Genomic DNA, 72,089 nt, shown 5'->3' on the forward strand with positions numbered 1-72,089 from the left:
ATTCACTTTATTAACTTATGTGCCTTAAGTACCTTATTTGCTTAGACTATTAATCCTTATATGCCGATTTGATTATATGCCTTATGTGGTAGGAATTTATTGAATAAATATGTGCCAACTTTATTTCGATAATTATGTGCTTAAGTGGATTAATTATTGATAATTATGTGTTAGATTAAATTATGTGACTTATGTGTATAATTAATATAATTATGTGATTTCATAATTTAATCATAATTACATGCATAATACATGCATATATACGTACATGTATGCATACATATATGCATATGCTATGACCTACTCTAGACTATAGGTATATGTATTTATATATGTGTGTTCGGTTTATGTGAGTAAGAGAGAGAGAGAGATTAGTGATTTTTTTATTAGAAAATAAAATTAGAAAAAAAGATGCACACTTGTACACTTGGCAAAGAGTGAGGATTTACACTAATCCTACACTCAAGCATGCTAAGTCATCTCAAGAGACACTCTCATGTCTTCTTCTCTCTCCACCTATACCCCCACTTGTCTTCTCTTCACCATCACCACCGAAGCACCACCTCCTCCATCGGCCAACACCTCAAAATTCTTCAAGAAAAAAATAGAGAAATCAAAATGCAAATCCCCTATATAAGCTTCACCCTTGAATATGCCAAGAACACCATCAAAAACACTTGCCCTCTTACGGGAGATTTAAACTCCTCCCAACTTGATATCAAAGCTCTTACATTCTCCATTCAACTAGCTTGGTTCAATCTTGGAGCCACTTCTTGAAGGAGGTAACATTGTATCTTTGTGTTCTTCAGGCCTGTTCCTGAGAATTCGGGGGCCCTAGGCGAGGTTTTACAGAACAACTGAAAAAAGGGGCCCCTATTTGATAAATAATATATTTTTTTTATTAATGGGTGTTCGAAATTGAATGTATTAAAAAAATATAAATAATATTTTCTAAAAATGATGAAATAAAAGTTTATGGGGGTTCGGGGGCGGTGCCCCCGAAATATTTTTTGATATGTATGAATATAAAGTAGCTAAAAATGTGGAAAAAAATTCAAAATTAACAATATAATTTGTTGGTTCACTTCCTCCCGTGACGTATAATCTTTATAATCTTTATAGCAAATAGACTTCATAAATATTTATAAACTTGAATACACTAATGAATATTGATTCTTATTTTAAAATAAAAACAAGTAATTAAGACATTATAAATTTAATATTTAGGGGTCCCAAAGTTAAGAAAATTGCAAAAATATCTATTGATCATTTAGCTTAAATTTATTTTAGAACTGATATTCCAAAATATTATATATAATATTTTTTTAAAAATAAGTAATAATATATAAAGTGTAAATAAAATAATTTGGGGGCCCCAAATTTTCGTAAAAAATCGGGGGCCCTAGGCGACCGCCTACTTCGCCTCCCCTCAGAACCGGCCCTGGTGTTCTTCATCATCTTCATCCTCCTTTTCTTTCTTTCTCTAAAAACCCCATTTTCTTTTGAAGGTTTCTCTTTCTTCGGCCAACACTCCTTGATAGGTAAGAAATCTCGAATTTCTTGCTGCAATCGAAGGGTATCATAGTATGGAAAAGGATTTTTGAAACTACCTAAAAGATTTCTTCACTTTTCGAAAAAAAATTAGGGCTTTTTGTGTAAAATCCGAAATTTTGTGCTAATCTTGATATTTGTGTTCTTGCATGTCTAATCCATGTTATAATCTGTGAATCTAAGCATTTTGTGTTTAAAGATTTAATATTTCGAATTTTCGGGAATTTTGGAAAAAGAAAATGAGTTTTCAAGATTTTTGGGGTTGCATGTGTAGATCTATGAATCTTTAGGACTAATCTGCAATTTCTTGAAATTTCAGCATGAAAAATGTTTTCACATTTAAAATCTCAGTAGAAGAAAGTGGAATTTTGTTATTTTCTATTTGGCCATAGTTTGGGATTAATATTTGTTGGAAAAATCATTTTTAGCTTCAACACTACTTGCCGAGTATTTTTATTTTTATAAATCCGATTTATAAGGAACTGCAAAATCCTTTTTGCATCTGTTCATTTAGTCAGTTAGGTAGCCTATAATTAAATTTGAGAATTTTAGACTCCATTTGCTATTATTTCGAAATATTGGTTGTGCATGTGTCATAAATAGAACTTTTGTGGTTTAATCATTATGCCTTGAGTATTAATTGTGAGAATGTGAATTTATGGTTAAAAATCTGCAGCTGATCTATGTTAAGGGGCTGTAAGAATTTTTAATTAATTTAATGAATAAAAGTGGGAGAAATCCCATTAATGAAAAGATAAAAATGTTGGTGCTTTAAGGGCATGTTTTGATAATTTAATGCTAATTAAAATGTGTTTTGGGGCTGCATGTATGTGTATATGTGTGTGCTGTTGTGTGTGTAATTTATGATATATAAATATATAATATGATGCTATAATAATTATGTGCTATGCTTATGTGTTTATATATATATATGTGTGTGTGTATGCTATGGTGTGTGATTGCCGTGTGTATATTATGTGGATAATTGGATTTTGTTGGTGTGCTCGTTGATTGATATTTGTGATGTCGTAAAGTGGTCATTTTTGTATTAGAGTCTCATTCGTCTCATGGTCTTGCATAAAAGAGATTTCATTTTTACGAAAGGAAAGGTTAATGGAATGCTTGGGTTGGATAAGTCGGGATACGTGGGGTCGGTATTCCAACCATAGTTACTATAGATAAAGGGGTGGTTCGATTCCACCAAAAGAACGGGCTCAGAATAATATGCTTATCATCCAAGTAAAGAAGTTAATTTTTCACGGATCCGAACAACAGAAAATGTTTTCATTCATGCATTTGCACGAAAAGGGTAATTTGGTAATTTTCAGCAATTGAGTCGAATTACGTGATTTACGTGCTTAAATGAAATTACGTGGTTGTGTGTGTTCGTTTGCCGACGAATGGTAAGGTGTGATGCTTATGTCTATATACTAATATAAGTACGTAAAACCATATTTTAAAACCTCGTTATCCATTCGGATTTCTTACTGGGCTTAATAGCTCATATAGATACTTCTTTGATTGCAGGTAGTAGTAGGAATCCCTCAACGGAATGGACCGAGTAGTGGATCGGAGTCTTGGCCGGAGGTTTTTTGGAGGGTCGTACGAGGGGTCAATAAACTATGCTTATTTTATTTTGGTGATGTAAACTATAATTCCCGTATTTCCGTTTTCCTTAAACTCTAAAATTTCCTCGTTAAGGAAATTTAACTCTTACCCTAGTACTGGCCTTATTTTGGTATTAATATAGTTGGTCCGCTTATTTTGATAATTGCATTTCTCACCCGGAATTTCTTATTCACCAAATACCTTCAAACTCTGATTTCTTTTTCGAACCAAAAAGAATGACACCTATAGTTAGATAAATGTAGCACTCGAATAATAATCTCCCTTTCCAAAGTTATTTCTAAACGAAAAATTTAAACGACTAAAATCACCCTCAGAAGTTTTCGAAATTCTTAAGGTTCCAAAAAAAAAAGTTTTCATATGCACAAAAAGGAGATTTTCAGAAATTAGATTTTGGTCCTACTCGAAAGTTTTAAAAATTACAAAGAGATCCCTTTTTGCTTCCGCTATCTAAAGTTTTCCGATAAACCGGTTCGATTTATCGCCCGACCCGAGGGGGGTGCTACAGAGAGTGGTATCAGAGCATTGTTTATAGAAAACTCGTACGAACCAAAAGCTGGGCTTGAAGACTAACGAGACACGATGACTCGTCCATTCGGTAACGTTATGTGTATTACATGTTTTATTTATTTATGTGCTTTAATTATAAATTGCATAATAGGTTATAGAAATTATGGCAAGACGACTCACCCGGAATTCTCAAGGCACTCCCACTAATGAACCAACCGACGTTAACCAAACCATCCATAACCTCTCGAACCTTATTCGAGAACAAGCCCAAAACCACCAAAGACAAATTGATCAACTCTTCCGACGAAACCATCCTCCTCCGCCTCCTTCTCAAGCAGCACCTCACGCCATTTACGAACGATTCCTAAAAATGAACCCCTTCGAATTTCATGGTGGAACCGATCCGACAATAGCCGAAGAATGGGTCAAATCCCTAGAAGTGATCTACGACTACATGCAAATGACCGATCGTGATCGTGTGCATTGCGCTCTATTCCTACTCCGAAACGAAGCTCGTCACTGGTGGGAAGGAGTCAAGGAAGGAGTCGACCTCGACACTATACAATGGACCGACTTCAAACTACAATTCTTCGAAAAATATTTCTCCAAAGACGTACGTGCCCACAAACTGAAGGAATTTCTAGAACTTCGTCAAGGTGAATTGCCAATGCTCGAGTACATCCGTCGCTTCGAACGTGGCTGTCTCTACGCCCCATTCATCGCTCGAGACCCCGAAGAGAAAAAGAATCACTTCATCCGTGGCCTACAACCTGAAATCCGACGAGATATCCGTATGTCTGACGCCTCGACTTTCAGACAACTAGTGGACAAAGCCCTGATGGCAGCCCAAGACGAAAAGGAGATCCAACAGAACCGCCGATCCCAAGGCACGAGTCAATGCCCATGGAAGAAGCCTAATGTCGGCAACCACAAATTCAAGGGAAACCGAGGCCAACCATCGAATCAATCTGGACTCCCACAGCCTCCCAAACCAATTTGCTCACAATGCGGGAAAGCACACTTTGGAGCTTGTGTACAAGGGACGAACACGTGCTTCAGATGTAGAAAGAAGGGAAACATAGCAATGGATTGTCCGAACGCTCAGAACCGTGCTCAAGGACGTGTGTTTGCTATGACAAAGGAGTAGATTGAGCAAGATCCCTCAATGATAGCAGGTACTATATACATTTTCGACGAACCTGTCTACGCCTTGATTCCGGTTCTACTCACTCTTTTATATCGGAGAATATGATTAGAAGCCTTAAGATCGAACCTAATCACTTGAATCACGACTATAGTATACTAATTCCCTCTGGCGAAGAAATGATCTCGAATCTAGTAGTGATCAACTGTTCAATCCGAGTTCATTCCCAACCTATGAATTTCGACCTCATCGTCCTACCGATCCGCAATTTTAATATTATTCTAGGAATGGATTGGTTAACCGAATATAAAGCCCAAATTGACTGTGCCCCGAAAACAGTTATTTTTCCTCTTCCAAACGGCCAAACCCTAAAATTCCAAAGCCAAACCAAAACTTCGATTCCCATTATCTCAGCCATAAAAGCCGTCAAACTCATTCATAAAGGACATTTCGGCTATCTAGTAGATGTCGTGAATCCCGAACCCGACGTCAAACCTCAATTGTCCGATGTCCGAACAGTACAAGAATTTCCCGTCGTATTTCCCGACGATATTCCCGGACTTCCACCCGACCGAGAAATTGAATTCGAAATCGATCTAATTCCCGGAGCCGCGCCAATTTCTAAAGCCCCATATCGCATGGCCCCACTTGAATTGAAAGAGTTGAAAGATCAGATCCAAGAGCTGCTCGACAAAGGTTACGTTCGACCTAGTCACTCATCATGGGGAGCCCCAGTGCTGTTTGTCAAGAAGAAAGACAGATCCCTTCGTCTTTGTATTGATTACCGAGAGCTCAACAAAATCACTATCAAGAATAAGTACCCTCTTCCCCGAATTGATGATCTATTCGACCAACTCCAAGGTTCTTCTGTCTTTTCCAAGATTCATCTTCGATCCGGATATCACCAACTCAAGATCAAAGAGTCCGACATTCCGAAGACCGCCTTCCGGACAAGATACGGCCACTACGAATTTATCGTCATGCCTTTTGGTCTAACTAATGCCCCCGCCGCATTCATGGATCTCATGAACCGAGTCTTTCATCCGTATCTAGAACAATTCGTAATCGTCTTCATCGACGATATTCTCATTTACTCCAAGAACGAAGAAGATCATTCCTCTCACCTCCGCACCGTCCTCCAAACTCTTCGATCTCATCAGTTGTACGCCAAATTCAGCAAATGTGAGTTCTGGCTATCAAGTGTCTCTTTTCTTGGCCACATCGTCTCAGCAAGTGGAATCTCCGTCGATCCCAGCAAGATAGAAGCAGTTTTCAACTGGTCAATTCCGAAGAATGCAAAGGAGATAAGGAGTTTCCTCGGTCTAGCCGGTTACTACCGCAAATTCGTACAAGATTTCTCGAAACTCGCCTCGCCACTCACTCGACTCACTCGAAAGGACGTCAAATACCAATGGACCCCGGAATGCGACGCTAGCTTCACCGAACTCAAGAATCGACTCACCTCTGCCCCAATTCTAGCACTACCGGAAAGAACTGGAGAATTCATAGTCTACAGCGACGCCTCGAAGCTAGGGTTAGGAGCCGTACTCATGCAAAATGGAAAAGTTATAGCCTACGCCTCTCCACAACTCAAGGAGTACGAACGGAACTACCCGACCCATGACCTCGAACTAGCCGCCGTCGTCTTCGCACTCAAAATCTGGCGACACTACCTTTACGGCGAAAAGTGCACCATCTACACCGATCACAAGAGCCTTAAGTACTTTTTCACTCAGAAGGAATTAAATATGAGGCAAAGAAGATGGCTCGAACTAGTCAAGGACTACGACTGCAAAATACTCTATCACCCTGGTAAAGCAAATGTCGTGGCAGACGCTCTTAGCCGCAAATCAATCAACGCCCTCGTCGTTCAGCCAAATCTGACAGAAGCAATTAAGACCGCTCAACAAACCGATCCTCAAGTTCTCAAAGTTCGCAACGACCTCGAATCCAATCCCAATTTCCGAATCTCTGATGAAGGAATTGTCCGATTCCAAAGCCGCGTCTATGTACCTAACGACCCCAAGATTCGCCGACTAATCCTAACCGAAGCCCATCAGACCGTGAACACTTGCCATCCCGGAGCAACCAAGATGTACCAAGATCTGAAGAAACTCTACTGGTGGCTCGGAATGAAAAGAGAGACTGCCCAATTCGTCGCCGAATGTCTAGTTTGCCAGCAAGTCAAAGCAGAACACCAAAGACCCGGAGGTCTACTGCAGTCCAATCTGATTTTAGAATGGAAGTGGGAAGCTGTCACAATGGATTTCGTTCAAGGGTTTCCAAAGACCCAAAGAGGATCCGACACCATTTGGGTAATTGTCGACCGATTAACCAAGTCCGCTCATTTTCTTCCCGTCCGAATGACCTTTAGCCTAGAGAAACTAGCAGAGCTATACGTCCGAGAAATTATCCGACTCCACGGTGTTCCAGTCTCTATCATTTCCGACCGAGACCCTCGATTCACGTCTAAATTCTGGAAAAGCTTACACGGAACCCTCCGAACTCGCCTCAACTTTAGTACCGATTTTCACCCGTAAACCGACGGTCAATCCGAACGAACCATCAAAACCCTAGAAGATCTACTCCGCGCTTGTATTCTCGATTTCGGAGGAAATTGGGAATCACGACTTCCACTAATCGAATTCGCCTACAACAATAGCTTCCAATCATCTATCGGAATGGCACCATATGAAGCTCTCTACGGTCGCAAGTGTCGATCTCCACTCCATTGGGATGAAATTGGAGAAAGAAAATTCCTCGGCCCAGAGCTAGTCCAACAAACCGTCGAAATAATTCAGAACATTCGAGAGAGAATGCGTACCGCCCAAAGTCGACAGCAAAGTTACGCCAATTCTCGAAGAAGAGATTTAGAATTCGAAGTTGGAGACTCCGTATTCCTTAAAGTGGCACCGTTCAAAGGAATAATGCGATTTGGAAAAAGGGGAAAGTTAGCACCTCGTTTTATCGGACCATTTGAGATTCTCGAGAAAATCGGCACCTGAGCCTATCGTCTAGCCCTACCGCCTAACCTATCCAATTTCCACAACGTATTCCACGTATCCATGCTCCGTAAATATATCCGTAGCCCAGACCATGTTCTAAAACTCGAACCTATCGAATTAACCCCCAACCTAACCTACGAAGAGAAACCCTCCCAAATCCTCGAATACAAAACCAAAACCCTACGTAACCGAGACATTCGCTTAGTTAAAGTCTTATGGCATAACCATACTTTAGAAGAAGCCACGTGGGAACGCGAAGAGGAAATGCGTAAACACTTTCCGGAATTAGTCGGGTCAGGTAACAATTTTGGGGACAAAATTATTTTAAGGGGGGAAGATTGTAACACCCCACATTTTCGAAACCCTAATCCCTAACCAAAATTCCATAACCCAAAAATTCTCACGTAGGAATTATTAGGAATCTATTCACTTTATTAAATTATGTGCCTTAAGTGCCTTATTTGCTTAGACTATTAATCCTTATATGCCGATTTGATTATATGCCTTATGTGGTAGGAATTTATTGAATAAATATGTGCCAACTTTATTTCGATAATTATGTGCTTAAGTGGATTAATTATTGATAATTATGTGTTAGATTAAATTATGTGACTTATGTGTATAATTAATATAATTATGTGATTTCATGATTTAATCATAATTACATGCATAATACATGCATATATACGTACATGTATGCATACATATATGCATATGCTATGACCTACTCTAGACTATAGGTATATGTATTTATATATGTGTGTTCGGTTTATGTGAGTAAGAGAGAGAGATTAGTGATTTTTTTATTAGAAAATAAAATTAGAAAAAAAGATGCATGCTTGTACACTTGGCAAAGAGTGAGGATTTACACTAATCCTACACTCAAGCATTCTAAGTCATCTCAAGAGACACTCTCATGTCTTCTTGTCTTCTCTTCACCATCACCACCGAAGCACCACCTCCTCCATCGGCCAACACCTCAAAATTCTTCAAGAAAAAAATAGAGAAATCAAAATGCAAATCCCCTATATAAGCTTCACCCTTGAATATGCCAAGAACACCATCAAAAACACTTGCCCTCTTACGGGAGATTTAAACTCCTCCCAACTTGATATCAAAGCTCTTACATTCTCCATTCAACTAGCTTGGTTCAATCTTGGAGCCACTTCTTGAAGGAGGTAACATTGTATCTTTGTGTTCTTCATCATCTTCATCCTCCTTTTCTTTCTTTCTCTAAAAACCCCATTTTTCTTTTGAAGGTTTCTCTTTCTTCGGCCAACACTCCTTGATAGGTAAGAAATCTCGAATTTCTTGCTGCAATCGAAGGGTATCATAGTATGGAAAAGGATTTTTGAAACTACCTAAAAGATTTCTTCACTTTTCGAAAAAAAATTAGGGCTTTTTGTGTAAAATCCGAAATTTTGTGCTAGTCTTGATATTTGTGTTCTTGCATGTCTAATCCATATTATAATCTGTGAATCTAAGCATTTTGTGTTTAAAGATTTAATATTTCGAATTTTCGGGAATTTTGGAAAAAGAAAATGAATTTTCAAGATTTTTGGGGTTGCATGTGTAGATCTATGAATATTTAGGACTAATCTGTAATTTCTTGAAATTTCAGCATGAAAAATGTTTTCACCTTTAAAATCTCAGTAGAAGAAAGTGGAATTTCGTTATTTTCTATTTGGCCATAGTTTGGGATTAATATTTGTTGGAAAAATCATTTTTAGCTTCAACAGTACTTGCCGAGTATTTTAATTTTTATAAATCCGATTTTTAAGGAAACTGCAAAATCCTTTTTGCATCTGTTCAATTAGTCAGTTAGGTAGCCTATAATTAAATTTGAGAATTTTAGACTCCATTTGCTATTATTTCGAAATATTGGTTGTGCATGTGTCATAAATGAAACTTTTGCGGTTTAATCATTATGCCTTGAGTATTAATTGTAAGAATGTGAATTTATGGTTAAAAATCTGCAGCTGATCTATGTTAAGGGGCTGTAAGAATTTCTAATTCATTTAATGAATAAAAGTGGGAGAAATCCCATTAATGAAAAGATAAAAATGTTGGTGCTTTAAGGGCATGTTTTGATAATTTAATGCTAATTAAAATGTGTTTTGGGGCTGCATGTATGTATGTGTATATGTGTCTGCCGTGTATGTGTGTGCTGTTGTGTGTGTAATTTATGATATATAAATATATAATATGATGCTATAATATTTATGTGCTATGCTTATGTGTTTATATATATATATATATATATATATATATATATATATATATATATATATATATATATATATATATATATATATATATATATATATATATATATATATATATATATATGTGTGTGTGTGTGTGTATGCTATGGTGTGTGATTGCCGTGTGTATATTATGTGGATAATTGGATTTTGTTGGTGTGCTCGTTGATTGATATTTGTGATGTCGTAAAGTGGTCATTTTTGTATTAGAGTCTCATTCGTCTCATGGTCTTGCATAAAAGAGATTTCATTTTTACGAAAGGAAAGGTTAATGGAATGCTTGGGTTGGATAAGTCGGGATACGGGGGGCCGGTATTCCAACCATAGTTACTATATATAAAGGGGTGGTTAGATTCCACCAAAAGAACGGGCTCAAAATAATATGCTTATCATCCAAGTAAAGAAGTTAATTTTTCACGGATTCGAACAACAGAAAATGTTTTCATTCATGCATTTGCACGAAAAGGGTAATTTGGTAATTTTCAGCAATTGAGTCGAATTACGTGATTTAGGTGCTTAAATGAAATTATGTGGTTGTATGTGTTCGTTTGCCGACGAATGGTAAGGTGTGATGCTTATGTGTATATACTAATATAAGTACGTAAAACCATATCTTAAAACCTCGTTATCCATTCGGATTTCTCACTGGGCTTAATAGCTCATATATATACTTCTTTGATTGCAGGTAGTAGTAGGAATCCCTCAACGGAATGGACCGAGTAGTGGATCGGAGTCTTGGCCGGAGGTTTTTTGGAGGGTCGTACGAGGGGTCTATAAACTATGCTTATTTTATTTTGGTGATGTAAACTATAATTCCTGCATTTCCGTTTTCCTTAAACTCTAAAATTTCCTCGTTAAGGAAATTAAACTCTTACCCTAGTACGGGCCTTATTTTGGTATTAATATAGTTGGTCCGCTTATTTTGATAATTGCATTTCTCACCCGGAATTTCTTATTCACCAAATACCTTCAAACTCTGATTTCTTTTCGAACCAAAAAGAATGACACCTATAGTTAGATTAATGTAGCACTCGAATAATAATCTCCCTTTCCAAAGTTATTTCTAAACGAAAAATTTAAATGACCAAAATCACCCTCAGAAGTTTTCGAAATTCTTAAGGTTCCCAAAAAAAAAGTTTTCATATGCACCAAAAGGAGATTTTCAGAAATTAGATTTTGGTCCTACTCGAAAGTTTTAAAAATTACAAAGAGATCCCTTTTTGCTTCCGCTATCTAATGTTTTCCGATAAACCGGTTCGATTTATCGCCCGACCCGAGGGGGGTGCTACACAGATCGCGATCTGACATTCTGGATCGCGATCTGGGGGTGTTTATAGTGCTGAAATGTTGAAGATCCAAATCGTGATCCAGCAATCCGTATCACGATCTGGGGGGTCTTACAGTGCTGAAATGTTGAAGACCCAGATTGCGATACACATTTCTGGATCGCGATCTGGCATGGCGGTGGGCAGTTCCCCGAGGCTGCCAGATCGCGCTCCAAACAACCGGGCACACCTTTTGAGAAAGATATTTTGTTTTGCAAAGCTTCTTGAGGAAGCTTTGCATTTCACTATAAATAGAAAGGCCCTTTCATTCTTCATTCCTTCTTCGACTTTTTACGGTTTTCAACAGTTCTTCGCGAGAATCATCAACGGGGGTTTCGACTTGGGTTTTTCTTACGCAATTTCTTTACGTTTTGTTCTTCATTTCCTTTGTACATTCTTTTGCCACTATGTTTGTTATGAACTAAGAACATTTTCTTCTAGGGTAATGAAGCCTTGTATATATTGATTTCGATCGTGATTTTCGTTATCTATTAGTCGTGTTTCGATTTCGTTTATGTTTTCCTGTATTAAATGCTTCTGATTGTATGATCAACTCTCGGATTGATATTCAATAGGAATGAACTCGAGAGAGGATTTCTTGTTTGAAGTTAGGAAAACATAGCTCGGGGTATGGAAACGGAGACGTGTGGGTAGACTCTAACTACACTGGAGACGGGGTTTAGAGTACATTAGCGTCTGGGTTAACGAATAGGAATGTGACATTAGATAACGGATATGTAGATCGTTGTTGATTGTACATAGGTGGATTTGGCCCTAGAAGTCCCCTTTGAATCAAGTCCCCCCCCCCGCGTTGAGTTGTCGTTACTTTATTTATGTACATTCTATATTTGCATGTTTACGATCTTGCATTCTTTTAAATTAGGGTTTTCTCACCATTCCAAATATTTACGATCGGCTAGATAATATAATGATAATATAATTACACTACTCAGCATGTGAATCTACAAGGTCCCTGTGGATCGATATCCGGAACCTCTCTTGTGCAAATTGCAATACTGTATACTTGCGGTAATTTATACGTGAGGAAAACGCGTATCATATATCTCCTTATTTTAATAATAATCTTACAATTTGGGGATTTAGTAGATTTTTGTTTTAAAAAAGATATGAAAAAAAGTTGGTTGTTCAACTGCTCAACCAAAATAATGTGGAGTTTGAATAGAAACATAGTCGAATACATTGATTTTCGTGATCTATAGGTCAAGAAGACTTCTCATTCACATAGTAAGCAAAAAAAAATCTCAAAAGTTTTCAAAAACATGGATTTCATTGATCCATTTCACTGAACCCTTTTTTTTCCTTTTCCATTTTTTTTTCTTGCTAAATTTCGAGTAAGTGAAATAATATTTTTTTTGTGGGTCATCAATATCATTGTTGTAATGCTTTTCACTGGCGTGATTAATCTTTGTACAACTTTCTTCAATTTTTTTTGTAATATAATGTAACACAAAGAAACATCTATTACCACCACATGTGATCATATTCGTAACCTAGAAAGATAAAATTGAAATTGTAACTGAAGAAAATGAGTAAATTAACAATATTGGTGGTGAGGTATATATTAACCCTAAATCCTAAACATGTCAGCCAAAATAATTAAAATTTTGTGAAGATTTTACAACTTCATTTCATTTTTTACTCTTTCCGAAATGACTTAATTATTCCACTTGGCACTCAAAATATAGCATTCGGCACTTTGCACCCACGAAAAAAAAATAATAGCACTTTACACTCTCAAAAGTTAACTAATTACTCACAATCCACCCCAATAATTTTAGTAAAATTCTCTAAGTAAATTATTTGTTTGGTTGATCTATAGTAAAAAAATATGTATATAATTTGCAGAAATTTGTTAAGCAATATAGTGAGAAAATGGTTGAATGCTAGGGAGAACTAAAAAATTTAACTTGACACTTTCCACCACAAAAATATATACTATTGCAAAGATCAAAATACAATCGGTGACTACACCCATACAAAAATATTTATTTATATTTAATATATACTGTTTGAATTTTATTTATTTAAAATTGAAATTTATTAAAAATAATGAAAACGTTTTTAAGCTAAAATTACAAATACGGGAATATCTTTTCAAAATATGTGAAATCACTTTTATTAAACATATAATTATAAAATTATAAACAAAACAAATAAAAACTTATAATATTACAAAATATGTTTAACTCTTTCATATATATTTTTTCTATTTTTAATTATTTTAAAATTAAAAGTAACTACGGTTTTTTTAAATATATTACATTTTGCCCCTTAAGTAATTAATATGCTTACAATTACCAAAAAATGGGCCACAATGACCTTTTCGGATGAATATTCCATGGAATAAAAAATATTTCCGTCAAAAGTAAGACTGTAGGAAGACTGTGTAAGACGACAACATACCTCGAGGGTTTTTATAATCACGCAAATATGAGGGGGGGTTTTGTTATTAGACCTTACCTCAGGGCTTTTTTTCGTAATTTGTCTAGTAATTATTAAATTCATTCCCGTCACCTTTTTAATAATTATAAACTCAAGAAATACATTATATTTTTAAAATTAAAAGTAACTACGGTTTATTTAAATACCTTACATTTTGTCCCCTAAGTAATTAATATGCTTACGATTCCCCAACAAGGGACAAGATGACCTTTTTAGATGAATATTCCATGGAATAAAAAAGATTCCGTTAAAAGTAACACCGTAGGGAGACTGTGTGAGACGACAACATACCTCGGGGGGTTTTGTAATCACGTAAATATGAGGGGGGGTTTTGTTATTAAACCTTACCTCAAGGGCTTTTTCGTAATTTGACTTATAATTATTAAATTCATTCCCGTCACCGTGCATATCGTTATTGCTGGCCATTATTGAAAGCGCAAAATGCGAAGAGCTATCTTTTGAAAAATCGATGTAAGATGTTATGTAGCCACCGGTGATTCTTGTCTGATTCTCCATATTTTTTATGGTTGTAAGTGGTGGTGCCTTGATGGATCATGGTGTAACCTTCTTTTTTGTATGTCTAGAGTAAGAAATAGATTACAAAAACATATGTTATTTTGTCTTTTATGCCGTTTTATTTAAACATAAATTGTTTGGGATATTATGAATGTACGTTAAAGACTTGAGACTATACGAATTCTCAAATCAATAAAGTTGCTATTAATCAAATATTAATAACTACATTAGGAATTAGTTGAACAATCTTTTGGAATCAAATAGTATTTCCTTATCAATAATTGAGTATTCCTGAATTATGGAAAATTTATTCGATGAAAGATTACAATTTATTTTGAGGGGAAATGAGTGATACCTCCTAGTTTTGAAAATATATATGAGGAGACTCAATAAATTTTTCCTTCATAATCAAAAACCAAAATTATGATCTTAATTAGGGAGACCCCCTGAACAACTTGAAGTACATATTTTACCCTTTTAGTTTTAATTCAATACACAAAACCCTAGCCCACCATGTTTTTTTTTCACTCACAGCCGTTCTCCCCCTTTCTCTTCATCTCTCTCTAACTCTCTCTTTCTCTCTATATCACGTTACAACTTTCCCTCTCTCTTCATCTCTCTCTCTCTCTCTCTCTCTCTCTCTCTCTCTCTCTCTCTCTCTCTCTCTCTCTCTCTCTCTCTCTCTCTCTCTCTCTCTCTCTCTCTCTCTCTCTCTCTCTCTCTCTCTCTCTCTCTCTCTCTCTCTCTCTCTCTCTCTCTCTCTCTCTCTCTCTCTCTCTCTCTCTCTCTCGGATCTCTCCAAATCCTCCGCGGCCGGATCTCCTTCCCCACCGCCTTGCGCCGCTTGCCACTGTTCCCCACCGCTGTTCCGACACCGCGTTCCGCTGTTCCGCCACAGCCGCACGCCGGCCGTCGTTGCTCCTCCCACCATTTTGAACTCTATATTAAAACATCTACTTCCGATTGAAATGATTTCTACGTTATTGTTTTAGTTTCGTCTTTTTTTTTTTGTTGGGGGAGGGCTCAAACCAAATCTACTATTTCTTATAAAAAAAACCAGATCTACTATGTTTTTGAAGATCTGTGAACAATTCATATTAAAATATTTTTTTTGGGATTAATTTGATTTTTTTATTTTGTTTGATTCTTATCTTTTTCATTTTTCTTATAAATCATATGTAATTTATTTTTTGTATTTATTTGAAGATAATTCAAAATGTCTCAACTATGAGATATGTGAACAATTAATATTAAAATCTTTGTTTTTTAATTAATTTGATTTTTATTTTGTTTGATTGTTATCTTTTTCATTTTTACTATAAATCATATGTAATTTATTTTTTTGTATTTATTTGAAGATGATTCAAAATGCCTCAAGTGTTAGAGTTCTGTTTGTCTGTAGTAGAAATTTAACCAGTAGTGGTTACTTACATGGGTGATTTGAGTCTGGTGAATATATAGTTATATTTAGTTATATACAGTCATATATAGTCAGTCATATGTAGTAATGTATAGTCATGAATACATATAACTTTACATGACTGTAATACTTGTAGTACACTATAGTCATTTGTAGTCGATTTTAGTACAGTAAATTTATCACACAAAAAAAATCATGTTTATTTTTTTATTTTTCATGTAATCTAACTCACATGTTCCATTTTTTTCTTTAACTCGTATTTTTTTTATCGCAGGTTTTGCTTTTATTATAATTTTATGATACGCAGAGAATAAGATGCGGTGAAGTGCCTTGTGAAGTTGGATTCATGCTAAAGTAGTCTAGACTTTATGTCACTATATATAACTATAGATAATTGTAGATAATTATAGTCATATGTACGCTATAAGTTTTTTAATGTACAGTAATGCTTGTTCCTGTCTGAAGAACAGATGCATGTGATTGTGTTTTGTTTTTTTTTTTTGTTAGTTGATTTATAATATTAAGATCAAATTGTGAATTTTGTTGGTGTAGATGAATTTTGGGGTAAAAAAACAGTACACGATTATATATAACTATACATGACTATTGACAGTGTAGTCATGTGTAGTATGCTTTCAGTACAGTAATTTATCCAAAATTTGAATTAATAAAAAAAATTAAAAAATTAAAAAAATTAATAAATTAAAAAAAAATCGAAATATTAAAAAACAATTTATAAAAAAAATAAAATAATAATAAAAAAATAGTACAATATATATACATAAATAAAAAAATATTAAATTAAAAATCATGATATATGCAATACAAAAATACAAAATGCAGGTCCAAAATGATAAATGCAGTTGGTAAAAATGCTGAATGAAGTTGGGCGAAAATTGCACACAAAGGCACAATAGTACTTTTGTCTCTCCAGGAGTATCTCAAAGGAAGATTTTTAGGGGTGGACCTATTCCTATATATTTTCAATTTGAGGGTGTATATATAATGGACCCTTAATTTTATAAATAAATTAAACTGATTATCTATTTATTTATATTACTCGTACTTCTAATCTTACATATTGTAGTAATTACTGATTGGCATAGATAAAATTATGAATTTCATTTACTATTTTTTATTAGTAAACACAGATACTCAAAATTAAACGAAGAGTAAAAAAATTCTTTAACTGAAGAAATTTGATACTAACTAATTCAATGAAGAGTTTTTTTTAATTATATTTTAGATAACGATTATGTTAAGATAATTAAAACTTATTTTAAAATGTCATGTTGGTATTTTTTTCCTTAATTCTATTGTACATTCATCTAGATTTTTGGTTACATAAATTGACCTTCTTAGTTTAAACTTGTCCATGCTTATATTTAGCAATAGTTAATAATATAATTATTTAATGTCATAAGTTAATATTAATTTGTAATAATTAAAAATCAGTTTATTTACTCAATTGTCCTTTAAAGTTTGAATTTGTCAAAGGGTATTTTTGTCTCTTCAAAAAATGGAACAAACCACCGTAGGATTCGTCCTTTTATAAGTAGTATAGGTATAGATAATTTCTATGTTGTGCAAGTGAGACAAATGTTGTTGCAATCTGAGAAGCCCCAGAATCATTATTTTTTTTTTCATAACAAAATAAAATATATAATATAATAGGTATGAACCTAAAAATGAAAGATGCCATCAGAAAATCTTGTACCCATAGTTGTGTTATATGCAATTTAATTTAGTTATGTTATATGCAGTTGATATACAAAAAAACACATTAACATTAAAAAGAAAAAAATAATGCTAATATAAAAAACAGGAGACTCATGAATCAGAGTCTTGAACATAGCTAATTCTCTACATGAATTCAAGGGCGGAACCAAGATCAAAATGTAGGGGGGGCTAACTAAACTTTTAGGTGCACAAAACATTGCAAAAAATAAGTTTATATAACTTATTTTTAATTACAATATCATATATATATTACATATATCATATTTTAATCATCACAAAAAATTCTGAAGTAATTCAAATTTTTCTAATAATATACTGCCCTTAATATTTCGGAGATTCATGGAACGATCTCATCTTTTTTTTAAGGCGTTAGATAAAAAAAATTCAAAAATAAGTAATATTCATAATTTTTTTTAAAATAATAAAAGTTTTAACCATCTTATTTTATATTAAATATGCTATATTTATCTATAATTTATATAAGATTTTGGAGAAAAAACAAAAAATTTAATAGGTCTTCATAAATATTTAAAAAAAACTTTGAGGGGGCCAAAAGTAATTTTCAAAAAATTTAGTACCAAATATCTAATTTTTTTTTCTTGGGGTGTCAATGGCCCCCCCATGCCCCTATTAAGGTCCGCCACTGCATGAATTCAATTCACTTTGAGTGGTGCAGGTTTTCGATGATTGTTTCAATTGATGGCCGATCATTCACATTTTCCTTAGTGCAATCTATTCCGAGGAAAGTCATGAATATAGTTACTTCTCTACATGTATTCACTTCACTTTGGGTGGTGCATGTTTTCGATGATTCTTTCGATCGATGGCCGAGCATTCAAATTTTTTGGTGCAATGTATTATGATGTTAGTGATTTTATTGTGTTGTTATCGTCACAACTCGATTTCATCAGGGTGTTATGAACCGGATGCCCCTGGCGTTCTTTTTCAACTCTCACTTGAATGGATTTATGAGGATTCAAATTTCCCGAAGAGTAGTGATCTTTCTTATCCTCTCTACCATTAAGAGTATTATTATTTATATTTCCTCATCTGTTTAGAGTTGCACACGTATCCCGTTCTATGAAGTTGTTCTGTTTCATTGTTATTTAAATAAGTATGACTCCATAGTTGTATATATATGTCGGACCTTTTCAAATTACCAATTCATGTCCAAATAAAGTAATATCACCTTTTTCATTATCATAAAGAAAATAACATTCATAAATAAATAAAATTTAACTCTATTGGCGCCAGATATCCGACTATTGAAGATCGAGGAAATCCGCCGAGTTTTGGAATTAAAAGATTGGCAAAAATTTATTTTCCATATTTATTTTGGAATTTATTAGAGTCCTATTCTTATAATACTTCTATTAGGACTTAGATTTACTTCCATGTATTTTAGTCATATCTTTTGTACTTATCTAGAATAGAACAAGAAATCAAGTAGGATTCTATTACCTAGTTAAATACATTTCTTGGGGTTCAAGTTAGGTCTTAGGGCTTATTTTCGTGGCTATATAAGCCTCCAAGACAGACAAAAACCGTGTGCATTTATTGGAAGAAAAACCACTTCATAGCATCGAAGGTTTGCAAAGGCGTTCTGTAGAGCAGGACTGTGCCATCACTGGTTGTGCCAACATATACAGATCTGCTGTATAGATCTGAAGGGAGATCAGCCGCGTTTCTGAAGGGAGTTCAGGCTTGAAGAAAGTTCAAGGCACGCGAAGTGGAGCTGATGTAGAGAAACACGGAGTTCGAGTTGTGTAAAAGAACGGCGTAAAAATTAAAGAGGGAGTCTTTATTATTTTTAATAAGTCCTATTAATGTACACTGTAAATCTTAACTAGTCAAATTGTGTTTGCTGGTCCATACACTGTAAATATGAACTAGTGAAATCGTGTTTGCAGGTCCACGTGGATGTAGGGCACATTACTACACCACAAATTGCCATCCATAGCGTTTGAAAAACGCTATTATAGGCTATCATAGCGTTTTTACAAACGCTATGTCTGCCGGAGCTATAATAGATACATGGTTTTCCATACCGGTTTCGAAACGCTATCTTATCCTCACGTTTTATAACGCTTTATAAATGCTACCTTATATCCACATTTCATAGCGTTTTACATTTGCTAATATTCCGTCTTTTATAGCATTTTACAATTCCTGTCTTATGCTATGTCATAGCATTTGTCTTGCGCTATGTTACCAATAAATATTATTAATGTTTCTTTTCTGCCAATAATTATATATTTATAAATGTCATTTTATGTTCATTTGCAATGATTATCCGTATGTAATAAAATGTTAAATTGGATTCTTCACATAATTAGAATCAATATTGGATGATATTTTTATAAAACTCAAAATATATGTATGACAAGAAGAATGATGCATAAAATTCTATTAAGATAACAAAAAACAGTATAATGTTTACAACATTTAATTTCTCTAGTCGATACAATTGACCAGTTTAAAAAAGTTTTAAACTTGAAGTCAGATATAGCACTAATTCAGTTCATCCAATTGAGGATGCTAAACAACTTCAACTCATCCAATTGAGACTGCCACCTTATTTCCATCCCTCAACTTTTCATTATCTGTTAAGAAAAATAAAGAGTCTTAGTGCAAACAACCTCAACAATTCTTCATAAGTCATCATTTGCTACCTACCTATACAATTAATAATAGTAAAGTATAGCATAAAAATAGTTATACATTATTATAACTCAACAAGAATAAATCTTAGACAAATAATAAAGACATTGTTCAAAATAAAAATGTATTAGTTAGATGCAAAGAAAAATGTATTAGTTTCTACTCAGTCAAATCTGAACCAATTAACATTTTTTGTCATCAAGAGTATTTTTTGTAAAGGGTATCTTTCTAATATAAAAGAGCAAACCGACTATCAATAGAATTGCTCAATGTCTAATGTTTGTCGGAAGGTAATTGAGAATAATATAGCACCAATACGTTACCAACAAAAGAACGTGAGTGGGAAATAGACTCACCTCATTTTTGCAATATGTTATCAAAGTCCACTGAGATCACATACTTTGTGCAACTGATTGATAATTTCACTTTGCAGAAGAAAAACAATTTCACCATTCTCTACATGTAAGACTGCAGCCTGCATTAACATAGCATATAAAAATATTAAACAGTTTGATTCAATAATACTCAAAAGAGGAATAGTATTTAAAAGTAAGATATTCTACTCAAGTTTAATTATTTAGTCACAAGTCTCAAGTAAAATTACATAAAAAAAGTCAGTTACATCGCATAAGAACAATGTACGAGCGACAAGATTATCCATACAAAAAATTCATTCCCAAATGCATCATAATCCAACATAGCATTACCTTCGAAAATTCAGAAGTCGTCTTTCTCTATTACATCTAAATACCACGACAGCAAAAGGGGATCCACTTCTGTAAACGACCAAATCTAAACATCTAAAACACCATCACAACTAAAAAAGATACACTATTGTAAATGAGATTCTCTTAGCATCACACTTAATTGAAGAAATTAAATTCCTTAATTTTAGAGAACTTTTGATGTCAAACCCAGTGAGCCTTTGTATATAACCGTCCATCATGGTCCTTAGATTGTTGATCTCGAAAACAGTTTTTTACCAAAACAATCCCACTTAATTGGTACACATAACATGCAAAGGTTAAAGCATTCTACACTTTTCAGAAAGTAGCCAAACTTGACATGATTCTTGATTTGGCCTTGATTGTATTCGTACAAATTCAAATGTATGAATTATGAATCGTCACACTTCGTGTAGTGCACGTGCCTTAACTCCTTAGAGCAAAAGCGATGTACTCTCTGTATCATGAATGCACTGATATTCTTACGATATGAAATCATTTCTTCAAATATGGTATAATAAATATCCATATAATTCAACAACCAAGAAACAAACAATACTTAGGAGCAAAACAATAGGTATCTCTACATCGATTAAAATTTAGGTTAAATAATGCAATCTCTCATTTGAAACAACACAATTTCAGTTTCAAGAACATAGATATAAATACATGAGATTACTAGGTCAATTTAAACTTTTTATTTGCTCTCAAACTAAAACTAGAAAGAAAAAAAAGAGTAATCGTACAAAATTATTTAGCTACAAGTAAATCCAAAACATTCAAATTAGAGGGATAAAAGATCATATATCAATGTTTTTCTTATATGAACAAATGGTTGTAAATCAATTCTAAAACCATGAATAGACATACAACTATTGTTAAAAGAAAAAAGAAAAAAAAAAGACATAAACCACATATACAGAGCCCATATGCGAAAATTATAGAAACAAAGATGGGTGGAGATAAGATTGGGATTGGAGGATACCTTGCAGTTTGCATCTAATCATGGTTTAATTAAACACATGAATTTGTGTCTTTGTATAATAAACCCTCATCAATTATTCTCTGTCGCATTTTCGGACCAGTGCTCTCCGTCTTCGTTGAATGATGGGTTAGGGTTCTTTTTTTCCCCCAAATTTGTTCTGGCAGAATGTGTTTTTTTTTTTAATTCGTTTTTATACTTTGAAAAAGGCGGAGTGTTTGTCTAAACAAGCGCAACAATAAAAATATCAGCGTGTTGGAATTATAATCTATTATAGCGTTTGTTTATAACACTAATAAATTAATATAGAGAAAAAAAACAGTTATAGCATTAGTAGTAAAAACGCTATGCTTATATGCTATGAGAAACCACTTTTGTTGTATTTGTGTCTGAACCACATTAAATTCTTGTGTTCATTTACTTACTTTCAGTAGTTTATAACTACGTGATCACAAGAATTATAGTTTTAATTGAATATTGTTTCAACACGTAATTGTTACAACTTAGGTTAATAGATTTCTATAGGCATATAAAACCACAATTGGCATCAAGAGTCTCTCACTAGATATACATAGTGTGTGATTCTGGGAATTTGATTTATTTGCCATTTATCTTCCATAGGAACTATGAATGCTCATATGGAAGGCGGTTCCACGACTCGCCCACCACTGCTTACTAGAACCAATTACTCTTATTGGAAGACCAAGATGAAGATGTTCATCAAGTCAATGGATGAAGATGCATGGCGCACAGTTCTGACTGGCTGGAAACGATCTGTTGCCACAGATGAAAAAGAAATTCAAACTGAGAAACATGAAAAAGACTGGAGCAAAACTGAGTAGATTGCTGCAAAATGAATTCCAAAGCATTGAATGCCATATTCAATGGAATTGATATCAATCAATTAAAAATCATCTCAGCATGTGAGTGTGCCAAAGAAGCATGGGAAAAATTACAAACAACTTTTGAGGGGACAACCTCTGTTCGATTATCAAAACTTTAGATGCTCGCTACTCGCTTTGAGGATCTTCGAGTGGAAGAGAATGCAACCGTAAGCGATTTTAATTCGAAACTATGTGATATATCGAATGAAGCTTATGGACTTGGTGAAACCTATCCTGAAGTCAAGCTTGTTTGTAAAGTATTGAGATCAATGCCAGACCAATTCGCATACAAGGTCACAGATATTGAGGAAGCAAGTGATGTGGACTCATTGCGACTTGAAGATCTGATCGGAAATTTGCAGACATTTGAGAACAAGTTGAACATCAGCAAAATGGATAAAGAAAGAAAAATTGCTCTACAAACAGTCGTTGTGACAACTTCATCAGTGCCTCCAGTTCCCATGACAACACTCGAAGTCAAGCTAACAAAATCCATGTCTCTAATAGCTAAAAACTTCGGAAAACTCGTGAATATGAATGGACATCCTACAAGTTTTGAAAGAAAACCCATAAGTCATACAAATAAGCAAGAAGTGAGGAAGGGGATTCGATGTAGAGAATTTCGCGGCTACGGTCATATTCAAGCTGAATGTGCAAACACACTAAAGAAGCTCGCGGCTACGGTCATATATATATAAATGTATAAAATATATAAAAATATAAATTCAAAAACAAAAAAGCTAATTTCATTATAAATGGTACAAAGCTTAGCTCGAAGCTCATGCCAAAACGAAACTAAGAATGCTTAGCACAAGCTTATTCCATTAGGAGAGGAACAACGCTTAGCTCGAAACTGATGCCAAAAGGAAAGGAAGAATGCTTAGCTCGAATCTAATGCCAAAAGAAACGTACAAATGCTTAGCACAAGAAAATTCCATAAGGAGAGGGATAATGCTTAGCTCGAAGCTAATGCCAAATTCAATGTAAGAATACTTAGCTCGAAGCTAATGCCAAAAGGAAAGTAAGAATGTTTAGAACAAGCTAAGTCCATAAGAAGAGGAATAATGCTTAGCCCGAAGCTAATGCCAAAAGGAAAGTAAGAATTCTTAACACAAGCAAATTCCACAAGGAGAGGAATAATGCTTAGCTCGAACCTAATAGCAAAAGGAAAGTAAGAATGCTTATCTAAAAGCTAATGTCAAACGGAAAGTAATAATGCATAGCACAAGCTAACTCCACAAGAAGATGAATAATGTTTGCAGGGGAACAATGGTGAGCTCCAAGCTAATTCTTAGGAAAAGAAAATTCCATAAGGAGAGGAATAATGATAAGCTCGAAGCTAATGCCAAAAGGAAATTGAAAATGCTTAGCACAAGCTAATTTACTAAGGAGAAGAATAATGCTTAGCCCAAAGCTAATGACAAAACGATAGAAATAATGCTTAGCTCGAAGCTAATGCTGAAAGGAAATTAAAAATGCTTAGCTCAATCAAAGCTAATGCCAAAAGGAAATAAGCTAATTTCGTAAGGAGAGGAAGAATGCTTAGCTCGAAGCTAATGCCAAAAGGAAAGTGAGAATGCTTAGCACAAGCTAATGCCAAAAGGAAATTAATTATGTATAGCTCGAAACTTATGCCAAAAGGAAAGTAAGAATGAATGGCAAAATCTAATTCGGCAAAATCTAGTTCCGTAACAAGAGGGAGAATGCTTATCTCGAAGCTAATGCAAAAATGAATGTAAGTATACTTAGCACAAGATAATTCCATAAGGAGAGAAACAATGCTTAGCTCAAAGCTAATGCCAATACGAATGTTATAATGCTTATCTCGAAGCTAATGGCAAAAGGAAAGTAAGAATGCTTAATGCCAAACAGAAAGTAAGAATGCTTAGCACAATATTATACCATAAGAAAATAAAATAAAATCAAAATCAAAATTAAAGACAAAATCAAAATGAAAAAATCAAAAAATCAAAATCAAAATAGAAAAAACGAAAAAAGAAATAAAAAAAAAATAATAAATGCATAAAATAAATAAATATATTAAAAAAAAAAAAGCTAATACCATAAGAAAAGGTATAATGGTTAGCTCGAAGATAATGCCAAAACGAAAGTATGAATACTTAGCACAAGCTAATTCCATTAGAAGAGGAACGATGCTTAGCTCGAAGCTATTACCAAAAGGAATGTAAGAATGCTTAGCTCGAAGCTAAAGCCGAAACGAAAGTACAAATGCTTACCACAAAAAAATTCCATAAGGAGAGGGATAATGCTTAGCCCGAAGCTAATGCTAAAAGGAAAGTAAGAAGTCTTAGCACAAGATAATTCCATAAGGAGAGGAATAATGCTTAGCTCGAAGCTAATGCCAAAAAGGAAAGTAAGAATGTTTTGCAAAAGCTAATTCCATAAGGAGAGGACTAATGCTTAACTCGAAGCTAATGCCAAATGGAGAGTAAGAATACTTTGCATAAGCTAATTCCATGGAAAGTAATAATGCTTAGCTCGAAATTAAAGCCAAAAGAAAAGTAAGAATGCTTGGCATAAGCGAATTCCGTAAGGAGAGGAACAATGCTTAGCTCAAAGCTAATGCCAATAGGAAAGTAGTAATACGTAGCTCGAAACTAATGGCAAAAGGAAAGTTAGAATAGTTAGTTCGAAGCTAATGCCAAACCGAAAGTAAGAATGCTTAGCACAATCTAATTGCATAAGAAAATAAAATAAAAATAATAATAACTATCAAAATCAAAATTAAAATTAAAATTAAAATTAAAAATAAAATTAAAATTAAAAAAAGTTAAAATAAATAAATAAATATATAAATAAATAATAAAAAAAAAGCTAATTCCATTGGAAAAGGTTTAATGCTTAGGTCGAAGCTCATGCCAAAACGAAAGTAAGAATGCTTAGCACAAGCTAAGCATTCCATAAGGAGATGAACAAGTTAATTCCATACGAAGAAGAATAATGCTTAACTCGAAGCTATTGCCAAAAGGAAAGTAACACTGCTTTTCACAAGCTAATTCCATAATAAGAGGGATAATGCTTAGCTCGAAGCTAATGCCAAAAGGAAAGTAAGAATGCTTAGCACAAGCTAATTCCATAAAAAAGAGGAATAATGCTTGAGGAATAACAATGCTTAGCTCGAAGCTAATGCCAAAAAGAAAAATAATGCTTAGCTCAAAGCTAATGCCAAAACAAAATTAAGCATGCTTAGCACAAGCGAATTTCATAAGGAGAAGAATAATGTTTAGCTAAAAGCTAATGCCAAAATAATGCATAGCTCGAAGCTAATGCCAAAAGGAAATTAAGAATGCTTAGCTCAATCAAAGCTAATGCCAAAATGAAATAAGACTGCTTAGCACAAGCTAATTTCGTTAGGAGAGGAAGAATGCTTAGCTCGAAGCTAATGCCAAAAGGAAAGTGAAAATGCTTAGAACAAGGTAATTCCATAAGAAGATGAACAATGCTTTGCTCAAAGCTAATGCCAAAAGGAAAGTTATAATGCTTAGCTTGACACTAATGCCAAAAAGAAAGTAATAATGCTTGGGCCAAAGCTAATACCGAAACAAGAGGATGAATGCTTAGCTCGAAGCTAATGCCAAAAGGAAAGTAAAAATGCTTTGCACAAGATAATTCCATGAGGAGAGGAACAATGCTTAGCTCAAAGCTAATGCATTTAGGAAAGTAAAAATGCTTAGCTCGAAGCAAATGGCAAAAGGAAAGATAGAATGCTTAGCTCGAAGCTAATGCCAAACAGAAAGTAAGAATGCTCAGCACAATCTAATTCCATAAGAAAATAAAATAAAAATAAAAATAAAAATAAAAATAAAAAAAATAAGAATGGCTTAGCATAATCTAATTCCATAAGAAAAAAAAATAAATTAATAAATGCATAAAATAAATAAATATATAAATAAATAATAAAAAAAAGCTAATTCCATAAGAAAAGGTATAATGCTTAGCTCAAAGCTAATGCCAAAACGAAAGTATGAATGCTTAGCACAAGGTAATTCCATAAGGAGAGGAACAATGCTTAGCTCAAAGCTAACGCCACTAGAAAAATAATAATGCTTAGCTTGAAGCTAATGCCAAAACGAAAGTAATAATGTTTAACTCGAAGCTAATGGCAAAAGGAAAGTAATAATGCTTAGCTCGAAGCTAATTGTACAAGGAAAGTATGAATGGTTACCTTGAAGCTAATGCCAAACGGAAAATAAGAATGCTTAGCACAATCTAATTCCATAAGAAAATAAAATAAAAATGAAAATCAAAATTAAAATTAAAATTAAAATTAAAAAAAATTATAAAATTAAAAAAAAAAGTTATAAAAGGAAAGTAAAAATGCTTAGAACAAGGGAATTCCATAAGGAGAGGAATAATGATTAGGTCAAAGCTAATGCCGAAATGATAGAAATAATGCTTAGCTAGAAGCTCATTCCAAGAGGGAATTAAGAATGCTTAGCTCAAACAAAGCTAATGTCAAAAGAAAATAAGAATTGTTTGCACGGGGTAATTCCAAAATGAGACGATGAATGCATGGCTCGAAGCTGATGCCAAAAGGAAGGTAAGAATGCTTAGCACAAGCTAACTCCATAAGGAGCGGAACAATACTTAGCTTTAAGCTAATGCCAAAAAGGAAATAGGAATGCTTAGCAAAAAACTAATGTAAAAGGGAAAGTAACAATGTTCAGCACAAGCAAATTCCATAAGGAGAGGAATAATGATTAGCTCGAAGCTAATGCCGAAAGGAAAGTAAAAATGCAGAGCACAAGCCAATTCCATAAGGATTGGAATAATGCTTAGCTCGAAGCTAATGCCATACGGAAAGTAAAAATGCTTAGTTCAAAGTTAATGCCAAAAGGAAAGTAAGAATGCTTAGTACAAGGAAATTCCATAAGGAGCGGAATAATGCTTAGCTTGAAGCTAATGCAAAAAGGGAAGTAAGAATTCTTAGCACAAGCAAATTCCATAAGGAGATAAATAATGCTTAGCTCGAAGCTAATACCAAAAAGAAAGTAAGAATGCTTATCTAAAAGCAAATGTCAAACGAAAAGTAAGAATGCTAGCACAAGCTAATTCCATAAGAAAAGGAATAATTCTTGGAGAGGAATAATGCTTAGCTCGAATCTAATGCCAAAAAGAAAGTAAGAATACTTAGCACAAATCTAATGCGAAAAGGAAAGTAAGAATGCTTAACACAAGCAAATTTCATAAAGAGAGGAATTATGCTTAGGTCAAAGCTTATGCCAAAAGGATATTTAAAATGCACAGCTCAAGGAAATTCCATAACGAGAGGAATAATGCTTAGCTCGAAGCTAATGCCAAATGAAAGTAAGAATACTTAGCAGAAAGCTAATGCCAAAAGGAAAGTAAGAATTCTTAGCACAAGTTAATTCCATAAGTAGAAGAATAATGCTTAGCTCGAAGAAAATGAAAAAAACAAAAGTAACCATGCTTAGCACAAGCAAATTCCATAAGAAGAGTATTAATTCTTAGCTCGAAGCTATGCCCAAATGAAAGAATTCTTAGCTCGAAGGTAATGACAAAAGGAAAGCAAGAATGGTTAACACAAGCTAATTCTGTAAGAAGAAAAATAATGCTTAGCACGAAGCAAATGCCAAAAGAAAAGTAAGAACGCTTAGGACAAGAAAATTCCATAAGGAAAGGAATAATTCTTAGCTCGAAGCTAATGCCAAAAATAAAGTAAAAATTCTTAGCGCAAGCTAATTCCATAAGGAGAAGTAATGCTTAGCTCAAATGCCGAAAGGATAGAAATAATGCTTAGCACGAACCTAATGCCAAAAGAAAAGTAAAAATGCTTAGCTCGAAACTAATGCCAAAAGAAAATAACATTGCTTAGCACAAGCGAATTACATAAGGAGAGGAATATTGCTTGTCGCAAAGCTAATGCCAAAAATAGAAATAATGCTTAGCTCAAAGCGAATGCCAAAAGAAAATTAAGAATGCTTAGGTCAATAAAAGCTAATTCTAAAAGGAATGTAAGAATGCTTAGCACAAACTTATTATTCCATAACTATAGGAAGAATGCTTAGCTCGAATCTAATGCCAAAAGAAAGGTAAGATTGTTTAACCCAAGCTCATTCCATAAGGAGACGAATATTGTTTAGCTCAACGCTAATCCCAAGAGGATAGAAATAATGCCAAAAGGAAAGTAAGAATGCCAAAAGGAAGAATATTACAAGCTAATTGCATAAGAAAAAAAAAACTAAAAATAAAATCAAAATAAAACAAATAAAACAGATTAAAAAATAAAAATATATAAAATAAATAAATATATAAAATAAATAATATAAAAAAGTTAATTCCATCAGAAGAGGAAGAATGCTTAGCTCGAAGTTGATGCCAAAAAGAAAGTAAGAAGCTTAGCACAAGCTAATTCCATAAGAAGAGGAACAATGCTTAGCTCGAAGCTACTGCTAAACGGAAATAAGAATGCTTAGTTAGCATAAGCTAATTCCACAAGAAAAAATAATAAATAAAAAACAAATAAAAATAAAAATAAACATAAAAATAAAAATAAAAATAAATGTAAAAAATAAATTAAAATAAAAGTAAAATAAAAAATAAATAAACAAAAAACTTAAATTAAAAATATATAAGATAAATGAATATATAAATAAATAATTAAAAAAAAAACTAGTTCCATAAGAAGAGGAATAATGCTTAGCTCGAAGCTAATGCCAAAAGAAAAGTAAGAATGCTTAGCACAAGCTAATTCCATAAGGAGATGAGCAATGCTTTACTCAAAGCTAATGCCGGAAGGATAGAAACAATGCTTAGCTCGAAGCTTAATGCCAAAAGAAAATTAAGAATGCTTAGCTCAATCAAAGCTAATGCCAAAAGGAAAGTAAAAATGCTTAGCAAAAGCAAATTCCATATGGAGAGGAAGAGTGCTTAGCTCGAAGCTAATGCCAAAAGGAAAGTAAGAATGGTTGACAAGCTAATTCCATTGGAACATGAACATTGCTTAGCTGAAAGCTAATGCCAATAGGAAAATAATAATGGTTAGCTCGAAACAAATGCCAAAAGAAAAGTAAGAATGCTTGGCAAAAGCTAATTCCGTAAGGAGCGGAACAATGCTTTGCTCGAAGCTAATGCCAAAAGGAAAGTAAGATTGCTTTCCACAAGCTAATTCCATAAGGAGAGGAATAATGCATAGCTAGAAGCTTAATGCCTAAAGGAGAGTAAGAATGCTTAGCACAAGCAAATTCCATAAGGAGAGGAATAATGCTTAGCACGAAGCTAATGCCAAAAAGAAATCAAGAATGCTTAGCTCGAAGCTAATGTCATCAGGAAAGTAAGAATACTTTGTACAAACTAATTCCATAAGAAGAGGAATAATGCTTATCTTGATTCTAATGCCAAAAGCAAGAATGCTTAGCACATGCTAATTCCATAAGAAAAAAAAAATAATAAAAAAAATAAAAGATTAAAAATAAAAAATATATAAAATAAATAAATATATAAATAAATAAATAAATAAATAAAAATTCATTCCATAAGAAGAGGAATAATGTTTAGCTCGAAGCTAATGCCAAAAGGAAAGTAAAAATGCTTAGCACAAGCTAATTCCATAAGGAGAGGAACAAAGCTTAGGTCGAAGCTAATGCTACAAGGAAATAAGAATGCTTAGCATAAGCTAATTCCATAACAAAAAATAAAAGTAAAATAAAATAAAATAATAATAATAATAATAATAATAATAATAATAATAATAAAAAAAAACAAATAAAAACAAAAGAAAATAAATCAAATAAAAAATTAAAAAAAAAATATATAAGATAAATAAATATATAAGCAAACAATGAAAAAAAGTTAATTCCACAAGAAGATGAATAATGCTTAACTCGAAGCTAATGCCAAAAGAAAAGTAAGAATGCTTTTCACGAGCTCATTCCGTAAGGAGAGGAACAATGGTTAGTTCAAAGATAATGCCGGAAGGATAGAAATAATACTTAGCTCGATGCTAATGCCAAAAGAAAATTAAGATTTATTAGCTCAATCAAAGCTAATGCCAAAAGGAAAGTAAGAATACTTAGCAAAAGCAAATTCCATAAGAACACAAACAATGCTTAGGTCAAAGCTAATGCCAAAAGGAAAGTAAGAATGCTTAGCTCGAAGCTAATGCGAAAAGGAAAGTATGAATGCTTGAGATGCCCCCTTCTAACTAACGTGCTGGAAGGGGGCGTGTGATTTACTTGCCACATTTCCTTTTTTTTTCTTTGTTATACGCTTCTTCTCTTTTTTTTTTCTCTTTTTTTTCCCTTTTTCTTTTCTCTCTTTCACATGTCAAATTTATTTATTATTTATTTCCTTTTTCTTTTGTATTTATTTTTGTATTATATCATTATTTTATTTTATTTCATTTATTTAATTACATAATTTAATATCACATAAATTCAATAAAATCAACATAAAGACTTTTATTTTTTTTTTCATTTCTTTTATTTTATTATTTCCTTTTAAATTATATCTTTATTCGTAATTTTATTATTATTATTTTACTTTGTTTCTTTATTTGGTTTTATTTTATTTTTTAATATAATTTCTTTTATAATTTAAAAAATTAGAAAAAACAACAAATACGATTATGTTAATTTTTATTATAAATTTGAAATAACAACATAATTTTAATAAAACCAAACACTTAATTTGTAAATAAAAATTCAAGTTAAATCATTACATATTTCCATTGTGTCTTGCCCACACATGAGCTATTAACTCACGGTGAAGGTTACTATTTACTTCAACCCATCGCATTGTGTGACGACGTCTCATATAATCACTTATGGATATGCCACTTGTTCTTGGGTTTAGATCTTATTCCTCATTTATATCATAACTGTTGGCACGAGCTCTGCGAGATGTGGCTGGGTTGTTGTCATCTTCATCTGACTCAGCATTAGAGTATTCATCTCGTTCGTCTTCCACAATAATATTATGGAGTACGATACATGTCATCATAATATTTCTTAGGTCCTTCGGATCCCACCCTCTTCCAGGCTGCTTCACTATAGCAAATCGGGCTTGAAGAATTCCAAGAGTTCGTTCATTATCCTTGCGGTATGTTTCTTGCATTTTTAGAACAATTGTTCTTGATGTATTCTCGGCTGCTTAATGGATTGAATTAACTTACCCAATTTTGGGTATATGCCATCAGCAAGATAGTATGCCATGTAGTGATATTTTTCATTTACCTGATAGTGAACTCTTGGGGAAATTCCCTGAACAAGGTTGTCAAACAAGGGTGAACGACCCAAGACAGTGATATTGCTTTGTGAACCAGGTACGCCAAAGAATGCATGCCATATCCAAGTGTCAGATGAAGCCACTGCTTCGAGACTAATTGTGGGTTTATGTTTTCTCCCCGAGCTTCCCTCCCATGCAGGTGGACAATTTTTCCATGTCCAATGCATATAGTCTATTGAACCGATCATTCCAGGGAACCCGCGTTGTTCCGCTTTGTCAAGTAGCCTTGTCATATCTGCGTTTGCTGGAGAACAAAGGTACTCATCTTTATACAACCGCAAAATTGTTTGGCGAAATTCGCGCAAGGTCTCAGTTGCGGTCGTCTTTGCCATATGGAAAGTTTCGTCAATTGAATCAGCGGAGTATGCGTAAGCCAACATTCGCATAGCAACTGTAACCTTTTGGAGTGATGAGAATCCTAATTTGTGGAACTATCAAGTTTTCTTTGAAAATATGAATTCGAGCTCTCGCAATCCTCAACCAAACGTAATAGTAAATGATGCTTCTTTCGGAACCGGCGTCTGAAATCATCTGCATCGAAAACAGGGTTGTCAAAAAAGTAATCATTCATGGGTTGTTGGTGTTTACCTTTCGGTCGCGAGGTTTATATTTGCGTCCAGAAATAGAGCCACCGTATACAACCTCTTGATTAACGGCTGCTTCATAGTGTAGACGAGCAAGTGTATCTGCTTCGTTGTCTTCATCAAGTATTTGCTCATTATACGCAACCCAATCGAATTGATTAGAACTCGAACCATAATTCATTATTGAAATATTTTGCTCGTAAATTGATTAAATGGATATATTGATGATGAAATATTTTATTGATTGAAACACATTTAAATAGGGAAGACAAACCATAAATAAAATATGGAGAACAAATCGCTATGTGACACATCATATTAATTATCATGTTTCTTTTTCCTTATTTTTTTGTTCAAAGGTATTTTCTCTCACCACATGTTTTGTCTCCCATATTGCAGACAACATCTACAGGACTTAATTGAGAGATGGTGTTGATAACTAGGGGTGAGTTCGGGACGGGATTTCGGGAATTCGGGATTTTCGGGATCGGGATTTCGGGATTCGGGATAGAAATTTTAAATCCCAATCCCGTCCCATAATATTAAATCCCGGTAATATCGGTATCCCTAAATATTTCGGGAATTCGGGATTGGGATCGGGAATCCCATATTTTGCCTAAAAACTAAGAAATATTGTTTTTTTTTCCATTAGTATTATTTTATACATTAAACCAACTTGAATATATTATATACATACTATTATTATTGCACTATTTATTTTTACCACAAAACTTGGAACAAATGAAATTTGAAAAATTTAAAAATAAGTTGAAACGATATATTATATTGTTATTTCTCATCTCCTTGACAAATATATATATATATATATATATATATATATATATATATATATATATATATATATATATATATATATATATATATATATATATATATATATATATATGTGTGTGTGTGTGTGTGTGTGTTTATTAGTTTTTTTTTTCTTTTTTCCTAATTCGGGATTAAAATATCCCGATTGGGATTGAACCAATTCCCGAATCCCGATCCCGTATTTGTTCCTAATCCCGATCCCGAATTCCCGAAGTTTTAATCCCAAATAGTAAAATTCTAATCGGGACGGGACGGGATCCCGAATCCCGATCCCAAAGTCCCAGCCCTATTGATAACGACCATACGAACTTCATAGTGACTATACAAACTTTTGAATTGAAATTTTACTTTTTTCTTTTGTAGATTTTACTTTTGCCTTTTCGGATTTACCCTGACCTTACATATTTTACTTGTGCCCTTTCAAATTTTACTTTTGCCTTTTCGAAATTACCCTGACCTATCATATTTTAGTTGTGTCCTTTCAATTTTTACTTTGCCCTTTCAAAATTTTACATTGTCTTCTACACTTCTTTATACACAATGATTTCTCTATATAACGAGAAGGGATATGTTAGACAATACTTCACATCTTCACATATACACTTATTTGAGAAAGACATCTATTTTTTGATATGGCTGCCACTAAAGGTTGGTCAGAAGATGAAGATGTAGCTCTTATGAAAGCCTACATTGCAGTCTCGGATGATACAATTCACGGGACTAACCAAACTGAAGGAGGTCTACGAAAGAAAGTTATGTCTACCATGAAACTAATACTTGATGAGGAGGGAATTACGTATAATATTAGAGCAAAAGATGCCATACTTAGTCTGTGGAGAAAACAAATTTCTAAGTATTTGAACCACTGGTATTCGGCAACTAAACAAGCATCAAAAGTTTGCGGTAGCGGAAAAAACCTAGTCGATGAGGTAAATGTTATGATAATTGTATTTTTTATTATTTATATATTTGCATGAAGTATATTAATTTTTAATTTGTATTTGTAGTATACTCTGGCATTGACTATCTATCGAAGAAATACTAAAAAAAACTTTCAACTTGCAATGTTGTTGGGAAGTTTGTATGAATTGGGTGATGTTAAATGCGCAAGAATATATGGTGGATGAAATTGAAACGGAGTCATTTCATTTGCAGTCCGCATTTCCTTCATCTCAACCAATGAATTCCCCACCAAGTTATTCCCCACCACCGTATGTGTTACGGGATGAGCTACAACCAGTGGATTCCCATACTGACCAACGCATTTAGAGACCTATCGGATCGAAAAAAGCCCGTAAAGGCAAAGAAAATGCGTCGCCTAGTTATAATGCGTAATCTAATTATAATAATCAAGTACAAATACTAGAGGCCGGACGAAAGCTTAGGCATGATCAAAACTTTGCAATTCAACAAATGCAAGAAGAACATAGAGTTATGGCAATGGATACAAGTTATTGCGCTCCAGGTACAAAAGCATATTGGAAGTCGGAAAGAAAAGAGATACAAAGGAAACAAATCGCAAAAGACTTATTTGAAAGTTCTTCGGCTCATTTAGACGACGACGGTTTTGATCCGTTTGATTGATCTCCCTTGTTCGATTTATATGGGTATTCCTTTCCTTGTGTCAGCCCAAAAGGTTTTTGAAGAGGCACATTCGTTATTTCATAAATATAAATCGAATAACATTTTTTGGCCAAAAAAAAAAAACAAAAAACAAGAAAAAACCAAAAACAATTCCTTGTTCAATTAATTATTATTTTTTGTTTGTAGTAATCGTTATTATCCTAGTTTTTTTTCAAATGTTGTATTAGTGGTTATTATTCTTGGTTTTTTTTTCAATTATTGAATTAGTTGAAGATTATTTCTTTACTTTTATTTGAATATTGTATTATTATAATTAAATTATTATTATTATTATTATTATTATAATTATTATTATTATTATTATTATTATTATTATTATTATTATTATTATTATTATTATTATTATTATTATTATTATTATTATTATTATTATTTATTATTATCATTATTTTTGTTATAAATTATTATTAATAATAATTATTATTAATTTGAGTTATTAATATTAATATTAGTAATATTATTATTATTATTGTTATTGTTATTATTGTGGTTGTTATTATTATTTTATTATTATTAAAGAGTTGAGAGTGAGAATAGGAAAAAAGGTAATAAAAGACCGAATGCTTGGAAAAGACGTAGGTAGAGGGAGAGGGGGAGGGGAGGGGGAGAGGAGGGGTAACCCCCCTCTCCATTGGAGATGCTCTAAAGAGAGAAACAAAGCATAGCTCAAAGCTAATACAATTACAGAAGTAATAATGCTTAGCTCGAAGCTAATGCCAAAAGAAAATTAAGAATGCTTAGCTCGAAGCTAATGCCAAACGGACAGTAAGCATGCATAGCACAATCTCATTCCACAAGAAAAAATAATAAAAAAATAAAATAAAATAAATAAAATAAAGAAAAAAATAAAAATAATGGAATAATGCCAAAAAGAAAGTAAGAATGCTTAGCACAAGCAAATTCCAAAAGGAGGGGAATAATGCTTAGCACGTAGCTAATGCCACCAGGAAAATAAGAATGCATAGCACAAGGAAATTACATAAGGAGAGGAATAATGCTTAGCTCGAAGCTAATGCCAAAAGGAAAATAAGAATACTTAGCTCGAAGCTAATGCCAAAAGAAAAGTACGAACTCTTACCACAAGCTAATTCCCTAAGAAGAAGAATAATGCTTAGCTCGAATATAATGCCAATACGAAAGTAAGAATGCTTAGGACAAGCTAATTACATATTAAAATGAACAATGCTTTGCTCAAAGCTAATGCCAAAAGGAAAGTAATAATACTTAGCTCGAAAGCAAAGTAAGAATGCTTGGCAAAAGTGAATTCCGTAAGAAGAGGACAAATGCTTAGCTCGAAGCTAATGCCAAAAGAAATGTAAGAATGCTTAGCACAAGCAAATTCTATTAGGAGAGGAACAATGCTTAGCTAAAAGCTAATGCCAATAGAAACTAATATTGCTTAGCTCGAAGCTAATGGCAAAAGGAAAGTAAGAATGCTTAGCTCGAAGCTAATGCCAAACGAAAAGTAAGAATGTTTAGCACAATTTAATTCCATTAGAACACAAAAAAAAAAAAAAAAAAAAAAAACAAATCGAAAAAATTAACCCTAAAATAAAAATCAATAAATAACTAAAAAAATAAATCTATAAAATAATTAAATATATAAACAAATAATAAAAAAAGCTAATTCCATAAGGAGATGAACAATGCTTAGCTCAAAGCTAATGCCAATATTAAAGTAATAATGCTTAGCTCGAAGCCAATGGCAAAGGAAAAGTAATAAAACTTAGCTCGAAGCTAATGGTATAAGGAAAATATAAATGGTTAGCTCGAAGCTAATGTCTAACGAAAAGTAAGAATGCTTAGCACAATCTAATTTCATAAGAAAATAAAAAAAATGAAAATCAAATAAAAAAAAAAAAAAGTAAAACTAAAATTAAAATTAAAATTAAAAGTAAAATACAAAAAAAATAAAAAAAAAAACAAAAAAAAATTATAAAATAAATAAAGATATAAATTAATAATAAAAAAAGCTAATTCCATCGGAAAAGGTATAATGCTTAGCTCGAAACTAATGCCAAAACGAAAGTAAGAATGCTTAGCACATGCTAATTCAATAAGAACAAGAATAATGTTTAGTTCGAAGCTAATGCCAAAAGGAAGTAAGAATGCTTTGCACAAGCTAATCCATAAGAAGAGAATAATGATTAGCTCAAAGGTAATGCCAAAACGATTGAAATAAAGCTTAGCTCGAAGCTAATGCCAAAAGGAAAGTAAGACGACTTACCTCAATAAAAGCTAATGCTAAAGCAAATAAGACTCCCTAGCACAAGCTAATTTCTTAAGGAGGAGGGGAACAATGCTGAGGTCGAAACTAATGCCAAAAGGAAAGTAAGAAGCTTAGCACAAGCTAATTCCATAAGAAGATGAACAATGCTTAGCTCAAAGCTAATGCGAAAAGAAAAGTAATAATGCTTAGCTCGAAACTAAAGCCAAAAGGAAAGTAAGAATGCTTTGCAGAAGTGAATTCCGTAAGAAGAGGAACAATGCTTAGCTCAAAGCTAGAAAGTAATAATGCTTAGCTCGAACCTAATGGCAAGAGGAAAGTACGAATGCTTAGCTCGAAGCTAGTGGTAGACGAAAAGTAAGAATGTTTAGCACAATCTAATTCCATAAGAAAATTAAATAAAAATAGAAATCAAAATCAAAACCAAAATCAAAAAATAAGTAAAAAAAATAAATATAACGCTTAACTCGAAGCTAATTCCAAAACGGAAGTAAGAATGCTTTGCACAAGCTAATTCCATAAGGAGTGGAACAATGCTTAGCTCAAAGCTAATGCCAATAGAAAAATAATAATGCTTAATTAGCTCGAAGCTAATGGCAAAAGTAAAGTAAGAATGCTTAGCTCGAAGCTAATGCCAAACGGAAAGAAAGAATGCTTAGCACAATCTAATTTCATAAGAAAAAAAATTAAAATTAAAAAAAAAATTATAGAATAAATAATTATATAAATAAATAATTAAAAAAAAAAGCAACTTCCATAAAAAAAAGTATAATGTTTAGCTCGAAGCTAATGGCAATACGAAAGTAAGAATGCTTAGCACAAGCTAATTCCATAAGAAGAGGAATAATGCTTAGCTCGTAGCTAATGACAAAAGGAAAGTAAGAATGCGTTGCACAAGCTAATTCCATAAGGAGAGGAACAATGCTTAGCTCAAAGCTAATATCAAAATAATAGAAATAATGCTTAGCTCGTAGCTAATGACAAAAGAAAAGTAAGAATGCGTTGCACAAGCTAATTCCATAAGGAGAGGAACAATGCTTAGCTCAAAGCTAATATCAAAACAATAGAAATAATGCTTAGCTTGAAGCTAGTTGCAAAAGGAAATTAAGAATGCTTAGCTCAATCAAAGCTAATGCAAAAAGGAAATAAGACTGCTTAGCAAAAGCTAATCTCGTAAGGAAAGTAAGAATGCTTAGCTCGAAGCTAATGCCAGATGGAAAGTAAGAAGGCTTTAGCATAATCTAATTCGTTATGAAAATAAAATAAAAATTGTAATTAAAATTAAAATAAAAAATAAGTAAAAAAACTAATATATAAATAATTAATAAGAAAAAAAGCTAATTCCATAAGAAAGAGTATAATTAGACACGGCCACGGGCCGGTTCGGGCCGGTTCCGGGCCGGTTCGGACCGGTTCACGGTTCACATTTTCCGGAACCGGAACCGGCCCGTGGCGTGCACGGTTCACCGGGCCGGGTCGGCCCACCGGTTCGGGCTGGTCACGGGCCTATCCGGGCCGGTTCCGGGTCGGCCCGGAAATTTTGAATTTTTTTTATTTTTTGAAATATTTAATGAATAAGTAAATTAAAAGAAATACTTTTAAATAGATAAAGAAAAATGAAATAAATGAAAAGTCAATTTAGAAGCACAAGTTTGAAATATTTGATGAATAAGTAAATTATAGGAAAAATTGGGGTGTGAGGGTATTTATAGGAAAAATTGGGGGGGTTTGGGGGCAAAAAAAATTCAAAAAAAAGCAAAATTGGGGTGTGAGGGTATTTATAGGAAAATTGGGGGGGGGGGAATTCAAAAAAATTCAAAAAAAAGTAAATAACGGCCGGTTCACCGGGCCAGTTCACCCGGGCCGGTTCACTAGCCATTATTTGCTTTTTTTTTTGAATTTTTTTGAATATATATATATATATATTTTTTTTAATCCGGGTGAACCGCCGGGCCGGCCCGGCGGTTCACGGTTCACCAAATCTAAGAACCGGGCCCGTCCCGGGTAGGACAGGCCGGTTCACGGTTTCGGGCCGGTTCACACAGTCAACGGCCGGTTTGGGCCGTCAACGGGCCGGTTCCGGGCCCAAAACCGGCCCGTGGCCGTGTCTAAGTATAATGCTTAGCTCGAAGTTAATGCCAAAACGAAAGTAAAAATGCTTAGCACAAGCTAATTCCATAAGGAGAGGAACAATGCTTAGCTCAATAGCTCAAAGCTAATGTCAAACAGAACGTAAGAATGCTTAGCTCGAATCTAATGCCAAAACGAAAGTAAGAATGCTTAGCACATGCTAATTCCATAAGAGGAGGAATAATGCTTAGCTCAAATCTAATGCCAAAAGGAAAATAAGAATGATTTGCACAAGCTAATTCCATGAGGAGAGGAATAATGATTAGCTCAAAGCTAATGCCAAAACGATTCAAATAAAGCTTAGCACGAAGCTAATGCTAAAAGGAAATAAGACAGCTTAGCACAAGCTAATTTCGTAAGAAGAGAAAGAAGGCTTACACCGAAACCAATGCCAAAAGTAAAGTAATAATTCTTAGCACAAGCTAATTCAATGAGAATATTGCACCAGAGCTTGCTGCCCTTGCCTCGGGGTTGAGATTTTTTATATAGAGGCAATTCAATGGAGTTTGGATCGAGCTTGATGCAGAAGTCGTCGTTCGACTTCTTTCGCACACGGACAGAGGTCATTGGATTCTTCAGATTTCTCTCACGGCGATCCGGAACTCTCTTTCGACTTTGGAGTACAGGATTACACATATCTACCAGGAGGGCAATACAGTCGCTGATGCATTAGCTAACTTGGGGTGTCAGACCGAGTTGGCTCGTACCTTCACAACAGCGGAGCTTCCCCGACCTATTCAGGATATGATTCGGATGGACCAGCTTGGATATACATCCTTTCGACGAGAGTTTGCACATAGGTTCCATGCATTCCACGCTTTTATATTATTGGCAGCTTGTACTTTCAGTTTCTACGTAATTTAGGCATTTTCGTGAACTTTACATGTTAGGCAGGGTTGGGGTGATTATGGATTGTCTGGGTCCATCAAGACTAGACTGTTTGTCGAATGGTGCGACACATTTCGCAGCCGTTATACCTGTTTCGTCCATTTTTTGGTCTAAGTGGCCTCGGCTGTTGTGGTGAGGCGAACTGTCTACCTTGGTCTTTGTTAAGTGTATATTTTTACACTTTATCGTATCTTTTTATTTGGGCTTTTGGTGTGTTTTAATGATAATTGGTGCTTAAAAAGTTGATTTATTGTATTTTAGGTACAAATTGAAGAATTGGAAAAGTATGGGGTCAAAACTGCAATTTTGGCGAAAATATGGGTCAAAAGTGAAAATATCAAAATTCTGAAGAAACAAGGCTCGGACAACCGTCCCAGAATTAGGCTTAAATATGGGACCCCCGTCCCATAACCCGAAGTTGCGCAGTAAAGGGATTTTAATCGCACAAGGAAACTGCCTTCTTCCCCAAGTTCTTCACCCTATATAAGACCATTCCAAGCACACAATTAGGGATCTTTTTACGCAATTTCAAGAGCAACAAAGCAATAACGGAGACGAAGAATTCGAAGACTCCAAGCAAAGATTTATCGTCTATGATTTATTTTATTTGCGTTTTTGCTTTAATCATGAGTAGCTAAATTACTTGTTTCTAGGATTTTATTTGGAACCCTATGTGGGATTTATGAACCCAATTCTATGATTTTATGCAAGTTTTAATTCCGGATTATTTCTTCTACTTGTTTTATTAAGTGCATGAATTTGATCACCTTATGTGCTTTTATGTTATTGTTAATCGCATGAATCGGAAGATCGGGTTAATAATTAGAACTGTGGTAGAAGAGCCTTTGTGGTATTAACATAGGAATATAGTTAATCTCTTAGGTAGCCATTATTGAGATTTGTGCTTAATGCTGTGTTCTAGAATTAATTGCATAGGAATATAGTAATTGAATCTAGAGTATTAGAATCGTAATACACGCGGAAGCGGGTTATGATTATTTTAGCATCTCAGGTTAATAATCCGGGTTAATAACTTGCATAATTGAAGGAATTGGGGGAATAATAATCACATAGGGGGAAGAATAAAATCCTAGGCTTGTTTACTTTGATTAAATCTTCGTTTTAATTGCTTTCCTGTTTTTGTCTTTTTAATTGATTTAGTTTATTAATCATCTTTCGACTGTGTAGGGTGGGCTTGATAACAATTGGTAGAATTTAGCGTCTAGGATTAGATAATTAAATATTCTCTGTGGGATCGATACTTGGACTTAAAAATCCACTTTATTACTTGTACGATACGTGCACTTGCGTGTAGGTTTTCGCCCAACAAGTTTTTGGCGCCGTTGCCGGGGAATATTTTAATTATTTATTTTATTCTAGCTCTAGATTTGAACAATTTTCACGATTCACCCATTTAATTTTTGTTTTATTTTATTTTTGTTTTAGGTACGTTGTATGCGCAGGAGACTCGATCTTGCTAGAGAACCGTTTGATCCCGAAATCGAACGCACTTTTCGAGCCGCTAGGAGACTTCAACGCGCAAACAATATAATGGAGGACGACGAAGAACGCAGGGCAGCGGGTAATTTACTCAATGCCAACGGAAACCAAATCCAAGACCCACCCCCTCAACTCCCATTACAGCCAGCAGCTAGGCCACGGACACTTCAAGACTACATAATCCCGACTCATGACGGATTCCGCCCGAGCATCCAATATCCACCCATTGAGGCGCACAATTTTGAGATCAAGCAAGGCCTTTTGACGATGCTCCAATATAACGGGCTATTTAGTGGGTTGGCAGGTGAAGATCCCCATCTTCACATTGTCAATTTTCTAGATACCTGTAATTCCCACCGTCAAAACGGCGTTTCCCAAGAGGCGCTTCAATTAATTCTCTTCAAGCACTCCCTACAAGGAAGAGCTCGCCAGTGGTTGATGTCCCAAGCCCCCCACTCTATCTCGTCGTGGCCTCAACTTCTCAACCTTTTCATGAAAGTTTATAGCTCACCCGAGAAGGACGAGAGAATCCGACGAGAAATTCATAATTTTGTCCAAGAGCAAGGCGAGCAATTATACGAGGCATGGGAGAGATTTAAAACTCTTTTGAGGCAGTGTCCAACACATGGAGTCGAACAATGGCGGCAAATCCACATCTTCTACCAAGGGATCAACGAGAATGCACGAACCGTTTTAGATGCCTCAACCGGAGGTAATTTTATGAGTCAATCGATACCGGATGCTTTCATCATGTTGGATCAAATTGCTCAAAATAGGTTTGCCAAGTCAAGCGAAAGGACGGTTAGTGGAGCCAAGAAAGTTCCCGGAGTGTTGGAGTTAGATGCAATTACGGCCCTTCAAGCTCAAGTGACCCAAATTGCTCAACAAAATCAACTCCTTCTACAGCACATCAAAGCAAGTCCACCACAACAAGTCCAAGCAATTGATTCTCCATGTTGTGAAATTTGCGGTGGAAATCACTACACACTCCAATGCCAACAAGATGTGGAGTCGCTCAACTACGTCAACAACGCGCCTCGCCAATTCCAAAATCAAGGGTGGAGATCACAAGGGCAATATGGAGGAAATCAACAAGGCCAAGGATATCAGAGACCTCAAGGTCAATTTCAAAATCAAGCCCCTCCTCAACAAAGCTATCAAAGCAACAATCCACCGGCCCAAAAATCAAACACGGATGAGATATTGGCCCAATTCATGACCGCTACCCAAGCCTCGTTGCGAAATTTGGAGAATCAACTCGCTCAATTAGCTTTGAATCAAGAGAACCGTCCGCAAGGAGCATTGCCATCGAATACGGAAGATCCTCGAAAGCAAAAGTTCGAGACGTGCCAAGCTATCGACGTCAAGATCGAAAAAAGGGAAGAAATTCAAGTCAAGCCGCAAGTCACTGTAGCCGAATGGTTCGAGCCAATCCCATATCCACAAAGATTGCTAACAAAAAAAATCGAGGTCGAGACGTGCCAAGCAGTCACCTTGAAGAATGGCAAGAAATTGGAGGAAGCCCCACAAAAAGAGAAGAGAAACACGGTAATTGAGAAGCCGAAAGTGAATGAGGAAAAAGAATCAACTCATGAAGAGCCACCATCAACGGTGCCTTCACAAGTCCCCCCAATTCCTTATCCTCAAAAATTTGTAAAGAAGAAGCTCGATGTCGAATATCAAAGATTTTTGGACAAGTTGAAGGAAATTCGCATAAATATTCCTTTCATTGAAGCACTTCAAAAGATGCCAAAGTGGGTAAAGTTCCTCAAGGACCTCGTGAAGAAAAGTAAGAAATTGCAAGGAAACGAGATGATCCAACTCACGGAGCAAATTAGTGCAATTCTTACTCGGCCTCTTCCACAAAAACTCGGCGATCCAGGTAAGTTTACTATTCCTTGTACTATAGGAGGTAAAAATTTTAGATCGCTCATTGATTTAGGTGCTAGCATTAATCTAATGCCATACTCTACTTTTAAAAATCTTGGGTTAGGAGAAATTGAACCGACGGCTATAACTCTTCAATTAGCCGATAGATCTTTAGTTTACCCAAAAGGTATTTTAGAGAATGTGCTAGTGAAAGTCAACAAATTTATCTTCCCTGTCGATTTTGTTATACTAGATATAGATGAGGATAGGGAGATACCTCTTATCGTAGGGAGGCCGTTTTTAGCCACGTCGAAAACTCTCATTGATTGTGCTAGTGGTGATCTTACAATGACTGTGCATGATCAAACAATCAAATTCAATGTTTTTAGTGCTAATAAAAATCCATGTGATAATAATGATTGTTTTGCTATTGAGCTTATGGATTTCACAAATAATGAAAAGTTTGATGTTTCGATCTTGGACAATGGGAAAGCATCTTTGAGTGCAGGAGATGATGGCGGAAACGGGAATCGGACGGAGCAAGTTTATTTCATGGACTCACTTTTAAATCCTCCGAGAGAAAGTCATGCGAGTCGAGGTTTTAACGACGATGAGAATGCAAGGAAGATGTTGCCAACTAAAGGCTCGAGCAAGTCACGAGGGAAGGATGAGTCAAGCTATTGTGGTCGTAAGGAGAAAATCAAAAAGGAATTGCACAAAGGACAATTGGTGTTATTGTGCAAATCCCGTCTTTGGTTGTTTCCAAGGAAGCGCAAATCAAAGTGGTCGCGGCCGTTTATTGTCCAAGAAATTCTTCCTCACGAGGTTGTCAAAATAAAGGAGTGCGATTCAAATCGTACGTTCAACGTAAAACGGAGCCGGCTCAAACCATATTGGGAAGCGAGTGAAGATTGCCAAGTGACTTCGGTCACTTTTGCTTGAAAATAAAGAAGCAAAGTCCGGCTGAAGACTTTAAACTTAGCGCTTCTCGGGAGGCAACCCGAGCTTTATTGTTTTTCGTATTTTTCTTTAATTTTTCGTTTCGTTTTTAGTATCATAAGCATGCATTCTAACTTCTTATTTGAATTTTACTTTTCAGGGTCGAAAACGTGATCGAGGGTCGAGTCGAGCGTCCGGATAAAAAAAAAAAAAAAAAAAAAAAAAAAAAAAAAAAAAAAATTGAACAAGTGTTGAGACGGCCGTCCCACAAAAAAAGGCATAAAACCGGGACGGCCGTCCCCAAACCAGTGAGGACCGGTAATTTTCGGACGGCCGTCCCAAAAACAGCAAGGACCGATTATCTTCGGACGGCCGTCCGAAGAACTAGGCATAAACTGGGACGGCCGTCCCGTGAGCAGTGGTTGGGCAGAAGACTCGGACGGCCGTCCGAGCATTAGGCTAAATAGTGGGACGGCCGTCCGAGGCACATGTTGGGCATTATAAACTTCTAAAAATCAGATTTTGCCCCCCATTTCTCCCTAAACCCTTCTCTTTCATCCTCTCAACCTCCTATACACAATTTTCGAATTTTTGAGTTCTTCTTCCGAAAATTCTTCAAATTTCACTCACATAATTCCCCACACACTCTCTAATTCTTATTTTGTGTTGGTATTGACAGGGAGGCTAGAGAATCGAACCAACTTCTTCGAAATTTCATCTTTCAAGGCACGCCCACAAGGTGTTCGACAAATTGCCTAAACCAAAATTGGAGGTCGATTCTCATCCAATTCTCACCGAGTTCATTCCAAAAGTTTTCCCAAATATGACGTCCAACAAACGAGGTCGCACGGAGGAAGCTTCATCTTCCAAGGGCAAAGGCAAAGGCAAGAAAGGTGCCACCAAAACGTCTATTCCTTTTCCCGAAAAAGAAGCTTTTAGTGTGGAAGGCGCCGCGGCTCTATTCGATAAACAAGGCAAAAAGACCGTCATCACGGAACGGGCCTTGACAATCACGTTGTCACACTTGGCCAATCTTAACCAAGAAATCATAAGACGGGGATGGCAAAGGGTTTGTGAACCGGAGCCAATTTACAACATATCGATCGTACGAGAGTTTTATGCAAACACGTTGGTGCTCAAGCATCCACGAGAATTCGCAAGTGTGGTACGAAAAATTCATGTTAGTTGGAAGACGGATGATATAAATCGATATTACGGGCTCCCATGGTTGGGTCAAAATTGGCGAGAGATGAGCAACGAAGTCACCAAAGAGCAAATTGGTGAAGTGTTGAGTGATGGGCATCCAAAATGGATCGAATACCCGGACAAAGGAACGTATGAGCTTAGTTGGAAAAGCATCAATTATGAAGGCAAGGCGTGGTTGACGTTTATTTGCGCCAACATAATCCCGACTACATCGTTTAGTCGAATCAACCACGAACGGTGTGCGCTTGCTTATTACATTATCACGGGGAAGCCGGTCGACATCGGGTCAATTATGTCCGATCAAATTTGGCTTTCCATGCGCTACAATACAAAGGGCATCTTCTTCCCTAGCCTCGTCACGGGATTGTGCAAAAGAGAGAAAGTCCCCAAATTGCCCAATGATATCGAGCTCAACATCCGGAAGCCGATTGCCGATTTTGCGGCTTCGCTATTCAAAGAAGCCACCTATGACGAGCCGCAAGCCGCTCTTCAAGCCCGAGACGAGCCCGAAGCCTCAAGCTCCCGTTCCGATCGACGATTCCGAAAGAAGATGGAGCGAGAGATGATAATTACTAGGAACCAAGTGACTACCGTCGAGCATAAAGTCAATACGGTGGAGGCACTTCAACGGTGGTCAAGCAAGATGCTACAAGCTATTGTCCAACACTTGGGATGCGGGACGCCCGATTGCATCGAGCCGGTACCTTTACCGGCACCCATTCTTGAGCCCGTACCCGAGCTTTCCGATGAGGATGAGCATGAGAGAGCGAGGGAGGAGCACCCCGATCACACCGACTCCGAATAAATCAGGTGTTTTCTATCCTTAAACTTTGTGCTAATTTCGTTGAGGGCAACGAAAATTTTAAGTTTGGGGGTGAAAAACATGTTATTTTTGTGCTTATTTGTTTTAGTTTGCATGCATTAGGTTTTATTCGTTTTTATTGTTTTTCTCGTTTTTCCGGAATATAAAAAAAAAAAAAAAAAAAAAAAAAAAAAAAAAAAAAAAAAAAAAAATTTGCTTGAGTCGAATGCATCGATGATTTATGATGATGAGAGATGATCAATGTTTGATGATGAGATTGCTTGTTTTATGTGATAAGGATTTGATGTTTGTTTAGCTTTCGATTCAACGGGACTTAGAAGCGAATTATTGCTAGGAATCACATTTTGTGCATTGCTTTTGTTGAATGTTTTGTATTTTAAATTTGGAATTAATTTGTGCTAGATCATGCTATGTTCGGTTTTAAAACTCACTTTAGGAAATTTATGATACGAAGTATTGAGTATTTAGTGATTTGGGATATGATTTGGGCCTTCTTTGAACCGTTTGAGCCTTTCAAGCCGACCTTTTTATCAAAATTATCCTTAGAACCTTGTTTTGAGCCTCGGAGAAAAGGTGTTCTTTCTTTTAGCCAATGTGTAAGGTAGAATAGGTGGAGATTCTTGAAAAAGTATCCCTTGGAGTTCGGTCGAAAAAAATTTTTAAGGTCCTTCTTCTTCTTCGAAAAAAAAAAAAAAAATTGAAAAAAAAGGAAAAAGAAAAAAAAAAAAAAAAAGGAGATAAATATATATGCTTCTATAAATAAAGGAAAAAAAAAAAGAAAAAAAAAAAAAGAAGAAGAAGAGACTAGAAGGGAGAAATAAGGACTAGTTGTTGAATTATTTTTGAAAACTCAATCCATTGCCTCAAAAGCAAAAGTGGAGACTTTTGAACTTTTGAGAATCGAGTTTATTAAAGTCCGTAGAGGTGAATTCATTGTTTCAAACGCCTATCTTTCAATTTTTGGCGTAATCACCTCAATTCAAGAAGAATAGCCACATATACCCATATTTCCTACCTCGAACCAAAGAGCCTAACAATTGAAAGCCACAAAGCCCCAATGATCCCAATAGCTTAATGTTCGATATTAGTAGAGTAGAAAAATTTGGTGAGTATTTGGAGTCAAGCATTTGCATGTAAGTATAAATTCTTTCTATCTTTAATTTGCAAATATTGGATGCTTGAAGCAATTGTATGAATTGTGGTTTTTGGTAATGGTGAGTGACTAAGTGTTGTTGAATTTTAAGCTTGCGAATGCCTAAGAATTGTCATTATAATTACGAGTTCTGAAAGCGTGAAGTTGATCATTGATCTATGTGATGAGATGTAATAGTTGAGTTATTTGCTTATTGGTAGATTTTGCTTGAGGACAAGCAAAAGTTCAAGTTTGGGGGTGTGTTAAGTGTATATTTTTACACTTTATCGTATCTTTTTATTTGGGCTTTTGGTGTGTTTTAATGATAATTGGTGCTTAAAAAGTTGATTTATTGTATTTTAGGTACAAATTGAAGAATTGGAAAAGTATGGGGTCAAAACTGCAATTTTGGCGAAAATATGGGTCAAAAGTGAAAATATCAAAATTCTGAAGAAACAAGGCTCGGACCCCCGTCCCAGAATTAGGCTTAAATATGGGACCCCCGTCCCATAACCCGAAGTTGCGCAGTAAAGGGATTTTAATCGCACAAGGAAACTGCCTTCTTCCCCAAGTTCTTCACCCTATATAAGACCATTCCAAGCACACAATTAGGGATCTTTTTACGCAATTTCAAGAGCAACAAAGCAATAACGGAGACGAAGAATTCGAAGACTCCAAGCAAAGATTTATCGTCTATGATTTATTTTATTTGCGTTTTTGCTTTAATCATGAGTAGCTAAATTACTTGTTTCTAGGATTTTATTTGGAACCCTATGTGGGATTTATGAACCCAATTCTATGATTTTATGCAAGTTTTAATTCCGGATTATTTCTTCTACTTGTTTTATTAAGTGCATGAATTTGATCACCTTATGTGCTTTTATGTTATTGTTAATCGCATGAATCGGAAGATCGGGTTAATAATTAGAACTGTGGTAGAAGAGCCTTTGTGGTATTAACATAGGAATATAGTTAATCTCTTAGGTAGCCATTATTGAGATTTGTGCTTAATGCTGTGTTCTAGAATTAATTGCATAGGAATATAGTAATTGAATCTAGAGTATTAGAATCGTAATACACGCGGAAGCGGGTTATGATTATTTTAGCATCTCAGGTTAATAATCCGGGTTAATAACTTGCATAATTGAAGGAATTGGGGGAATAATAATCACATAGGGGGAAGAATAAAATCCTAGGCTTGTTTACTTTGATTAAATCTTCGTTTTAATTGCTTTCCTGTTTTTGTCTTTTTAATTGATTTAGTTTATTAATCATCTTTCGACTGTGTAGGGTGGGCTTGATAACAATTGGTAGAATTTAGCGTCTAGGATTAGATAATTAAATATTCTCTGTGGGATCGATACTTGGACTTAAAAATCCACTTTATTACTTGTACGATACGTGCACTTGCGTGTAGGTTTTCGCCCAACAGTCTTCCCCGACTTTCTATGATCATTCCCACCCCAGTCTTTTTTATTATTCGGGCTACCTGTTTTGCCAGTATTCTTAACGTTTTGTTAGTTAGCTATTCTCTTTTGTTTGTCAATTGCTATTATTATCCATCTATTTGGGCAGTAGCAATTAGAGCGAAACTCATTATATACTTCTTAAATTTTATTTTATAAACATGCAGGGGGTCAAGCCTAACCCCACCCCACCGTCACCATGTGTCGTTCTCTTAAAAAAAAAAAAACTAATTCCATAAGAAAAGGAACAATGCTTAGCTCAAAGCTAATGCCAAAAGGAAATTAATAATGCTTAGCTCGAAGCTTAAGGCAAAAGTAAAGTAAGAATGCTTGGTAAAAGCGAATTATGTAAGAAAAGGAAAAATGCTTTGCTCAAAGCTAATACCAAAATAAAAGTAAGAATGGTTAGCACATGCAAATTCCATAAGGAGAGGAACAACGCTTAGCTAAAGGCAAATGCCAAAGGGAAAGTAATAATGCTTAGCTCGAAGCTAATGGCAAAAGAAAAGTAAGAATGATTAGCTCGAAGCTAATGCCAAACGGAAAGTAAAAATGCTTAGCACAATCTAATTCCATAAGTAAATAAAATGAAAATAAAAATAAAAATAAAAATAAAAAATTAAAATAAATAAATAAATGAATAAATATATAAAACAGATAAATATATAAATAAATAAGAAAAAAAACTAATTGCTTTAGAAAAGGTATAACGCTTACCTCGAAGCTCATGCCAAAACGAAAGTAATAATTCTTAACACAAGCTAATCTATAAGGAGAGGACAAATGCTTAGCTCAAAGCTAATGCCAATAGGAAAGTAAGAATGCTTAGCTCGAAGCTAATGGCAAAAGGAAGTAAGAATGCTTAGCTCGAAGCTAATGCCAAACAGAAAGTAAGAATTTGTAGCACAATCTAACTCCATAAGAAAATAAAATTAAAATTAAAATCAAAATCTAAATTAAAATTAAAATTAAAATATTAAAAGAAATTAAAAATATATATATATATATATATATATAATAAATACATATATATAAATAAATAATAGAAAAAAGCTAATTGCATTAGAAAAGGTATAATGCTTAGCTCGAAGCTCATACAAAATCGAAAGTAAGAATGTTTAGCACAAGATAATTCCATAAGGAGAGGAACAATGCTTAGCTCGATGCTAATGCCAAAACGAAAGTAATAATGCTTAGCTCGAAGCTACTGCCAAAAGGAAAGTACGAATTCTAAGCACAAGAAAATTCCATCAGTAGGGGAATTATGCGTAGCTCGAAGGTAATGCTAAAAGGAAAGTAAGAATTCTTAGCACAAGCTAATTCCACAAGGAGAGGAATAATGCTTTGCTCGAAGCTAATGCCTAAAGAAAAATAAGAATGATTTGAAAACGCTAATTCCATAAGGAGAGGAATAATGCTTAGCTTGAAGCTAATGCGAAATGGAAACTGAGAATACTTAACTCGAAGCTAATGCCAAAAGGAAAGTAAGAAAGCTTAGAACAAGCTAATTCCATAAGAAGAGGAATAATGCTTAGCTCGAAGCTAATGCCAAAACGAAAGTAAGAATGCTTAGCTCAAAGCTAATGCCAAAAGGAATCCTTAGCACAAGAAAATTCCATAAGGAGAGGAATATTCGTTAGCTCGAAGCTAATGCTAAAAAGAAAGTAAGAATGCTTTAGCACAAGTTAATTCCATGATTAGAGGAATAATTCTTAGCTCAATGCTAATTCCAAAACGATTGAAATAATGCTTAGCTCGAAGCTAATGCCAAAAGGAAATTAAGAAGGCTTAGCTCAATTAATGCTAACGCCAAAAGGAAATAAGACTACATAGCACAAGTTAATGTCACAAGGAGAGGAAAAATGCTTAGATCGAAGCTAATGCCAAAGGAAAGGTGAGAATTCTTTGCACAAGCTAATTCCATCTGAAGAGGAACAATGCTTTGCTCATTGCTAATGCCAAAAGGAATGTTATAATACTTAGCTCGAAACTAATGCCAAAAGGAAAGTAAGATTGCTTAGCACAAGATAATTCCATAAGGAGATGAAACAAAGCTTAGCTCAAAGCTAATGCCAATACGAAACTAATAATGCTTAGCTTGAAGATAATGGCAAAACGAAAGTAAGAATGCTTAGCTCGAAGCTAATGCCGAACCGAAAGTAAGATTTTTTACCACAATCTTATTCCATAAGAAATAAAAATAAAAATAAATAAATAAATAAAATAAATACATCAAATTAATAAATGTATAAAAAAAATATAATTCCATAAGAAAATGTATAATGCTTAGCTCGAAGCTAATGCCAAAATGATGGTAAGAAAGCTTAGCACAATCTAATTCCATTAAAAAAAACAATTAAAATTAAAATAAATTAAAATAAATTAAAATTAAAAAATATATATATATACAATGAATAAATATATAAATTAATAGTAAAAAAAAAACTAATTCAATAAGAAAAGGTATAATGCTTAGCTCGAAGTTAATGTCAAAATGATAGTAATAATGCTTAGCACAAGCTAATTCCATAAGGAGATGAACAATGCTTAGCTCAAAGCTAATGCCAAGAGGAAAGGAATAATGCTTAGCTCGAAGCTAATGGCAAAAGAAAGTAAGAATACTTAGCTCGAAGCAAATGCCAAACGGAAAGTAAGAATGCTTAACACAATCTAATTCTATAAGAAAATAAAATTAAAATTAAAATTAAAATTAAAATTAAAATTAAAATTAAAATAAAAATTAAAATTAAAATTAAAATTAAAATTAAAATTAAAATTAAAATTAAAATTGAAATAAAGATTAAAATAAAAAAATATTAAAATAAATTAAAATAAATAAATAAATATATAAAATAAATAAAAATATAAATAAATAAAAAATAAAAAAAGATAATTCGATTAGAAAAGGGATAATGCTTAGGGCGAAGCTCATGCGACAATGAAAGTGAGAATGCTTAGCACAAACTAATTCTAGAAGGAGAGGAACAATACTTAGCTCGAAGCTAATGACAAAAGGAAAGTAAAAATGCTTAGCTCAAAGCTACTGCCAAAAGGAAAGTAAGAATTCTTAGCACAAACTAATTCCATAAGGAGAGAAATAATGCTTAGCTCGAACCTAATGGCAAAAGGAAAGTAAGAATGCTTTGCACAAGCTAATTTCATAAGGAGCGTAATAATGCTTAGCTCGAAGCCAATGCCAAATTGAAAGTAAAAATACTTAGCTCGAAGCTAAGGCCAAAAGGAAAGTAAGAATACTTAGAACAAACTAATTCCATAAGAAGAGGAATAATGTTTTGCTCGAAGCTATAGCCAAAACGAAAGTAAGAAGGCTTAGCACAAGAAAATTCCATAAGCAGAGGAATAATGCTTAGCTCGAAGCTAATACCAAAAGGAAACTACGAATGCATATCTAAAAGCTAATGTCAAACGGAAAGTATGAATGCTTAGCACAGCCTAATTCCATAAGAAGAGGAATAATGCTTGGAGAGGAACAATGCTGAACTCGAGGCTAATGCCAAAAGGAAAGTAAGAATGCTTAGCTCGAAGCTAATGCCAAAAGGAAAGTAAGAATGCTTTTAGCACAAGCTAATTCCATAATTAGAGGAATAATGCTTAGCTCAAAGCTAATTCCAAAACGATAGAAATAATGCTTAGCACGAAGCTAATGCCAAAAGAAAATTAAGAATGCTTAGCTCAATTAAAGCTAATGCCAAAAGGAAATAAGACTGCTTTGCACAAGCTAATTTCACAAGGAGAGGAAAAATACTTAGATTGAAGCTAATGCCAAAGGGAAAGTGAGAAAGCTTTGCTCAATCTAATTCCATCAGAAGAGGAAAATTGTTTAGTCATAGCTAATGCCAAAAGGAATGTTATAATACTTAGCTCGAAACTAATGCCTAAAGGAAAGTAAGAATGCTTAGCACAAGATAATTTCATAAGGAGAGGAACAAAGCTTAGCTCTAAGCTAATGCCAATACGAAAGTAATAATACTTAGCTTGAAGCTAATGGCAAAAGGAAACTAAGAATGCTTAGCTCGAAGCTAACGCCAAACGAAAAGTAAGCATTCTTAGCACAATCTTATTCCATAAGAATACAATAAAAATAAATACATTAAATTAATAAATGTATAACAAAAAAAAGCTAATTCCATAAGAAAATGTATAATGCTTAGCCTGAAGCTAATGCCAAAATGAAAGTAAGAATGCTTAGCACAAGCTAATTACATAAGGAGAGGAACAATGCTGAGCCCAAAGCTAACGTCACTAGGAAAGTAATAATGCTTAGCTCGTAGCTAATGGCAAAAGGAAAGTAAGAATGCTTAGCTCGAAGCTAATGCCAAGCGGACAGTAAAAATGCTTAGCACAATCTAATTCCATACGAACATAAAATATAATAAAAAATTATAATTTAAATTGAAATTAAAATTAAAATTAAAATAAAAATAAAAAATATATTTAAAATGAAAATTAAAATAAATTAAACTAAATTAAAATAAAATAAAAATAAAAATATATAATCAATAAACATATAAATAAATAATTATAAGAAGATAATTCCATAAGAAAAGATATAATGCTTAGCTTGAAGCGAATGTCAAAATGAAAGTAAGAATGATTAGCACAAGCTAATTCCATAAGGAGATGAACAATTCTTAGGTCAAAGCTAATGCCAAGAGGAAAGTAATAATGCTTAGCGCGAACCTAATGACAAAAGGAAAGTAAGAATACTTAGCTCGAAGCAAATACCAAACTGAAAGTAAGAATGGTTAGCACAATCTAATTCTATAAGAAAATAAAATTAAAATTAGAATAAAAATAAAAATAAAAATAAGAATTGAAAGAAAAGTTAAAACAAAAAAATATTAAAAAAAATTAAAATTAATAAATAAATACATAAAATAAATAAATATATAAATAATCAATTAAAAAAAAGGATAATTCGATGGAAATGGTATAATGCTTAGTTCGAAGCTCATGCCAAAATCAAAGTAAAAATGCTTAGCACAAGCTAATTCCATAAGGAGAGTGATATGCCTAATTTGGCCCACCCAATTGGCTTACAATTTATTTACCTACTAGGCCACGAGCCCAATATTAAAGACTACTATCACCGAGGTTTAATCACCTTCAAATAAAGTTTGGGCCTAACAATCTCAACTGAGCTATAAATAAAGGTTTGAACTCATTCATTAAGGTATGTCCTATTAATTGAGCAATACTGCAACATGTATTCTCTGGACTGTTTCCCTATCCGCACGTCTGACTTGAGCGTCGGAGGGGTTTCCGCCGTATCAACCCCCGGCTTAGTTCATGTGTTCTATAATCGCATGTATCTCAAGGTCATCGAGCTCGTGAGCCAGTGATCTACTCTGCTCTTCCAGCTCATCCAACCTCATTTATTTAAGGTGATCTATTTCTAGCATCATCATTTTGGCGCCGTCTGTGGGAAAAAGTTAAAATCGCGTGCAATGCACACGCGCGTGGCATACACGCGCCAATCGCGCGGCTGCATGGATGGACGCTCACTTCAAAATAATAATAATAATAATAATAATTAATTAAAGTGGGCAGCAGGTGCCACCTACCAAAGCTGCACCACCCATCACATCATGCCCTCCTTTTCGTCACTTTGCGTCAGCTCCTATCACACCGACCGCGCCCCCCTATACCTCATCAAATCGCGCGCGCGCCTTCGCATACCACATTAATTCGCGCGCGCCTCCCCTCCACTCACCAAATCGCCCGTATATTTTGACGCGCTTCACCAAATTGCTCGCGAGTTTCAACACGCTCCACCAAATCCCCTGCCGATTTCACCTCGCTTCACCCAATCACGCGAGAATTTCAACGCGCTCTACCAAATCGTGTGCTCTCTCAAATAAAAATTATTATTTCTCTATGCCACACCAACAATTAATGGAATACTACAACACGGACCTACTCTCGACACGATTCGGTACCCTTTTCGACTTGTCTCCCTCATCGAATCGAGAGTGGGGGGTTTTCAAGACAACTCCCAAGAGGAGACAACTCGCTCGGAACTACGAACCCGTAGCGAGACAACTCCCACGAGGAGCCAACTCGCTCGGTCCTACAACCCGTTGCGAGACGACTCCCACGAGGAGCAAACTCGCTCGGTCCTACAACCCGTTGCGAGACAACTCTCACGAGGAGCCAACTCGCTCGGTCCTACAACCCGTTGCGAGACAACTCCCACGAGGAGCCAACTCCCTCGGTACTATGAACCCGCAGCGAGACAACTCCCACGAGGAGATAACTCGCTCGGTCCTATAACCCGTTGCGAGGCAACTCCCACGAGGAGCCAACTCCCTCGGGTCTACGAACCCACAGCGAGATAACTCCCATGAGGAGACCACTCGCTCTGTCCTACAACCCGTTGCGAGGCAACTCCCACGAGGAGCCAACTCGTTCGGTACTACAACCCGCAGTGAGACAACACCTATGAGGAGCCAACTCGCTCGGTACTTCAAACCCGCAGCGAGACAACTCCCACGAGGAGCCAAATCGCTCGGTAATACAACCCGCATCGAGACAATTCCCACGAGGAGCCAACTCGCTCGATAGTGCAACTCGCTCAGAACAACCTCAATCCACACACTCCTCAGTCGCGCGTTATCCAACGCTCCAACAACATCGCTGCGAGACAACTCCCACGAGGAGACAACTCGCACGCGATTCACTACATAATTGCAAGCTCAAGTTAGCACGATTACAACCCTAGAAACACTTAGACATATTATGGGAATCTATATAGCCTGGCCAGCTTGATTACTCAAATGTGTCTACTTGTTTTTGACGGGTCCTTCATTAAAACGTGGTCACGGTCCTAAGATACTTACGACCCACGAGGTCTAACAATGGGCACGATCCCCATCGAGAAAATCTTGAGAGCCTGATCCACTCATCAAGTACATCCCACATAAGGCTATATGTAAACACATACAAGCAACGCGTCAAACCATTGACAACGTCAATAAATAACAACTCCCACGAGTAGATAACTCGATCCGCGCTACCACATCATCGTGGGACAACACCGACGACTCAAGTAACTTACATAAAGGCAACTTGGTCGCGCTACGCGCCAACGCGCCTTCACGCCCCTCCGACACATGCTCCAACGCGTTTTTGGACACCATCGATTACTACAATTTTTACTCAAGACACGATCTGTCACCCATTTCAACATGGCCCCCACATCGACTCGAGAGTGGGGGACTTAATGATATGACTAATTGGGCCCACCCAATGGGCTTACAATTTATTTACCTAGGCCACAAGCCCAAAATTTAAGACCACTATCACCGAGGTCCAGTCACCTTCAAATAAGGTTTGGGCCCAACAATCTCAACTAAGCTATAAATAATGGTTTGAAATCATTCCTTAAGATACGTCCTATTAATTGAGTAATACTACAATGTGTATTCTCTGGACTATTTCCACTATCCGCACGTCTGACTTGAGCGTCGGAGGGGTTTCCGCCGGATCAACCCCCGGCTTAGTTCATGTGTTTTATGATCGCAGGTATCTCAAGGCCATCAAGCTCGTGAGCCAGTGATCCACTCTGCTCTTCCGGCTCATCCTACCTCATTTATTTAAGGTGATCTATTTCTAGCATCATCAGAGAGGAACAAGACTTAGCTCGAAGCTAATGCCAAAAGGAAAGTAAGAATGCTTAGCTCGAAGCCAATGCCAAAAGGAAAGTAACAATTCTTAGAACAAGTTAATTCCATAAGGAGCGGGATAATGCTTAGCTCGAAGCCAATGCTAAGTGGAATGTAAGAATACTAAGCTCGAAGCTAATGCCAAAAGGAAAGTAAGAATGCTTAGAACAAGCAAATTCCATAAGAAGACGAATAATGTTTAGCTCGAAGCTATAGCTAAAGGAAAATTAAGAATGCTTAGCACAAGCAAATTCCATAAAGAGAGGAGTAATACTTAGCTCGAAGCTAATACCAAAACGAAAGTAAGAATCCTTATCGAAAAGCTAATGTCAAACGGAAAGTAGGAATGCACTAATTCCTTAAGAACAGGAATAATGTGTGGAGAGGAACAATGCTTAGCTTGAAGCTCATGCCCAAAGGAAAGAAATCATGCTTAGCTCGAAGCTAATGTCAAAAGCAAAAGTAAAAATCCATAGCACAAGAAAATTCCATAAGGAGAGGAATAATGCTTAGCTCGAAGCTAATGCCAAAAGGAAAGTAAGAATGCTTAGCACAAGCTAATTCGATAAGAAGAGGAGTAATACTTAGCTCAAACCTAATGCCAAAAGGATAGAAATATTGCTTAAGACGAACCTAATGCCAAAATAAAAATAAGAATGCTTAGCTCAATCAAAGCAAATGCGAAAAGGAAATGAGATTGCTTAGCACAAGCTAATTTCGTATGGAGAGGTAGAATGCTTAGCTCGGACTAATGCCAAGAGGAAAGTAATAATGCTTAGCTCGAAGCTAATGGCAAAAGGAAAGTAAGATTGCTTAGCTCGAAGCAATTTCCAAACGGAAAGTACGAATGCTTAGCACAATCTAAATAAAATAAAAATAAAAATAAAAATCAAAATCAAAATAAAAATAAAAATTAAAATTAAAATAAAATCAATATATAAAATAGATAAATATATAAATAAATAATAATAATAAGAAAAGCTAATTGCATTAGAAAAGGTATAACGCTTAGCTCGAAGCTAATGCCTAAACGAAAGTAATAATGCTTAGCACAAGCTAAGGAGAAGGCCAATGCTTAGCTCAAAGCTAATGCCAATAGGAAAAGTGATGCTTTGCTCGAAGCTAATGGCAAAAGGAAAGTAAGAATGCGTAGCTCGAAGCTAATGCCAAACGGAAAGTAAAAATGCTTAGCACAATCTAATTCCATAAGAAAATAAATTGAAAATCAAAATCAAAATCAAAATTAATATTAAAATGAAAATTAAAATAAAAAAAATTAAAAGAAATTAAAATAAATAAATAAATATATAAAATAAATACATATATATAAATCAATAATAGAAAAAAAAATCGAATTCCATTAGAAAAGGTATAATGCTTAGCTCGAAGCTCATACCAAAATCGAATTCCATTAGAAAAGACAATGATATCCACACAATAGTTTTCCCACATTTCATCAGTTCTCATGGTTGCGTCCATTTTGGCCCCGGAGCACATCTTGGATTCATAAGTGTTTGTCATTTTGAAGCGGCCCACACTTCTACACTTAGATAGGTGATCTCATATTAAAGGTATCTTGCCAATACCTCACATTTTGTCAAGGTTTTGGAATCACTAAAAGCTTTCGCTTAATCTTTACCCTCTCTGCAGGCAACACTAAATGTCTATCGCGGGAATGAGTTGGAAATATATAATTCTATAGGAATATATACCAATGTTTTGAAAATCGGACCGGACATCGACTCGGTCAAGCTACCGGGTCACGGTTGGGCCGATTCAACCGGGGTCCAACCAAATTTCTTACATTTTTTTACATATAATTATTTTATTTATTTAATATCTCAAATATAATATATTATATAATTTTATATTTTATTCCATTTCATCACTTTATAGAAAAAATAACTAAAAATCATTAATTTTCTTCTGACTCTTCTCTCTCTCTCCTCTCTTTCTTATTTCTTCTTTCTTCCTCCTCTTTTCACGCACAGACCACACTCCCCAATCCCTATCCCCTTCTCTTCTTCCTTCCTTCTTTTCTTCTCTTCGTCCTTGTTTATTCTTTATTCTTCCCATTTCCACCCAAATATAAAACTTTATTTCTCCACTTATTTTTTCATTTTTTTCATCATTTTCACTTTCACCTTCTTCGTTTTCTTTTCTTTGGTGGATAGCTATGGCAGCTACTACTTGGATTGGATCACATACTACCTAGATCCGTGTACCAGCAACCATTTCCGACAAGATTCAATAACCCACGACGTAGATCCGACGATAAAAAATTTTGTGAGCTAAAAACCGGTTTTTGGGTTGGTCGTCGGGTTACCCGGTTCTTACCGGTTGAACCGGATTTTTGGTGGTTGACCCGGTTTTTTGAGCATTTTGGGTTTTTACATCTTACCGGACCGGACATGGCGGCGGTTCGCGGTTGAACCGGTCGTACCGGCCGGCCGGTCCGGTTTTCAAAACATTGATGTATACTCTTTAGTGCATCACTGAATTTGCATAGCTTAGTTGTCCCTTTTGAACCAGTTCTTGGGATCTCCAGTCATCATGGTTGGGTTACCACTATAAAAATTCTTAATTTGTGGGTTTTAATCTCACTCCATTAGACATGCAATATATTTGATATTTTAGTTGACTTTTAATTGCGGATCCGCTATTAACCATTGATTTGCATAATCAATGTTAATTATTTATTTTGAAATCAATTGCCTAATGGTCTTATGTGTACGACGAGTGTGTCGATACTTGCCATTATACATGTCATTTGTGCCGTTATCGTAACCGATTGGCTATTAAATTATTTATAATTGCAGGCACCGACTTAGTCCAACACAGAACATCCTCCAATAGTTTTATGAAGTTTATTCAACTTTTTTTCTAACTTTATCCAAAGCTATAATTCCACCATGAATCGAGATATTCATTTTTTCTTTGAGGATTTCCAAGATACATAATCTTAGTGGACTCATATATCCAATGTACTTTCCTAATACAATTGGATATTTTCTTTAGTCTAATCCATTTAAATGCGATACTTAGATTACCTAAGAACCCTTATAATATCATTGAATGTCTATTTATTCTGGGATTACATATGAAAAAAGTATACTGCCAAACTATCCAAAATTATTTGTAATTGAACCATTGTTCATCATTATTTTTGGCAAAATAAAGACTTGGTCTTTAGACAACTAGATCAATTTTCTAGTAGTGTCTCAACATGAGACTTTCAATAAGACTATCTTTGTCTTAGTGAATTCAATCTATAAGATTACATCGTCTAGACTCTCGTCTTTCACATCAAACATTTAATTTTTATTTTTTTCAATATTTTATCAACGTTCAAAATAATATGATGATCACTATCTCATTATTATAATGTCGTCTATTGACATATACTTCCATGTGCTTTTAATATAAACACGTTGGTCACACTCGTTATTACGAGAATTCTTTGATAACACAAAATATAACATTAGAAAGACATAACGGATTCCAATATCTTGTTATCAATTAAATAATAATAAAAAAATCCATGGCTACTAATTTAGCTTTATATGACCACCCTTAATCCTTCTTTTGAATAGTCCATCTAAACCTTAATGGTTTACTACTTGGAAGAAGTGTTGAGTGTACAATTTACACTCAATATATACATTCTTACGAGGATTTTTTGTATACTTTTATTGATTTTATGGTGCTTAATTATTGATTTGTTGTATTTTAGGTACAACTTGAAGATTCGGGAGTTTCAAGGAGGAAACGAGTGAAAAAAAGGTCAAAAACGGGCAAAAACGGAAGAAAACAATCGGAGGCTGAAAGCTTCGGGATTTGAGGTAGACGTGTGAGAATTGTACTGATTCTTGCGCGGCTGTGTGAAAACACGCTAGAAGCAATTTTGGATTTTTAATCACACAAGGAAACCCAAATCTTCTACCAAGTTGGGACATCTATTTAAGGGCAAAAACCAAGCACGAATTACAGGACTTTTTACACAATCTTAGAGCAAGAGGAGTAAGAGAACGGAGAATTGAAGACGTAGATTTGACGAATCTTCATCATAGTTCTTCTTTTACTTTTCTTTTCTACTTTTATGGATTTTCGTAGTTTTATTATGTTTTTCGTAGAGAACATGAGTTGCTAAGTTTTTAATCTAGGATTTTATTAGAATCCTATGAGGTAATTCGATCATTTTTCTAATATTATGCTAGTTTAAATTCCATGATTATGTCTTCTATCTGATCATATTTAGTGCATGAACCTAGCTAATTTATGTTGCTATGTGTTATTGTTAGAATTGAATCGACATATTTTAATAATTAGTACAGGGATAGAAGAGCCTTCGAGTAGTTTTCACCGGATGAGAGTGTTAATTGCATGTATTATCGTAGCATACATATAATACCTAAGGTAGCCGTTTACGAGACTTGTTATTTAATGTTTTATTCACAATTGGTTTGCATAGACATATAGTGAACCGTTTACGAATAATAGACTTATAATACACGCGACATCGGGTTATGAGTAATTTAGTGTCTCGGGTTAATAAACAATAATCATAACTTGCATGATAGAGGTTTAATTGGGTGAAGAATTATCGCATAGGGGGAAGATGAAATCCTAGATCCATTTTTATTGATATTCTTTCGTGTTTATTTGTTTTTATAATTAGATTAATTATTTAGTTGATTAATTTTGACAACCTTGCGTAGGCTTGGATCAAATCATAATTGTTAAAATTTGGTATTTAGGATTAGGTAATTTGAGCATTCCCTATGGGATCGACATCCGACTCTCACAAGTCCACTATTACTACATATTTGCGATATGTGCACTTGCGTGTAGGTATTTAGCCCAATAAGAAGACAAACTAACTTCCATGTACATTCTTCCAATGTAGACAATATTTCAATAATTGTCCTTTGTTCATTTTATAACTCATAAGTTATAAAATCAAATCAAAATCAAACATATTGATTTTCTTTGCCATCTTGTTGTATCTTGGATGATCATCACTTTGATGATTTACCACTCACACATATTTATAAGATCTCTTATTTAGAACTTATTTATTTTCTTATTTTACAAGAAAAGTGACTATCTCGTGCACAGTCATTATTTATATATTCAATATTTATCCACTTGACTATACTATGCCTTATATTAACTTATGTACTTTTGTACCTTGGCCTAAACACCCCCACATTTCTAAATATTAATGTGTTTAGGGCCTAAAGACCCCCACATTTCTAAATATTAATGTGGTTAGCTCGTGATATCTAATTTATGTGGTTAGGGCCTAAAGACCCCGACATTTTTAAATATTAATGTGGTTAGCTCGGGATATCTAATTTCCCTCACAAATTCTAGAGTATGTATTCTAGAATTTATCAATATGGTATCCATAAACTTTTTCCAAGAGTTTCAACACTCATTTTTTAATTCATTTGTCAAAGTTGGCATTTTCCAACTTTCATTCACATAGCATTTAAATGCTTTGAACTCCTTATTTTTATTTCATTAATAAGGATACACAATCTTCTTTAGTTAGAGAAATATATTGGATCACCAATATGATTTAATTACAAAAAATGTATTTCTTTCTCTCAAGAAAGCACAAAAAGAGGAAATTTCTCAATATACTTAAATCTTGTCAACAAATAAGATAATAAGATTTCTTTCTTTTCCTCAAAAATAGAAAACTCGTCAAGATACTTAAATCTTGTCAATAAACAAGAGAATATTAATCTCTCCAAATGGTGGTTGATCTCCACTATTTAATATTACAGTTAGAATATACAAATTCTAATCTTAATCGTTCATAGTTTAGGATTGTATGTCCTAAACATGCCGTTCAAAATTCAGCCAAATCCAACGAAATTCTATAAAACGAGCTCTTAAGTAAACTGCTCGAATTTTCTTTCACCAAAACATCCATTGTTGTTTACAACTATTTCGGATGTTTGAAAAATCAAAATCCGGTCTCCTCCATTCACATTGTAGATTATCATCTTGCAAATGTGATATCGAAAAAATCAAATCGAACCAACGATTCGATTCTCTTATGTTCTTGAGACAAGAACTACTCATGTGCTCTCATGAATTGAGCATCTCTTTCTTTCAATTTCATTTCAATCATGCTTTTAATTGCACTGTAGTATAATTCATATATAAAACATATGTACATCAATATTATAATAAACATAATATTTGACATGTGAGCACGACTTTCATATTAGTTGATCATAGAAAGAAACAATAGATCAAGCATACTTTATCAACATATACATAGTATACACACGAGTATATAATAACATCAAGTTTGGATATTATTTCATGGCATACATTAATTCATGTCCAACATAATTGATTTATATAAATATATAGCACGTAATCAATACGTGTCCATGCAATAACAAGATTCTAAGGAATTAGTATGGCTTACGCAAATAATAATATGTATAATAATATTCCTCTTACTAAGTAACTCATACTTAATATACGAGACTAGTCTAATCGATCATAGACAATAATAAAAGCGTTAATAATATCACATAGTCACAAATTTCATATAACATATTCGAAAATCAATCAACTAGACTGATGATGCTAATTACTTAGATCACCTAGGGTAGTGTAGAAAATGAGCTGGGAGAGCAAAGTGGATCAGTAGCTTGACAACTTGATGATCCTGAGGTCCCTGCGAAATAAACACACGTGAACTAAGCCGGGGGTTGATCCGGCGGAAACCCCTCCGACGCTCAAGTCAAATATACGGATCTTGGAGATTATAGAGAGAATAAAATTCTAGCTTGCTTGAGAATAATAGAACATACCTTAATAAATGAGTAAAACATCTATTTATATGTCGTTGAGTGGATTGGGCTTACTTAATTGGGCCCAAACCTTATTTTGAAGGTGAATGGGCTTTTGTGTATTGGGCCCACTTTTTAGACAAATTAGAGGGCCCATTGGGTCGGCCCAATTAGGTATATCATTAAGCCCCCCAACTCTCGAGTCGAGATGGGAGACTTGTCGAAGGTGTGCCGGATCGTGTCGAGGGTTTTAAGTGACGTGATTCACCGGATCGTAATTGTAATTAATTTGCTTTGAGCCCGTTGTTCTTCTTTCTCTTTTTTTTTTTATTTTTTTATTTATTTGGCAACAAGATATATATTTAAGGTTGTTAAATAATATATCAGGGCCAAATATACAGAATCCTATTGCGTTGGGGAGAATAAATTCCAATCCTTGTGAAGAATAAATGTGGGTGAGTATCTGTAACATTTAATCTTCTTCTGTGCTCCTATTCTTTTATTCTTTTGCGGTAGAGTAGAATTTTTTTGTTTCTTGATTATTTGTTCGGGGAAAAATATTTTCCATGTCGAACCCGGGTAAGTCGAAATCCTTGCGAATTAAACTTTGAGATCCAGTTGAAGGAGGCGAGAAAACGTTTGGGACGGTGGGTATGGAACGCGAGAGGATTGTAAGATCGGGTGTAGAAATCGGATCTGGCGGTGCACGGATCGAGGGAATGAGTAGGTTTGGTGGTGGCTTGGACGGCTTGAGCCGCACAGCCAATTGCCCAGGATTGGGAGAGCGCGCGCGCTTCGAGGGAGCCAATGCCGTTGGCGGCTCGGGTAGGGTAGCTGGCGCGGTGGCTTACGTGTCAACCGAGGACAGGAGAGAGAGGAAGAGAGAGGGAGAGTTTGCTGAGCTGACGCGCGCGTCAGGCACGCTTCCCGAGGCACGCGCACGCGTGAGCTGACTGGACAGTGAGAGAGAGGCGCGTGCACGGGGCCCTGCTGGGGCGACGCGCGCGCGCGTCCGGCGCGCCGGCCGAGGGCGACGCGCGCGCATGTGATGGAGTTGGGGCTGCTGCGCGTGGCAGCACTTTGGGGGCGCGCGTGGGAGCGCGTGAGGCAGCTTCGGGAGGTGTTTTTCGGGCGCGTGGAGGCGCGTCGGGTCCTGTTTTTTGGCACTCGTCGCGCGAGAGCGATGGTCAAGCTGAGGAAGGTTTTGATTCAATTAATAACGTGATTAGGAGGAGTGTCGGAAGGCGAGAAATTATTGATTTTTGAAAAATGGCTTATACATTTTACTATCATGGTAAATCAACAAATTTTCTGTGACACCCCTCTCTCGATTAATCTTATTATTGTGGATATAAATTCACGTAAAAAAATTCTTTTTAAATCAGAGGGAGAGAGGTCACCCTATACTAAACCCTAAGCAATCAATTAACACAAATACATACTACATGCAAGACTAGAAAATAACTAGGTATGATGAACTTAATGAAAATTCAGACAAATTCAATGCAGAAACTTTAAAAATTATTTTCTCTTAAACCACTCATGAAAATGACTCCAAAATAATACAATACCACCTAACATGGGTTAAAATCACTCAGTTAAAGAAGTTTTGAAATATACCTGACCATTTGGGAGAAATAAATAAAATGGCACAGACACGCAATTTAAAATCCAGAACATGGAGGGAGTTTTGAAATTTCATAATATATTCCTCACTGACCCAAAAACTACCTAGTTTTATCCCAAGGCAGAAAAATAAGTTTAAAATATTTTTCCAAGTAGAAACAAGGCATTTGAGTGAGTAAAACTCCAGTCATAACAGAAAACACTAGACTGACCCAGTTTTGGTGCAGTAGTGAGAAATAAATCATAACTAATTGAATACTTACCCAATACATGCAAAAGAACTATCAAAATGATAAGAACATAAAGATGCAGAGACTCCCAAAATATTATGACTTTCTAAGCGGAGCACCTATATGAAAACGATTTTCAAACATCGAGACAAGACACGAAGAAGTTACTAGCCGAAAAGCGTGCATGCATATAGTTGGTAAAATTCACTTTCGTTTACAAATACTACGGATTACCGACTAAATATCCAAAAGAGGGTAATCATAATTACTATTATTACACATATTGTCTTTTAATAATTTCCACCGATTGGAGGAAGTGAACGGTAGAAAATACCTAAAACCGTATCAAAAGTTTTTACAAGCATATTATACAAATAAAACCACATAACTAGGTTAAGAGCCCACACAATCCACAACCCCTCCATACGAGCTCTTCCCGATTCTCAAGCTCGATTCCCAACTTCACTCCTCAGCTCCAAATCGGGTATACCTACAAACATATAACACCTATATGAGCCTTTGAGGACTCAATGAGAATCTTGAAGTATTATCGAATACACATAACACATAGATCATACATATATATATATATATATATACATATATATTTATTATACATATATATGCAACACAATTTAAAGCAATCATATACTTCCCTTTTTCGTCGGAGTTCTTCGTCACATAATTGTCACCCGCATAGAGTGAGATAAATTCCCACTTTTATAACCCTATGATCCAAAGACCATAGAGTGAGAATATCCCACCTTTATAACCCTATGCTATGACACGTATTGAAGATTATAGAATGAGAATCTCCCACCTTTATAACCCTACGATCCCAAGACCATAGAGTGAGATTTTCCCATCTATATCTTCAACACCATAATGAGACGTGCATGATATGAAAAATCATTGGGAATCCCTTTGGGAGAATCAATCTAAGTTCCCGATAAATAACCTCATATTTTATGAATTCGTCTATCAACGTGGAATCAAACCACCCCTAGGCCCTACGGTACGGACTCGTCGTACCCTGGTTATTTACCGTAACCTCGAAAGACTTTCCAACATATTCTTACCTTTAAAAGAGCATGACACTTATGCACACACACATGCACCCATCTACTTACCCTTTTCTCATCCTCACACCCAATGATCAACACATAAACAAGCAAGAGCACGTAGCAAAACACAATTAAAGTTTCACATAGTCATTTAGTCATCAAAATATAATCCATAATCAAATACAAGAAATAACCGAAATCTTAACATGCAAAGACAATCTATAATCAAAAGTTCATTAAATCTAACATTCAACAAGGAGAAAGTTCAAGACTTTCATCTTTACATTTTATTCAAGTACTTCCATTAGATCTACACATGCAAGAGTATTTTAAATCAGGTTAGCCCAAATTCTTAGTTCTTTCATCATTCTTCGTAGAAAACACTAGATCTTAATATGCAAGACTTTAGATCAACCATCAATCACTAGATCTTAACATGCAAGATCTTAGATCAACAATCAATCACTAAATCTTAACATGCAAGATCTTAGATCAACAATCAATCACCAGATCTTAACATGCAAGGCCTTAAAACAACAATTAGACACTAGATTAACACATGCAATATACAAAATAAACCAAAGAAGCAATTTATGCATTTTCACCCCAAAAAATTTGAAAGTTTCATAGCTAAACCAAAAATCAATTTCTTTTCACAAATCAACAATCAAACACTAGATTAACACATGCAAGCTAAGCAATTTAAGCAATTTTCCCCAAATTATCAAAAAACTCGTAGTTAAGCCAAAAATCAATTTCTTTTCACAAATCAACAATCAAACACTAGATTAACACATGCAAGCTACTAATTAAGCCAAATAAGCAATTTATGCAATTTTCCCCAAATTTTCGAAAAAACATAAAACTTTAAGAATAAAGTTATCTTTTCAAAATACTAACATGCAATCATCATCTAAGCCATATAATCACATAATATGCATGAATCCACAAATAAATCAGATAAAAAAACCGAAAATACTAGTGGTGTTGCATGTTTGAGCAAGAATTCAAGAATTCTCACCTCTACTCTTTCGGGGAAGGATTTGTTAGCTCTTTTCTCTCTAATATAAGAAGCGATAAAGAGTTTAGAGTATACATTAAGAAAAGAAGAAGAAGAACACGAAGAACTTGGATGAAGAAGAGCTTAGCTCTTTCGAAAAAAAAGAAGAAAGAAGAAGAAGAGGAAGAAGAAGCTTACTCCTAAGATTGGCCGAAAATTCTCCTTTTGTTGAAATAGAAGGAGACCTTAAACTTATAGATAGTGAGATTGGAGTTTGAGAGTGTATTTTGATCTTGGACATTGGATGTATTTATAGAGTTTTTGGAGAGTTCAAAACCAATGGAGAAAAAAGGGAAATACATCTTTTTGTGGGGGTCATTTTGCAGTTTTTCGAAAGAGGTGTGGTGGTGGTTCTTGGGTGGCTTACGCTTGAGAAGGTGGTGGCTATGGTGGTGGTTTTGTGGCTGCCGAAAATTGAAGGGGAGAGGAAGAAGAAGATTGACCTTTGGTCTTGCTTAAAGTTGAGTGTGGGAGTGAAAAAACATGCTTAGCTAGTGAGTAGGAGGACTAGACTTAGGTATTTCTTTCAATGCTCAAAGTACAACAATTCTAATGCATGCCTATTCCTAATTATCATGCAATTTTTAAATCACGTGTGTGTGTGTGTGTATTAGTGTCCGAAAATTGAAGAAAAAGATGAGGGGAGGATTTTCTAATTTTCTCCACGAATTAAAAAATCCTAAAATGCATGAGAAAAATTATTTTCTAAAATTTTGTGCATGCATAAATATGATAAAATGCTAACTTAAATTCAAATGCAATAATAAAATCCTAGTTCATGAAATATATTTTATTTCGACATAATACCTCAAAATATTTCCTAAGCACATAATTCACGTAATCACATAATTCACATAATCACATAATTCACATAAGCATATATTTCACATAATCACACATAATCATATATTTAACATAATCACATAATTCACCTAATCATATATTTCACAGACTCACCTAATTTTCACGTAATTATTAATCATCCAAGAATTATTCTAAATCTTAATTTCATAGATTTGCACAGAGGGGTGGTAAAATAAAATAATAATATTTTACCGAAAATGCGGGGTGTTACATTTTCAATTTGAATCATCCAAATTTTTTTAAAATTTTGGATGATTTCATCGTCCTTAATATCAGCAAGAAATCATGGTAACAGATTTATATTTCTATCTATCTTACATATAGAAAAAAAATGTATCTTTTAGGGTTTAAAATATCTTTTAGGATTTAACTATCCATTGTATTAATTATATTTATGGAGGTAACGTTTTTATATAAGTTGAGTCCTATTTCATTGACATTCCTTGAGATTTAATGCATTATTGATTGATAGATGATAAAGAAGAAGATTCGCCAGACTCTTATCTTAACTGAGATAAAATAAATATACACCCATATTACATTAAAAACATAAAGTTCAATTAATAAGTATGGCAACAAAATTTATAGATGGGAGGATTATCATCAATACATATAGCAAAGCATCAACACAAATTGAAACCTCAAATTTGTCGTTTAAATTGAACTTTACTTTGTGTTAATTTTACTCCAATCCCGTGCATCGCACGGGCCAAAAATCTAGTTAAAAGAAGAGAAAAGTAGTCATGATAAAATGTGAACGTATTATGATCCTACGAGTAATTGTCGTATTTAACTAGTGCTTGTAGTCTGAACCTAAGATTTTAGCATAATTTTAGTTTTATTCTTAAAATATATATTATTTAACGATTTGAATTGAGATGAGTTCAAATGGAATAGAATCTTATGGCTTGAATCGTAAATATTACGATTTGAATAACCATAATAGCAATCATACATGAAATATAGTAAATTTTAAACAGTAAAAAAACATTGAGTTAATTGCACATAACCCCCTGTGTAATCTCTAATTGCTGAAAAACCCCTTGTGTTTAAAAAGTTAGCAAGAACCCCTTATGTTATATTTTACTAAGCACACTGCATCTTTTTTCGTTTTTTTCCTCTTGATTTAGATGAAATGACAAAATTACCCTTAATTCAAAATAAAACAAAATAGAAATATTCAACCAAAAAAAATTGCATCCGTAAAAAAATTGAAAACAAAATCCAAAAAGAAAAAAAAAATAGAGAGAGAAAGGATAATACAGTTGCTTCATCTTCCTCTCACCACCCGCGACTAGGGATGACAACGGGTCGGTTCTGGGTCGGGTATGTCTAAACCCAAGACACGACCCATGAAAAATATATAAACCCAAGACCCGCCCCAACCCGCTTTAGCTTAGACCCAGACCCGCCCCAACTCAGACCCTAACTAAACGGTTCTGACCCGCTAGACCCATTAACATACAAAAAGGTTAATATTTTTGAACTTTCATAACATTTTGCTTGTATATTTTTACGAAATAATCTCAATACTAAAATACAATATTTTAAAAGATCTCTACAATTGACATAACATGAACAATAAAATTACACTTAATTATATTTAACTTCGATAATAAGTAAAATTCAAAATGCAAGACAATTAGTGGTGGTCGACAAGTGACAAAATTACTCACGAGAAATGAGATTCGAAAAATAAAACAGTGAAAATAGGTAAACGAGAATAGACAAAATGGAAATTGATAGTTTAATAAATGAAATCCGAAATTAATATATATATATATATATATATATATATATATATATATATATATATATATATATATATATATATATATATATATATATATATATATATATATATATATATATATATATATATATATATATATACGGGTCGGTTCTGGGTCGGTTCCAATAAGATCCGTAACCCGACCCAGAACCATCCGGTTCTAGAAACTTAAACCCATTACCCGACCCAAAACCATTTAGCTGACCCAAACCCGCCCCAGACGGGTCGGTTCCGGGTCCAAGACCCGCCAAACCCGTACCCATTGCCATCCCTACCCACAACTCCCCTCACCCCCACCCCCACCCCACCCCCAAACCCAAACTCAAACAACTTTCTATCAAATTCCTCAAATGGTGAATCCACCGCCGCACACGTTGGAGAGCTACCGTCAACCAGCAATTTAATAGGTCACCGACGGCATGGTGGTGGATATGGACGTCGTGAGGGAGGTGATTATGGAGGCGGACGTGGTGGAGGCAAGTACAATGGTGACCGTGGTTCTCTTTCTATGATGTTTTCCGGTGAGGAAGACACCGAAGATGGTGTGATGATGGTTGCCGGCTGGAGTGACATTTGTCGTTTGATTTGGGAAGATGGCCTTTTTGGAAATGGGAAGGATTGAATTGCAAATTTTGAAAACTCCATTTTGGGGCATAGAGAATTTTGGGGTGAATTTGTAATTTTGGAAATTATAATTTAAAGGGTATTTTTGTCTTTTTGGATAAAAAAATACACTCTCAGTCGCACACGATAAGCTGTTAGGGACCTTGTTGCCTTTGATTAATTTTAAAAGGGGGGTTTTGCAAATTATTTTAACATGAGTGCTTTTTCAACCATTGGAGATAACACAAGGGTCGTTTTTGCAAAAAAACCCAAAAAACATAAGTTAAACATGATACAATTAATGCCTCCTTATCAAACACGACATCACGAAATAAAATTTCATTACAATACAAATTACAACACTTCACGTTAAGCGTTAATAATAATGAAAATACAATTTATTACAACTGTTATTGAAAATTAAAAAACGAAATAAAATTACATTAAAATTAAAAATACAACATTTCAAGTTAAACATTAAAAAGAATGAAAATAAAATTTATTACGATAGTCATTGAAATTAGAACACGGAATAAAATTACATTACAATACAAAATACAACATTTTAAGTTAAACATTAACAAGCGCAAAAATACAATTTATTACGATTGTTATTGAAATTATAGCACGGAATAAAATTAGATTACAATACAAAATATGACATTTGAAGCTAAACATTTCAAAGAAGGAAAATAAAAAATGACGTTTAAATAAGTGATATAATCGTGAGATTCTAGTTCCTGTTCCAGCATAAAAAAATCGTATTAAATAACTTTTAAAAAACAAGGGATTTCGTGTAAGATTACACGAAATGCTAGCTTGCATTTCGTGTAAATTTACACGAAATAAAACAACATTTTGAAAAAAAGGCATTCGTGTTGCACGAAATGTAGTGTTTCATTTCGAGCAATATAACACGAAATGCATAAAAACTGACAATTCGTTAAAAAAGAAATACTTTTTTTACCTAAAGAATTGAAGTCAGTTTCATTCATATTGATAATTATTGTGTTCTAACT

At 34.7% G+C, this 72,089-nt stretch overlaps 2 protein-coding genes across 2 annotated transcripts; one reads left to right on the forward strand and one right to left on the reverse strand.

Annotated features, from left to right (window-relative positions):
* The first annotated feature begins 3,850 nt into the window (after nucleotides 1-3,850).
* On the forward strand, nucleotides 3,851-4,834 carry LOC105956953 (uncharacterized). Its single transcript, XM_012980866.2, has one exon. The coding sequence runs from the start codon at nucleotides 3,851-3,853 to the stop codon at nucleotides 4,832-4,834; it is 984 nt and encodes a 327-aa protein (XP_012836320.2).
* Nucleotides 4,835-31,654: 26,820 nt separating this feature from the next.
* LOC105956955 (uncharacterized) lies at nucleotides 31,655-32,848 on the reverse strand. The gene is made up of 4 exons (XM_088821226.1): nucleotides 32,672-32,848; nucleotides 32,599-32,614; nucleotides 31,971-32,501; nucleotides 31,655-31,860 (listed from the first exon to the last, which is right to left on the reverse strand). Exons 1-4 carry the CDS (start codon nucleotides 32,846-32,848, stop codon nucleotides 31,655-31,657), a joined length of 930 nt encoding a protein of 309 aa, XP_088677352.1.
* Nucleotides 32,849-72,089: the final 39,241 nt, after the last annotated feature.

This window comes from Erythranthe guttata, chromosome 8 (assembly GCF_056151865.1).
Source record: "Erythranthe guttata isolate IM_541 chromosome 8, IM_541, whole genome shotgun sequence".
NCBI lineage: Eukaryota > Viridiplantae > Streptophyta > Magnoliopsida > Lamiales > Phrymaceae > Erythranthe > Erythranthe guttata.

Bases quoted from the DNA above. Each gene is read 5' to 3' on its own strand.
- LOC105956953 (XM_012980866.2), top strand. From the start codon at position 3,851: ATGGCAAGACGACTCACCCGGAATTCTCAAGGCACTCCCACTAATGAA.
- LOC105956955 (XM_088821226.1), bottom strand. From the start codon at position 32,848: ATGAATTATGGTTCGAGTTCTAATCAATTCGATTGGGTTGCGTATAAT. The intron at 31,861-31,970 runs GTAAGTTAATTC...GAATTCTTCAAG, and splicing joins TGGCATATACCCAAAATTGG to CCCGATTTGCTATAGTGAAG.